This window comes from Vipera berus (assembly GCF_964194415.1).
Source record: "Vipera berus genome assembly, chromosome: 2".
Classification (NCBI taxonomy): domain Eukaryota; kingdom Metazoa; phylum Chordata; class Lepidosauria; order Squamata; family Viperidae; genus Vipera; species Vipera berus.
Window position 1 is genome coordinate 167,542,195 of NC_138203.1, and position 72,089 is coordinate 167,614,283.

The 72,089-nt window shown below is 39.6% G+C and overlaps 2 protein-coding genes across 7 annotated transcripts in view; both read right to left on the minus strand.

The window, feature by feature from the left end:
• Positions 1-2,463: 2,463 nt before the first annotated feature.
• On the minus strand, positions 2,464-54,332 carry SPATA20 (spermatogenesis associated 20). Of its 2 annotated transcripts, none has more exons than XM_081319940.1 (16): positions 54,178-54,332; positions 47,165-47,302; positions 44,787-44,851; positions 43,560-43,714; positions 43,330-43,473; positions 42,420-42,621; positions 42,189-42,319; positions 34,656-34,760; positions 30,692-30,766; positions 29,499-29,711; positions 27,629-27,821; positions 26,458-26,626; positions 22,377-22,585; positions 19,805-20,004; positions 18,359-18,439; positions 2,464-3,034 (listed from the first exon to the last, which is right to left on the minus strand). In XM_081319940.1, exons 1-16 carry the CDS (start codon positions 54,270-54,272, stop codon positions 2,864-2,866), a joined length of 2,346 nt encoding a protein of 781 aa, XP_081176066.1. In that variant the 5' UTR covers positions 54,273-54,332; the 3' UTR covers positions 2,464-2,863. The 2 variants fall into 2 exon arrangements, with proteins under 2 accessions (XP_081176066.1, XP_081176067.1); XM_081319941.1 differs by lacking the exon at positions 54,178-54,332 and adding an exon at positions 48,946-49,068.
• A 2,379-nt stretch (positions 54,333-56,711) lies between these two features.
• Positions 56,712-72,089, minus strand: part of EPN3 (epsin 3) — a 54,739-nt gene continuing 39,361 nt past the window's right edge. For 3 of the 5 annotated variants that reach the window (XM_081319502.1, XM_081319501.1, XM_081319500.1), the window contains 6 exons: positions 71,356-71,463; positions 70,027-70,189; positions 69,095-69,391; positions 67,359-67,463; positions 63,457-63,678; positions 56,712-62,977 (listed from right to left, as the gene is read on the minus strand). In XM_081319502.1, coding sequence (XP_081175628.1) covers positions 62,655-62,977; positions 63,457-63,678; positions 67,359-67,463; positions 69,095-69,391; positions 70,027-70,189; positions 71,356-71,463 — 1,218 coding nt within the window. In that variant the 3' untranslated portion in view covers positions 56,712-62,654. The remainder of the gene's footprint in view (positions 62,978-63,456; positions 63,679-67,358; positions 67,464-69,094; positions 69,392-70,026; positions 70,190-71,355; positions 71,464-72,089) is intronic. The other 2 variants (XM_081319504.1, XM_081319503.1) reach the window with 2 other exon arrangements.

Consider the following 72,089-nt stretch of genomic DNA (forward strand, 5'->3'; position numbering starts at 1 on the left):
ATGTATTTTGCAAAGTTTTTGGACAGTTCCCAGTGCCCCAATGACAATGGGTATCACTGTTACACGTTTCATCCATAATCGCGCAGTTTCGATGGCCAGGTCGTGGTATTTCGTAATATTTTCCAGTTCTTTTTCTTCGACTCTGGCATCTCCAGGTACAACAATATCAATCAACTGTACGCTTTGGTTCTCTATGACTGCGATATCTGGTGTGTTGTGTTCCAAATGGCGATCTGTATGTATTCGGAAGTCCCACAAGATCTTCACCCTCTCATTCTCAACAACTTTTTCCACCCTATGTTCCCATGACTTTTTGGACACAGGCAAGTTGTATTTTTTACACAATGCCCCGTGGATTAGTTTAGCAACTCGGTCATGTCTAGCTTTGTAATCAGTTTGCGCAATTTTGCTACACTCACATATTAAATGTGAAACAGTTTCAACTTTGTTGTTGCAAAGTTGGCAACTTGGATTGTCAGTGGATTTTTGTATCTTCACTTTCATGGCATTAGTTTGTAATGCTTGTTCTTGAGCAGCCAGTATTAAGCCTTCCGTTTCTTTCTTGATGGTTCCCATCTTAAGCCATGCCCATGTCAAGTTGTTATCACATTTTCCTTCAATATTTTTCAAATGCTGTCCATGCAAAGCTTTGGTTTTTCATCTATTTAATCTGTCATCCAGCTGTTTTTCCTTATATTCTGCCTTTGTTTCTGTTATTTTTATAATGCTCTCTGTTTTTACAGCCTGCAGCAATTTTTCTGTACTTTGATTTACATAGTCATTCAAACTTTCTTTTCTTCTTCTACACGTTGGTGGATTTGCAGTAACCCTCTGACCCCTATTCTTCTTGGCAGGTACAACCTGTTGATGTCACTTCGTGGATGTAGAGCATGGTGCATATTCAAAAGTTTACGCGTTTTCTGGTCTAGGTGTTCCAATTTGGCCAAAGTCCAATTGATCATTCCAGCTGGGTAGCATATCACTGGCACTGCCCATGTATTAATGGCTTTAATTATATTTCCAGCATTCAGCTTTGATTTTAGTATTTTGCGGACTCTCCTGATGTATTCCTTTTGTGTTGACTCTTTGACTTTTCCATTCAAGATGTTATCTGCTTCCAATATGCCTAGGTATTTGTAACCTTCATCCTTTGGTCGTGCTTTCATAATACTTCTGTTTCCCAGTTCTATTCCTTCTATTTTTCCTATTTTCCTATTTTTCCTCGCTGCATGGATAATATAGCACATTTTCCAGTCCAAAGTCCATTCTGATGTCGCTGCTAAACAGTTGAACTCTGTTGAGTATTGATTCAAGTTCAGTGTGGCTTTTCGCATAGTTTTAAGTCATCCAAGTATAGTAGATGGTTTATCTTGTCATGCTGGCTTCAGATGTGGTATCCCAGTTTTGTGTTTCGTAATATTATTGTCAATAGAATTAATGCGATGTTGAACAGTACTGGTGAAAGTGAATCCCCTTGGAAGATTCCTCGTCTGATGTTGATTTCACCAATGTTCTCCCCATTTGCTGTTAGAACTGTTTTCCATTTTTGCATATTTGCTTTCAAAAATGTACAATGTTTTTGCTTATTTTGATTATTATTTTGATGATGATGATGATGATGATGATGATGATTATCCTGCCACAGAGCAAGATGGAGATAATCTGGTAAACAGAGGTGTTTGAGGGAGATGAGAAGGCAAACCTAAGTGGAACTATTTATCCCAACATTTAATACAAGGATACACAGGTAAAATTTGCATCATAATATCATTTGTGTGATGTCATTTTGTGGTAATCTTGATTTGCTGCAGATATCTATGTTGGTCACTCTTTTCTTAACCATTGTTATTACACACACATACACACAACGTTTACCAGATCATGGACAATTGGTTCTATATATGGTAACTGCAGCAAGGCTGTTATATGCGCAAATATGGAAGACCTCATAAACACCAACAGTTGAGGATTGGATTGTGAATTTCCAGAAATGGCTATATTGACCTGTTTAATTACGGGAACTACAATTGCTGGAAAAAGATTGACACCCTTTGTAGATTTTTTTATTGAAAATGGAAAAAATATACTCCTGATTTTTGAGATTTATTGATTAAAAAGGTTTGTTTATAGGAAGAAGAGAACTCTGATATGCAAAATGGGAGGGTGCAGTTGTTTGTAATTGCTGTGAAGCAGATTGGAAGCTGCTTCTTTAGTTTACTTTTTCTTGATTTTTTTGTTATTTTTACTTTTTCTTTTACCCCTTATAATCTTTCCTTTTCTATTTCTTCAGTTTTTGCAGTTTTTTAAATCTTTGTAAAATCTTCTTTGCATAAAAATTATTCATAATATATCTACCGAAAGACACAATGATAAGAGGAAGAGGATCCTCATTCTTAGAACCTTTACTCTGAGGAGTAAAGGCAGAGAAGCCTACTATTTCCTTTGCAAATCAAAAACGAAGCATAAAGAGACAAAGAAATTTAATGGTCTAAATTATATAATTTTCTACAGCATATGAGAATGAGCAGTTCTCAAAGCTGTATAGCAAGAACTGAGATTACACAGAAATCAAACTCCTGTCTTATTTTAAATTAAACTTCACTCTTCAGGTTTTTGAAAATTGAGGTTGCAAATCCCCTTAAGACATATTGTCCTGTCCACAAATAATAAATACATTTCAGAACAACTGAATGTGCATATTCCTGGGATATGAAAGAGGAGGCTATTAAAACAGGAGAGAGGCAAGCTAAATTGACCACGGGCCAGGTTATACTGAAGATGATTTTATTAAGATCCACCCTGCCAATGTTGGCCTTTTTCTTCTTAAATCTATTGCAATGTGAGGACTACCAGGGATAGTAACTTAGGGCAGCAACATGCGGCGTAGCTCCTGGCTGGAGGTGACAGGTAGTGAGCAGGTAAAGTTTTCACAGACATAAGCAGTAGCTTTTCCATCTTTCTTTTCCAGAGAGGAAAGGAAACCAAGCTGACGGTAGAGAAATCCTGTTGTATCACCATCAGCAAGAACCAGCACCTGAAACAAATTTATCACAAAGCTTAGCAAAGTAAATAAGATCAGGGGCTAAGTCCATGGTTATAATACAATTTGCTCCTCCCCCAAGCACTATGGATTTGATTAACATGGAAAAAAACTTATAAAACTTTTAAAAATTGCTGATGTTTCATATCCCCAAACACATGGAGCACCTGCTGCTTTTATGAACCACCATGCCACCCACAATTACGTTGACCCTAACCTTGATCCTGCTGGTCTTCCGAAAAATGCTCAAACCCTGGTTGTTCTCCCATAATTTTTCTCTACTCCTCTCTTTTCTCTGGCACCTTCGTAATAACACATCTCTCTCATCACTTATAGTACTCTTCATACCATCAGTTAACTCTTCAGATTAAGATCCTATATACCACTACTAAAGCAATCTTTCCCCATAATAAAGTAACAGAATAAAAAAAGTCATTTAATATAGCAATATATTATCCAATAATGTTTCTTTCATATTTATTCAAAAGTAAATCCAGTTTAATGGGGGGGAGCTGATCTGCAACTTCAGTTAAAAGCTTCCTTTTGCAACCACTAATACCCTATTCATGCATCAGCTGCAAAAATATGGTTTTTCTTCACTGTTTCTTTTAATTGCAGTGTTTACCTATGTCATAATTAAAAAGGAAAGTACATTGATAATTTAAGTCCACCACTCCCTGCAGAAAACAGCAATTGACAATGAGGCACTTAATTAGCATGGCTGTGTAGATGCTCAAAAGAAAGATATTAATGATGGAAACTACAAGGAGAAAGCTTCTAATCAAAGATTTAGCACTTCTAAAAAGATTCCGTAATACTTTAGCTGCATGTATTGTGACTGAATTTTACATTGAAAAATATACATTCTCCCCCCCCCAAGTCAGGAGACCATAAAAAAGTAGGCAAATGGTTGGCAGCAACATACAATAGCCTCCTCTTCCCCCCCCCCCGCCCAACCCGCCCAACCCCACCCCACCACCACCCCAGTATTTTTCAACTAAACAGCTTGTGATAGGATTGTTTGGGAGATAGGAATCAGTCTCACTATACATTTCAACTAGATACAGATCCTTTCCAGTCGTAAGTTTCAGATAAAGCACAAACAGGTTTTGGAACAATCAGCAACTTCTTCCTCTGTTTTGTTTTCATTGCAAGAGAACATGCACTGAAAGTAATACGATGGTACCTATCAGCATTCTGGACAGACTGAGGTAAGGCGTAACAACTTCATTTTAGTAAAGGACAATGTACATTTGCTGCCTCCCACTTCACGTACTCAGGAACTGTAACGTTGTCCAACTGAATTGATAAACTTGATCTGTCTAACAAAGCTGGAGGGTTAGGTTGTGACTCAAATTAACAAACTATAAATAAGAACCTCTGAAACAATGGTGGAGCTCAGCTCTGTATACATGTCCATATATTCTTCTAGTTCAATACTGATTAAGGAGATATATCACTATGACTTATTCAAGACAGTTTCTCTTTTCACAATTCCTGACACTTGTGATCAGGGATTCCGATCTGTGTTGCAGTGTGATGAAGGGAGTTTGTGTTCCTGCTCCTACTTCCCTGCTGCCCTCTCCACTTCTATTCCATCTGTGCCACATCTAATCTGTAATCAATATAACCATACTGTCGCCACCCCCACCTTGCCCAGAAGTCTTCAAAAACATTATTCTAATTAAATTCAAACTGCATTAATCATTTTTACAGCATGCCAACTTCCTGTACATAGGATCTGAAGTTTAAGCTAGTGGTCTATCCCTGTGCTTCTGCCCTGAATATCGAATTGCTGCAAGATTATGTGAGGAGCTGAATATTAAGCTAAAGATAAAATAAAATGAAAAGATAAATACTATACTTATGGGAGTTTTCTATGTCCAAAGCTGGCATAAGCAACAGAATAAGTCTTCATAGGAACATTCTCTGAAGGAATGGCCTGGCCATCAGATCTCTTCCATACCAATTCATTCCCACTAGAAAGTTCCTTCCTTCCCTTCAATAATAAAAAAAGCTGTACACGGCAAACGTAGTTTCCATCCAAAGAAATCAACTATATAATATATTAGGCCTTTCTCACTAATGTTAACGTTAATGGGCAGATTGGTGGCATTTGGGGAATTGTTAGGAAGGCTAGGAGGACTCTATTGCAGAACAGAAAAGAAACAAAACATCAAGAATACTTGTGTGGCTTTTCTCAGCCCATTCTCTGGAATATCTAGCTCTTCCCACCCGAGCATTCACATATTTCAAAAAGGCATTTGTCTCCAAACATATTGCTTTTATTTTGGAAGCCCATCAGAAAAGGCAAGAGTATCAATAATAATTAATGAAGATGGTTTACAGCCAATTAGATAACACTTATGTCCTCATAAAGTTGGGGTGTCTATTAATCCTGGTTTTCTATACTAGGCTAGTACCGGTAGAGACAGGCCTCTTTCTTTTACCTTGCTCATCCCTTCAAGAAACAAGCAGAAACCAGTCTTGATGCATCTGGCTATTCTGACATTTAAATTCAGAGCCTGGTTTTCTGTTTCCAAAGACAGAAAAGAGCTCTCACTTCTACATAAATTCAATCTCTTTCCTAGTTAATCCACCAAAACAAAACTGTACAAAGAGAACAAAATGTGACAAATTCAACAAACTATTAGAGAACCAGGAGATGTTTTATTTAGAATAAGTCAGAAATGACAGCCTCCTAATAACTAAACAGCTCTACTATGTAAACATATCCAGCACATTTTCCTATTTTAATTCTATTGATGTGAGATCAGAATTGCCAATGTCACCTTCAAACTTACTTCATACAGTTATCTTCTTCCCTAAATACTATTCATTCCCATAGACATTTTTTTGTAAGTGTCAGGAAAATAAGTTTCCTATCCTGATTTGGTTCATCTTCAGAAGATACGACACAGAACAGATGATTCTTTATTCTGAACTTGACAAGATAACATTCTGCAGAAAATTTGAATCTTGTTTCCCACCAGCAGTCTTTGGGGCAGAAGGATGCCAGCTCAACTTAACCCAAACACACGTGCAAGTATTTTACTGATCCATATAAGGGCAGCCAGGGAAGTCATCCTTACAAGAAGGTCAAGGCATCCGCCATTAGATAAGTGGCCCTACCCTCATTGTTTTGGAAAGCTGCTCCTTTGCACCGGAGGAATCAGCGTTGCAAGCTGACCCTTTTTCCTGCTGATGTGAAGAACACAGCCAAAAGTTCTTTATTTTCTTGATAAGAAAATTCTAGTTAATAGCATCGTGTCTGAGTTCCACAGGCCCTGTACAAATTTAATATCAGATCTTTTGTTTTGGCTTGCTTCCAGACAAAACAGGGCAGCTCTTGGGAATCCTAACTCCTCCTGCTTATTGTCCGTTATGCTTGGCTTTTTAATGTCTTTTTTCTTAAGGATGTTACCTAACATTCCCAGCATGCTCAAAACCTGCACCCTTCTCCAGAGGGACATTTATATTGTAAATGCCTCTATGTTTTCCTCTTTCCTTCTTTCCCACTCAAGTTGTTGGTTTAATTATACATGCACTGTAATTGAACTATACCTGACTGCTTCTCTAAATGCTACCGTAGTTTCCGGCGTATAAGACGACTTTTTAACCCATGAAAATCTTCTCAAAAGTCATGGGTCGTCTTATACGCCGGGTGCTGAAACCTTAGGGACAGGGCTGGCTGGAAAACCTGGAGCGGATCTTCCATTTAGTCTGCCCAGGGAAAGCAGGACCAATTGGAGTAGAAGCTGCAGTCTGTGATTTTTTACAGGCTGGGGTCTGGGCGTCTTTCCTTCTAAAGTTGAAGAGCAGCTGTAGGCAGGTGGGGAATGCAAGAGCAACTTGAAAGGCAGGTGTATCCAGAGCAGCTGCTTAGCTCTAAGGACATATTTGACTCAGGAACTGGGCGGGCTGGCTGGAAAACCTGGAGCGGATCTCCCATTTGGTCTTTTTTTTAATCCCATTTATATCCCACCCTTCTCCGAAGACTCAGGGCGGCTTACAATTTAAAGCACAAATCAATGTGCTTAGCAATAGCCTTCATTCTATGTATATGCCTGCTTATTAGAGCTTTCACACACACACACACACACCCCACAAGCAGCATTATTACAAAGTCAGCTTATTGCTCCCAACAATCTGAGTCCTCATTTTACCTACCTCGGAAGGATGGAAGGCTGACTCAACCTTGAGCCTGGTGGGATGAGAACCTGCACTAATTGCAGGCAGCTGGTGTTACTTAAGGCTCTGCACAGGGAAAGCTTTAGAGTGAATTAGGAAAAGTGAAAAAGTGAATTAGGAAAATAGGAAACGGTTGCTGGAATTGGGTAAGTGTAGTTTAACGAAGAGAAGGCTGAGGGGTGACATGATAGCAGTGATCCAATATCTCAGGGGCTGCCACAAAGAAGAGGGAGCCAAGCTATTCTCCAAAGCACCTGAAAGCAGGACAAGAAGCAACGGATGGAAACTAGTCAAGGAGAGAAGCAACCTAGAACTAAGGAGAAACTTCCTGACAGTTAGAACAATTAACCAGTGGAACAACCTGCCTCCAGAAGTGGTGAATGCTCCAACACTGGAAGTTTTTAAGAAGAGACTAGACAGCCATTTGTCTGAAATGGTATAGGGTTTCCTGCCTTAGCAAGGGGTTGGACTAGATGACCTCCAAGGTCCCTTCCAACTTATTATTATTATTAACTATTATTATTATTATTATTATTATTATTATTATTATTATTATTATTATTATTATTATTATTATTATTATTATTATTATTATTATTATTAAGTTTAATCCACTTGCACTGTTTTATATTTACATGTTTGATGACAAACAGCCTTATGTTTATAAGTGACAGTTTTCCTACTAAGTACCTGCATGTCATAAGCATTTGAATTAAAATTACCATATTAAAATCAAATCTGATGTTTTTTAATTGGTGTGCGTTGGAAGAGGGGTAGTCTTATACGGCGCGTATAGCCCAAACCCTATAATTTAACAGGAAATGTAGGGGGTCGTCTTATACGCCCAGTCGTCTTATACGCCGGAAAATATGGTATTTCTCTTATGCAGACCTTAAGCTTAGGCTCCATTCTGACAAGAGCCTCCTTTTCTCCATTTTCTCTTATTCAACACACCTGTGAAAAATGCCACTCATCTTTCCCACCACAGTTCAAGTTGGGTCCTCTGGAATGCTTTCTTGGCCAGTTCAAAACTGCAGCAGTTCCTGCTACAATGTCATTAGGTCATCCTTAATCATGTCTGAGAAATGAATGACTGCAGCACTAATTAATTTTTACAATACAGAAATTATTATTAGCTCTCCTAGGTCCTGGAAGCTAATGGAAAGAGCACTGGCATGAAACTCATCAAGACTGAGTATTATCTACCTTCGTTCAATGTCTAAAACAAAACTAACCTTGTTGAAACAAAAATACTGGAAAATATACCCAGCATCTTTGTTATTAAAGGGCTTCCCTCTTACACTGGCTGGTTTATAAACAGAAGAAGGACAGGAAGGATCACAAGTGATCAACCTTTTTTTTCCCTTTATTTAAATGCATTGGCCACCAACCTGCAATGAGCAATGTACAAAGGCAGAGAAAATGTATTGGATCAAAAAAGCAAATGTAAATACCTCTTAATCCAGCCTTCTCCAACTGGGTTCATTTGGCATATTTTGGCTTCAGCTATATGAATTGAAGCTCAACCACACAAGCGGGAAAGAAAGACTACTGCACTGTGTGTGAGAGCGCATGCATATGCACTCCCATAAACATATCCACACATATTGGTTTTTTTTAAAAAAATAATAATAATGCAACCAACTCAGAAAATAAACTCAGTAAACTAAAAAAAAAATGCAACTATCAAACTCAGAAATATGTTTCTTGGGTAAATCTTCAGAATAAGAGGTTACTGGATCTAGAAGGCCATGAATCAAGGTTTGGTTGGCATGGTTACTTGTGGTATGACAAAGTTAAAGTAAATGTTGATTTTAATAACCATTTTACTAGGCGTGCCATTTTGAGAGTTTGGAATAAATATAAAATAAGGTTCTCTATGAAGGTGCCATTTTGGGTTTCCCCACAAGAAGCCTTTTTAAGAAAAGAGATGGTGATGAGACCAAATTGGCAGACCTATGGTAAAATAGTATCTCTTTAATTTGGGTGAGCCTACCCTCACTTGGATACAGGAAAGCAGCAAACACAGATGTATCATTCCAAATAAAATCAATATAGTCATCACCACTAAGGTATTTATTACCTATTATTACCTATTTTAATAAGCACTTCTTCACCACTGTCTCAAATATATCATGTATTCTATTTACACACACACACACACACACATATTAACTGTACATATAAATTGCTACACTTTTTGAGTACTGTGAGATAAAAATAATCACACATATTTACTCATTCAGCAACATACTTCCATTTTTTCTTGATTCTGTGCTAGAATGCAGTGTATTGCCAATTCTCCTCTTCCTCATTGATATGTCCCAGATATTCTTGGCTATTTTTATATTTTCGCTGTAGACTTCCTAGCCCTGACTCTTTGTTTACTTATTTTTTTCCCCAGTCTGAGATGTCAACCCTACCTATGTTATCTCTTCCTTTCAGGGGAGACAAATTGCAACAATTTCACTTCCAAAACCTCCAAGTCTCCAAGTCACCTATTTTACCAGGAAATGCTAAACATTTTCCTATGGCCACTTTCTTTGCCACTTAATACATTCAGGTTTCCTTCAGGATAGACAGAAGCCCTCCTCACTATCAACATGTGATGTATTTTGTTTCTTACTTTTTTCCCTGGCATTCTTTTATGTTGGCCTTATCTTGAATTCTGGGAGTGATTAATTACCAATTCATGTCCAATCTGAAATTCATTAATTTGGTATTGTTTCTTTTTTTTACTGCCTCCCTGAGGTCTTCTTGGTCAAGCAGGATAAAGGAAAAACAGAAGATTAGCACTCAGTGGACAGTAGAGATAATGAAATCCTTTACAATTATCCCTTGGCTATTAATAGGGCAGGGAATAATAAACTAGAAAGCTAACTCTCCATTCCCAAATCATGCACTGTCTATCCATATTGCTCTCTGATTCTCTGCCAAAATAGAGTGATATGCCACCTTCCTTTTTACCTTGGGAAGTTACTGTAGTTTATAGGTAGGAGAAGGGATGCATCATGTTTTTCTCTGTTTTTGTTGTTTGCTTTGAGGGTGTGCACACAGTTTAGCTAACCTTTATCCAGAATATTCTGATTGCTCAACATTTTTTCTTTCCTTCACTATTGCTTCTCTCTCTAGTTTCTTTATTTGGCCCCCTTGGTCTCATCTACTGATTCACTGTCATTTCATCCAAGTACCTTTGTGTTGACCAATTCTGTTCTTGATTGTGCAGAAGATCATCATGTCAGAGTACTGTGATTTATTTTAATGGATTCTGTATTATTTTGCATTTCTGAGAATCATCAGTCAACATCAACTTTAATTCTGAAACATTTTCTCGAGAAAATATCCACCCATCCACCCTCTCCACATTAACATTAGCTATAACCTAATGTTAGCACTTCTGGGGATTCCATGAAGGATACATTAAATCTTGGTTATCCTGAATATTTAGCTATTGTTTCCTCAACTACCAATCAGGGCCTACTTGTCTGGGGGGGAAGAAAAAATGGAAAAGGAGTAACAGCCCCCTCTTTGTGATCCCAGTCTGCAGTGGAAAAAGAGCAACTACCCGTTGAGGAGATTTTACCTCAGTACAGAAAGTAACTGTCCTCCAAACTTAGAGCTTTTTGCCACTGAATTGAAATGCTACCTAACTATTCTTCAGTGGGCAGAAAACTATGCCAACATTAATTCGTTGTCCTGGTGCTGATCCCAATCCCGCCTCTATTCACTGCAGTCACCTGATTTCCTTCCAGGGTACTGAGTGACAAGGGGGAAGCTTGGAAGCAAGGGGGAAACTACTATTTTATCTATAGCTGAGGACTATTTAAGCCTACCTTACTTATAGACTGGGAATGAGATGAAAACAACATTGTGGATACACAGCATAAAAAAAAAGAAGTTGCCAAGGTATATTTGTGCTGTAGGTAGGTGCAAGTTAGAACATGCCCAGCATCTATGTCTGAAGTAAAGGTGGTTTCTTCTGTCACTGTTTTTTTCCATTTCAAGGGTATCTTTACTATATTCTTCCAGAAGAAATTAATTACTGAGCATCAAATTCATTATATTCACCCCAGCAGATTTAGCTACCAATACTTTGCTGCTATGAACTAAAGAGAGGTTTCAAGTGAGACAATAGTGCATTCTTTTAAAATCCTGGTTTTTTTGGCTTGTCTGAGCAGCAATCTCATCTATAGAATAAAATGAGTTAAAGTTATTTCATCACCTACAGGAAGGAGGATCAATGAACAGAAAAGAGAAGCTACAAAGAAAATTAAGAGATGCTTTTTGCAAAAGGCCATGGAACATATTAGCAGGATAATTCTTCTTAGGCTAGTTAATAAATACCACCTCTGCCTTATTCATCTGAATTCCAAGCCTCAGGCTAGGACTTCTTTTTGATTTTTCCACAGACTTAACACTACTAGTTTTGCTTAGCTAGAATATGTGCAATCCATATTACAGATAAGCTTCAAAAGATCCCACATACCAAAGCACAAATTCTTATTTTGTTCCAATCCCCTCTGCCTCTGATAAGATTTAGTATTGTCTGTTTTGTTATATTTACATTATCTTCATTTATAATTTTTATTTGAGAATATTAGAACACTGTTAGGGGGGTCTGTTATATATGCCATTACTATACCTGGTAATACAATCTAATCTTTATCTTTCTAAAGTGTATTGTATGAAAGCTTGATGAGCAATGAAGTCTAGTTATGGTCTCATCTGGTGAAGACCATGGTGAACAGAAGATTCTGATTTGGAATATAAAAGGAATAAATGGTAAAGATCATGAATTACTGAATGAAATAAAATAGCTATCTGTTTTGTGTCTATGAAACCAAGGGAAGGAGATAATAGTTTTGAATGCAAGTAGTATTATCTTTATGGCCTGGAGTACATGAATATGTGCAACAAAGTAAAAACGTAAGTTTAAATATGTATAAAAGGCCTAATATCTAAGTTTGAAATGTGTATCATCTGGAATGTAATGAATACCTATGAAAATAAAAATCCCTAGACCAGAAACAAGTGCATGATACACTCTGGTTATGGGGATGATTAAAAAAACAAGAATGAATATGGGGAAAAATGCAATATTTTGAATGAATCTGAGGAAAAAGACATTTTGTTATGTGACATAAATGGATGAATGAGAATGAGATGAAAAGTATACCAAAAATGATTGTCCATTCACAAGTGCAACTAAAAAATAAGAATGATCACTGTTAGGAATCTACTCAAAAAAGCTGTTTTCATTTCATGGGTTAAGCTTAACACTACCCAAAAGATAGAGTCTAAAAGGGATGATTGCTTTGATTGTTTATGATGAAAAATAGAGAGAAACAAGTGAAAGATACAAGGATAATTGGGGTAGTCATTTTTAGTGGTGTCAAAAATGGATCAAAAGAATAATTTGTCATGGAATAAAAAGGCAGAAATAATCTAAAGTGGATGTAAAATGATTCCAAGAAAAGAAAGTACAAGCCGTTTATGAAAAGTAGTCTCATAGCAAAATGAATGAAAAGTAAGACATGAGGAAAGATAATGTTGAATCTGCTTGGAAGCAGTTAAAATGCATCGAATTATGCAAATGATAAATGTGAAAAAGACACTTGGTAGAATGATTGAAAAAAGTGTATGAGAAAAATGCAAATTGTGATTGTTACAAAAAAGAGATTTATTTAATATTGTATCTGAAGGAAAGGATAGGTGAAAGAATGTAATCAAACAGAAAAAGGAACAATAAAAAGAGTCAGAGAAAATGCAGAGCAATGTTGATTAAAAAAAAAAATTGATCCTATGGAAGTGGGTGAAGAGGACTATATCAGGAGCTTCCAACAAAGAAAACAGAATTAGAAAGTATAAATTATGAAAACCACTAAGGCTGAATATAAAGACAATGGAGAAACATTAAACTATGGGAGACTGTGTATTTGTAGAATGATTGTACATTAATTCCCCCGTCATCTGGCGAATTATTTCATGCAGGTGCTTAGGAAGGTATCTGATAGAAGTCTGATTGAAAGAGTGTTTAAAAATGCCAAAAAGTGCAATGTTTCTACATGGGTTTATGCCAAACAGAGCATGTGCAAATTAGATTTTTGTTTTTCAGCAGATCACTGAGACTTATAAATGTAAGAAAGCTCATTCCATGTTTGTTGATACAAAAAAAAACATATCGCATAGTAAACAGGTTTGAATTACAGAAAGTTTTTTGTGAAAGGCAAAAATTATGCTAAAGTGAAGCATGCAGAGGGATTACTAAATGATTCAAAATAAGCAATGAATAAATACCATATGCCACCTTGATTATTTAATATACCTATAAACTTGTAGTGATGTACATTTTTATACAGGGATTTTATGTTATGTTGCTGTGTGGATGGCTAAGAACCCAGACAATTTGCAACAAGATATATTTATAAAAAACCAAAGTAGTTGAGTTTCACAGAGAAAGTGAGGTGAATGACTGCAAATTTCACATAAATGGCAAAATATTCCTTATCAGAATGTTTACTAAAGGTAGAAAATCTTATTTTGGGCAAAACTAGTAAAAGGTAGTGGTTAGTCTGCAGTGAGGAATATATATTTTGACAAGCAAAAACACCTGTGTTTGAGAGTGTTTCTGCCTACTTTGTTATATAGAATTGAGAGTGGAATAAGTCACATAAAAATAGAAACAGATTAGATAAGAAATATATATGGTAATATAGAAAGAGATTAGGAAAGAATGAAAAGTAAATAGACCAAATTGAAAAGTGATTGGCCATTATGAAAATATATTGATAGTAGTTTAATCCTCCAGAGAATGAAAGAAATTGCAAGAAACCTAGGAAGGAAGAATCCATGGACTGAAAGAAAGTGGGAAAAGCAAAAAATCATAGCAGAATAGAGTGGAAGAGATCCTGAAAACCATGTTTAAAATTTAAAGAACAAAATTGGTATGTACACATTGGTATAAGGAAAGGTATGGATACAGTGAATTTAGCCCAAACCAGGAAAAAAATATCTAAATGTAGCTATTCTTGCATGCAGATATGGAGTCAGAAGAAGCAACTTGCAAAGCAGCAATGAGTCTAAGGAAAGATTTGGCTGTTTTTACAGTTCAAGTACCTTTTTCAAAGAATTTGAACAGCCACAGCTTATTGTGAACATATTCCGTGCAATCTTGCTTTGAATGTTGCACCAATTAACTGGGCAGTTCAATAGAGATTCCAATGACAATGCTCACCAACATATGAAATTCCCTATCGCTAAAGGAAGGGACTGATCCGAACTTTTTCGCATCTTTTGGTAAACCCGTGGCCAGAGATTTCTTGTTAGCAAATCTGCTGCTCATCCTCTGAATTACCAGCAGGTGGTGGCAACTTGTCACAAATGTGTGCATGAAGCTGACTGATGGCATTGGGAAGCCTTTAAAAGCTGCAGGCATTCACAATTCATTCTCTCAAGGGACAGAACATCCCTTCTCCTCGCTTTAAAAAAGGTAAAGGTAAAGGTTCCCCCGCACATACGTGCTAGTCGTTTCCGACTCTAGGGGCCGGTGCTCATCTCCATTTCAAAGCCGAAGAGCCAGCGCTTGTCTGAGGACGTCTCTGTGGTCATGTGGCCGGCATGACTAGACGCCAAAGGCACACGGAACACTGTTACCTTCCCACCGTAGTGGTCCCTATTTTTCTACTTGCATTTTTATGTGCTTTCGAACTGCTAGGTTGGCAGAAGCTAGGACGAGTAACAGGCGCTCACTCTGCTACACGGCACTCAGGATTCGACCCACCAAACTGCCGACCTTCTGATCGACAAGCTCAGCGTCCTAACCCACTGAGCCACCGCGTCCCTCTCCTCGCTTTATTCATGGATAGAGAAAAAGTTACAGCCAACTACCTAACCCCACATCTCTGTGGTCATGTGGCCGGCATGACTAGACGCCAAAGGCACACGGAACACTGTTACCTTCCCACCGTAGTGGTCCCTATTTTTCTACTTGCATTTTTATGTGCTTTCGAACTGCTAGGTTGGCAGAATCTAGGACGAGTAACAGGCGCTCACTCTGCTACACGGCACTCAGGATTCGACCCACCAAACTGCCGACCTTCTGATCGACAAGCTCAGCGTCCTAACCCACTGAGCCACCGCGTCCCTCTCCTCGCTTTATTCATGGATAGAGAAAAAGTTACAGCCAACTACCTAACCCCACCCTCTCATTCCAAATCCCTTAAACGTCTAATCAGGCCTGCATATATATATACATATATATATATAGGGCTTTTTTTCTCATAGAACGCTCAGAACGGAGTTCCGGCACCTTTTTTGGATGGAACCTTGTAGGGTAGGCAAGGCTGGTTGTATGACATGTGTGACTTCCGGCACCTTTTTCTTTTACAAAAAAAGCACTGTATATATATATATATATATATTCCCACTGAACTTATCTCCCTGCCAGGCAAAGATTTCCTTCCAAAGCTCTTTGTTGCAGTTAAGAGGAAATTGAATTAAACTGTGAGAATAGAATTTAATTTCCAGGCTGTTTGATTTGATCATGCTCCCTGCTCCCTGGTTCATCTGGGGGTTTCTCCCAGAACGTATAAAGGTTGCACAGAACAACAAGCTGATACAGCTCTTGAGGAAAGGATAGGTTATTAACACTGACAGAGGCAGACCTGGCTTCCCGCCGCTAATATGGTGTTTTCAACACATGAAAAATGGGTCACTGGCTTTAAGTCCTTCTCAAAGAACATATGAGAAAGCATGAGAAGAGATGAAGCAAAAAGAAACGTAGGCAACGAAAAGCACAATAAAGACAAGTCTCCAGGAGCAAGTTCAGAAGATGAAGGTGAAGGTTCGTTCTCCGAGCTTGTGGGCTGGTTTCCGAACCTTTCGTTACCAGGCTAGGTAACATCTACAACGGTGTTCCCCTAATTCCCCTAAACGTCACTAAAGATGTTACCTAGCCTGGTAACGAAATGTTTGGAAACCAACCCACAAGCTAAGAGAATGAACCTTTACCCTCATCCTATACCCAAGCTACACATATTTGCCACTATTGCAAATTCAGAAGAGGTCAGATAGTCACTTCTTCCAACAGATACTTGTGGAGCAAACATTCACTGAAAGATCATCTACTGTAGCAAATCTCTGTGGTGGTACCGGGACAGTTCTTGAGGAATTCTTACATGTCTTACTCTCTGCACACATGCTCTTTCTTTCTCCCCTTTCTCCAACCTCCTATTTTTCATACACATACATACTCACACATTGCTCTTCATATATAAATATGTGTGGGTGTGTGCTTATTCCACTTCATCTTCTCAACAACTTTTGAGGTAGGATAGCTTGAGAAGTTGATACGATGTGGCCACAGAGCAGCTCAAGCCAAGTCCTTCAAAAAGAATTTATTTAACCTGTTTATAATACTCTAAATGTGGGAACAAAGAGACAATTGCTTTGACCAACTGTCTAGCACAAGGGTCTTCAAACTTGGCCCTTTGATGACTTGTGGATTTCAACTCCCAGAATTCCTCAGCCAGTGTGCCTGGTCTAGCAAGTACTGCCACTTTATAAGACTTCTTCCTTTATTATTGCTCATCGCATTCTGAAAATACAATGAAGCAATTGTCCAGAAAGTAGTCAGAATATCTGTCCATATAAGGGTATCAGAGTATGTACAAATGGAAATTGGAAATTAGAGATCCTGATGCAAGTGATTGAATGTGTTTGCACTATACTATTCTTGCCTTCCTCACTGGTGCTCTCAAAATAAAAAGGGCACCACCTTTGAGAAATGTGCATTAAGAGACGGATTAATACATTACAGATAACTTTACAAATTTCTACAGCTTGCTTCAAGACTCCTAGCCTCTCAGAGATATTCTTATGCCAGATGCAGACAGTTATTGCTATCCTCTCTTTCAATGGGATATATATTTTATTCAATGGGATATATTCTCCAAAAAGCTAGGTGTCAATCAGGAGACTGGACGCATCATAGCAAATGTAACAATTGCCAGAAGACTTAAGGGAGCACTGTTATTAAAAGCTGCTTTCAGACTGGTCCTTCATTTCCAGCAGAATAGTTACCTCTCCCAAGCCAAAAAATCTGCAACCTTTTCCCCCACATTCCCCAAATTCTCTGGCATGTATCATATTCACTTTTACCTTGAAATCTTCTTAACTAATTCTTTTAAATAAGATAAACAGCAACATGTGCTCATCTGGATCTGACAAGCCAGGTCCCACCCTTGCTGTTGATTTGAACTCAAATAAAGCTCCTTTGGCATAGGCCAATTAAAAGATATGCATGCTTTGTTCATACCCACCCCAAACTATATCCCTATGTTAAATATTTTGGGTTGATGGAGTACAAATATTTTCAGGCTAAATTTACATACAAAACACTGCTAAATTTAAGTAACAAAAAGACAGGTATGACAAACTAGCACATGAACTTAGATAAAATCAAAGAGTATATAGGATGACGGGCTTAAACATTTAATACAATTAAATCCATTTAAATTGCAACATTAATTTGACCTCTCGCCATAAAAACTAAATAAACTGCGCAATCAACATTTTCCTTGCTGTTACCCAACCAATTCATTGTTAAGAAAACTGTACATTTCCACATAGAATTTCTGTCAATTATATAAACAGAGTTACATGGGCAGTCCAAAGATGAGAGCTGGGCCAGGTATATCATATTAATAATATTTTCTCATGAAGAAAACATAATGAAAACCCCATGTTAAGACTCGAAGTGCCTCAAAAGCTGGCACAGATAAAGCAACTTATGCATTGCCATTTCTAGATACCCAGGCTCCACCAACTTGGATTCTGCAGCCTTAATGTAACAGAAACAGGAATAAGTGACAGGTTAAAAGGAGGTTATGGGACCTGAAATACATCCCACAAAGTGTGAAAATTTTCAAGGCGGAAGGGGGAGGGCCAAAGAGCCATTTTTGAAGGATTTGGTTTTTGAAGAACACCCTCTGATGGCCTTGAATTTATCAAAGTAATTTACTCCCCAACCGGAAAAATCTGATCTCATGTTGCATAGGAAAACATCAAAGCCAGACTACACAAAAAGGGAATAACAGAAAAGCCAATTTCTAGCTTATTGGCTCTTACCCTGTTAGGTGTGTAAGTAGAATAGTAACAGTGCAGTAACTCTCTGGTATCTTCTCCTTTTAGATCACCACAAATAACAACCTGTTCAAAGTATAAAGTAATACATTTTTTCAGTCTTTTCTAAAGAGTAAGTGACTCAGTAAGAAAACTCTCCAGTAAAGACTTACTGATAAAATACAACAGACTTGGGCTTAGAAGGAGAAATATTCGGTCTCCCTGGATGCACTCAAGAGGACATTCTCAATGTGTAACATAAGAATGCTAGACTGAATTCACTGACATTTTCGCCTGATGGAACCAAATTCATGAGTTTCTTTTATTGGGAACAGTCATATTAGGTATAGCTTTTTTCCTCCTGATCTTTTCTTTTTAGGCTCCCTCCAAAACTTAGAAATTAGAAATATTCTATTTTTTTTAAGCTCTGCTTATGGCTTATGCGATTTCTGCTCCATCTTAACCCACATTATAAACTAAGGCTATTCAAAATGTACCACAAATCCTGGAATTTAAAGTTTAGAAGAGAAACAGGAGGTGAGCTTTGCAAAAAAAAAAATGACCTTGGCTTTAGACTGGCAATGATAAAACAGAACATCAAACAAATTGTCACAATTCGTAACCATAAAGAAAGGGAGGAAAAAAAAACAAGTAAAAAATGATACCAACAACCAAATAGTAACTGGGAAGAAACTAAGCTGTAATTGTAAAGTATTTGCTGAAGTTCTTCTAACACAGTGCAAAAAAAAGTTGAAACCATGTGCAGATTAGCCTTGTGTCACACTGTACCAGTTAATGAAGGCTGAACTTTAATACAATGATTCTACTTGTGAAAATCTCAAATCTTCCCTCTAATCCCCAATTTACGGCCATTCATTTAACAATGATTCGATGCTATGACAGCCCCAGGAAAAGTAACTTACACCCTATCCATGAAATTATGATCATCACACTATCCCTGCAGCCACGTGATTGGATGCTTGTGGGCCAGCTTGCATTTACAGTATGATGCTGGCAGCATCTTGAGCTCACATGGTTGTGATTTGTGACATTCCCAGCTAGCTTCCAACAAGGAAAACCAATTGGGAAAGATTCACTTAACAACTGTGTGAATCATTCAACAATCATGGGATTCACTTAATGACCATAGTAAAAATGGTATTAAAAATCAGGTTTGGTTACATGATGACTTGCTTAACAACCATATCCCTTCGCAACCAAAATCCTGGTCCCACTTGTGATTATAAGTTGAGGACTATTTGTGTTTTGATATCCCAAAAACCTCTTACACGATGCTATTACTTCCCTCTCTCTAAATTAGCCTTCTGCTTTTTCGTGCCATTCAAATTTGTTTTACCGCAGCTTTTATCTCTCAACTCCGAGGAAACTATTAGGTTGGGGAACATTGCTCTAAATGCTGTGTATTAAATCTTATCCTGCCCAGTACAGTACCTGTTTGAGTGTCAGATAAAATGCAGCAGTGGCTCGCGCCATCTCAGGTAGGGCAACAGGAATCTTCACCAGTCTCTCTGAGAAGACAGTTAGGATCTGCCCAGCTTTCTTTACCCATTCTTCATGGTCAGTATAGCTCGCTGCCCGGAGCAGATTAAAAACTGCAACAGAGTTGGGGCTGGGTTCTGCACCATCTTGATCTATAACAAAGGTCAGTGAATCAACTATTTTTTGAACACAAAACATTTTAAACATCTTTTTAATTAAAGATGTTTTTGGTAATGCTCTGGCAACATCTATACCGTAAAGCAGAAATGGGGGTGGGGTGGGTGCATAGGGTAAGCAATTAACATTGTGCCATCACAATACAGGCACCGTTCCTTTCTGTACGGACACTGTGACTTGCGTACAAATACGAGAGGAGTGCAGCTTGCATTCCATTTTCATGACGCTTGTTTTCTCAGTTTTCTTACGTTTGTCCGTGTCTTTTTCAACTGTCAGGTTCTTCAGTGTTTCAGCCTTAAGAGGTACAATTTATTTTAATCCCATTAAACTAAGTGGGGCCAAATCCCAATAAAATAGGAATAGCTGAGAGCTGTTATATAATTGTCAAGGCTTTGCTTCTAGGTCTTAACATTCACACTGTATGCTCCCCCCATGTCTGACTGCAGTCGGCCAACTGCTCTCAGGGGGACTACCCAATTCCTACCTAACACCAGGCTATCTAGGACAATAGCCAAAGAGCATTTAAGTCACACTATAGTCTACATATACACTGACATTGTACCACTTGGACTGTTCTATTTAATACGAATAAATGACAGCCAACGGTACTGAGAACATGTTAAATAACATAAAAACATTAAAGTGCAATAAATGTATAAGCTTGCTGCAGAAATACACTTTTCCTATTTCCTCAGTCTATATGCCTTATTCATACCTGCACAACCCACTAATGTTCCATGCTTGCAGTCCCACCACTTATACCTACCAAGACTAAAAACGGGAAGATAAACTGGGGCTTCTGATTAATCAGATTCCCCCCTTAAGCAGATACCACGCATTAATTTTTGCAGTTGTTTGTATAGTGAAAAGCAGCAGAGAAACTACTTTTTGGCATTTTCATATCAGAAGGAACCTTATCTACCATATAGTATTCGTTTACATTTTGTTACAGAGAAAGATCAAGAGATTGCTAGACCAGCATTCCTCAACCTTTCCGCGTTGGCGGCCCGGGGGGAAGGGAGGGGGAAGAGAGGGGATGGTTTTGTGCGAAGGGCAGGTGTGCGTGCATGGCTTCATTTCTGTGAGCACAAGTGGGGCTGCACATGCAAGTGTGCTCTTCCATCGCTGGCACAGCCCAGTTCTGAATGGGCCGTGGCCCAGTAGTGAGCCGTGGCCCAGGGGTTGGGGACCCTTTTGCTAGACTACCACAGTGCTGATTGGGAAAGGAATGCTCACTATCATATCTCCTTATTCTAAACTCTCCCAATGGACAAGATACCTCCATTGTCTCTACTAAGGCAATGCTGGAGAATTCTGAGGGTTGCAGGTTCATATTGGGGAGGTACTAGGTTGTAAGAGCACCTATCAAAGCTCATCCATATTCATAAGCATCTATTACAATGTCACTCAAGTAATATATATATATATATATATTGTATGTATGTGTGTGTGTGTATATATATATATACTGTATGTATGTCTGTGTGTGTATATATATACACACACATTTATATATATATAAATGCTTATATACAGTGTTCTTTGCCAAGCAAAGCTTAACTTGCTTCAGTTTGCTTAGAAAGATCTGGTTAAGTCACCAGGCAAGAAGCCAGGAGACTGTGAGTTCTAGTCCTGCCTTAGGCATGAAAGCCAGCTGAGTGACTTCTGTTATTCTTGCATATTCACCTTCTAGCTTTTTAGTCAGCAAAAGGCTAAAAGGTTGTAAGAGAACACATAGTTATCTTCAGATCGATTCCTCCCTTGGCAAGTCAGTTTATTTTCAAAGACAAATAAAAAATTAGAACAAGGGCCTGTAAAGTAAAAAAAAAAAATCACTCCTCTATGCCAGTCCTTTAATCCCCAACACACCCATCCCTTAATTTAGCTTCAACTGCAAAGAGAATATCAAAGGTGGCAAGCTGAGGATTTCCCATGGGCCTATAAAAAATCTGATTACCTTCCTGTTCATATCTTTGACACCTCTGCTACTGGTTACATCTGTACATGAGGTTAAGTAAGGAGGGAATGAATTGAAGGGGGCACTTTGAGACAGTACATGGTAGTGAATGAGAAATTGGAAATCCTCTTTTGGTTAGACATTAATCCAAGCTTGAGAAACAGTGGGATTTTTTCCTTTGAGGTAATCTTTTAAGTATCCTGGAAATTTATTTATAAAATAAGCTCAGGAGAAAATCCAAATTCTAATTAATTGTAAATTGCTTTTTTTTACACTAACTGTTGAATAATTTTGTTCTAGGTGAGCAGTATTACTAATACAATACACAGACCACAGATTGTTCTTTAACCACCACTGAAAACTAGACTCTCCTTCTGAAAGAATACATACCATCCTTCATGCGAAAAAGCAAGGAAGGATCAGCAGCTTCTGTGGAGAAATAGGCAAAACCTTTTGGATCCCAGAAGAGTTCATCTTGCTTATGCTGTAACTGCACAGCCCATTCTAACCAGCTTGGGTTCAGCGTGGCTTCATATAGATCAAAGAGTGCTTGGATTACAAAGACATAGTCCTCTAGAAATCCATGGATAGGCACAGAACTGAGAAAATAAAGGGAGGGAAAAATCCAGCCTCATAATAGAAGTTCATAGCTATCATTACTAAATCTAATTCTTGCTATGAGCCCCACAGAGAAATGTATGTGAAATATTTCCAGCCATTTCTGATATTCCAAGATACAAGATTCTGATTGGTTAAATGACATTCTCTAATATCCAGGCAGAACTCTATTTCTTTTGCATTGTGGCAATGACTTTGACTTTGTCTTCTTCAATATGAGAATGAGAATTGAGAAACTATACGTATTTGTTCTGAGAAATTACTGTCACTCTCATACCAGAAACTGCTACAGGAGATTGGTACATAAGTACTGCTGGAAAGTCTAGCACAGAGGTCCCCACCCTTTTGGGTACCAGGGACTGGTACCGTGGAGAGAGGTTTTTCCATGGACCAGAAAGTGTGTGGTTTTGTGTGCTGCCTGCATCCCAAGGATTGGGCTTTGCTTGTTTGTGCGGACCGGTTACTGGCATGCCACAGACCAGTACTGGTCTACGGACCGGGGGTTGGTGACCCCTGGTCTAGCAGCATTTTATACAATGTAGGGGGAGGGGTGTAATATCTTTATGTTTGTATAACATACAAATATATGTATGTGTCTATACACACACTCTCTCCCTACTCTTAGACCAGCATCTTCTCCCACCATTCTAATTTATAAAATACTAAAAAATATACACTTTTTTATTCCAGTTTTGCCCTGGATGTTTGGAAAAGACAGCATAGACAGTTCTCAAATTCAATATAAATGTTTTCTACCTTCTTAGATGGAAAATGAAGGATAGCAACCCCCTTTTGAAAACAGTGGTTATCGTATTTTGGAAACAAGGCAAGTGAAGAACCAATATATTTCTCCAAATGTGTGGCCCAAATAAGAAAAATAGTACTTCAGTCTCCCTTGAAGTGATATTAACAAAGGCGAAGAACTTCACCACTGAAATTAACCTGGAAGCAAAATATTTATGCATGAAAAAGTGAGTGCAAATAATTTCAACATCGCCTGTTTGAGCAGGGGCCTGGAGTAGAAGACCTCCAAGGTCCCTTCCAGATCTATTCTATTCTTCTATTCTATTCTATTCTATTCTATTCTATTCTATTCTATTCTATTCTATTCTATTCTATTCTATTCTATTCTATTCTATTCTATTCTATTCTATTCTATTCTATTCTATTCTATTCTATTCTATTCTATTCATAACTTCTTCAGTCTTCCCCTTCTTTGTCTCTTCTCACCATCTTTTCTCCCATCAGCTCAATTTGCTATCTACTTAAGAAAAGTTCATTTTGAGATTTAAAAAGCAGGTGTGGAACTGCTATTATCACAAAGTAGTCAAGCAAATCACCTTTCGTTCCTGATTACCTCTAACTCTGTTGACAGATATGTAATTTGTGTTTGGTCAAGAGAAGAGCCAATTTTAAGATGACATAGCCTGCCAGAAAGTGAGTACTTGCACAACTAGCCAATCTCAGAGAAGTATCTACTGGCTCCTATGAAAAGGCAAGAGGCAGTAAAAGGCCTTATACTGTAGCAGTTTAAACTACAATGTACTCTAGGTTCTTCCACTGTATACCTAATTTTAATCAAAAGGTTTCCGCCTTGGGATGGAATCCTAATTGTCAAGAGGGTCTTATATTGCCTCCAGTGTTATTGGTTACTATTACTCATCCACAGACAAGACACAAAGAAACAAATACAGGTTTATAATGTTTACTCTTCACTATTTAAAACCTCCATTTACTCTCACATAAACATGCCCATTAATATCTACCCAACTTAAAGCATGGCTGGGCAGGCTAGGTTTGAGTTTCCAAGCATTGAAGCAGGACCCCACTATGCACACTCCTTGATCCTCTGGAATGGCTTCATTATCCAATTTTGGCAGTTTTCTCATGACTGGTACTTTTTCACCTCGTCCAGTTCTCATGGAAATTACCTGTTGTTTTGAAAGCAACTTTTGCTATATCTACTTCAAAGCATCATTCTACCTAGACTAAGTAGGCTGCATTCTTCTAGAACAAGGCTTTCTGCCACTCTGGCCTAACCTAAATGGACTTTATATACTCCATCTTTCATACCATCTATTCACATAAATATATGATGCATGTAGTCCTCACTTAACAACTGCCCTATTTAGCGACAATTTGAAGTTATGATGTGTTGAAAAAGTTACTTTGCAACCAATCCTCAGACTTATGATCATTACAGCGTATCTGTGGTCATGTGATCACCATTTGTGTGCTTCATAGATGGATTTCAACAAGTAGAGACAATGGAGAAGCTGGCAGTAAAATTGCAAGTCATGGTCACATTATGTCTTATTTAATGACTGCATTGCTTAGCAACAGTTTCTTGTCCCAATTGTGGCTATTAAGTGAGGACTATCTGTATAAAATCATATTATTAGTATACCACGGCATTATCTATGGTTATCATTATAAGTTAAGCACACTTACTAGTATCAATATGATTATACATGATCAGCATACTCTACAGTTCTGCAATTAAATGTTTCTATCATTTAAATATTGACTCTCCATAGCAGGAGTCCCCAACCCCCAGTCCATGGACTGGCACCAGGCTGTGGCATGCCAGAAACCGGTCTACACAAACAAGAGAAACCCAATCTGCAGGATGCAGGCACGCAAAACCACGCCCCCTCCGGTCCATTAAAAAACCTCTCTCCAAGGAACTGGTCCTTGGTGCCCAAAAGGTTGGGGGCCACTGCTCTATAGTACTTATAAGTGCAATCTGAAAATTGCCATCTGAAATGTAAACTATCCTCTAACAACCTCAGCCAAGAATAGCAGTGTTTCCCTAGTGCAGACATGTCAAACTCGCGACGTCATGTGACATCGCACAACGTATCAGGACGGTTTTGCCATTGCTGGCAATGGGGTGGGTGTGGCTTCTGCACAACGCATCCAGCCCGTGGACCGGCAGTTTGACACCCCTGGCCTAGTGGTAAATGGTTTCCATGAAGAGGCAGTGAGATTGAGTACATGAAGCAGGTTGAGCACATAAGCAAAAGTATTATACTCTCCATTAAGTTATTAAAAAATAAGAACAATAAAAGAACAAGAACAAGAACAAAAAATGATAAATTGCTTATAATTACTAAGGCCAGATGTTGCACTGCTAATTCAAGCTGGTACCAATCCATAGGTACTAATATTAGTGAGAATTTTACCATTTTGTTCTTTAAAATATGATTTGTTTCTCCAGTTTAACTATGGCTATGATATCTGGACTTCCTAATTAGCAGAAAAGTCTTTTGTGCCATCTAAATATCAATTGTAGTTTTCTAACTCAAATAGGTTGTGGATAAAGCCAAGGATCAAGTGAGAGGAAAATACCCAGGCTGGAAACTCCAAATTTCATGTTCATATCTATAATAAGATTGAAATATATATAGGCCACATCTGTCTAGCATGCCCTTAAGAGGTTTTATCTTGCAGGCTTCACTGGTTTCTCCACTCAGCAAAATTCTAGGTCTACCACTCTCCAATACCAACTACCTCTTCTCATCCACACGTCTTTCAATATCACGGAAACAAAAATGCAGTTGCCACGTGTTTGTGTAAGGAAGAAGTCTGCTTGTTTCCAGGCCAGGGTATTTATTCATGCATCCCAGAATAGTTTTGCTTTTAGTTGGCAACAATTCTGCACGGACCCAGGCACAAACCTTTCCCAATGCCTACTAACTAATGCTTTTAACTGGATCCAGGAGGATGAATCAGAACCTGAGCATTTACAGCAGGTGATCTATCCCTGAGGAAAGCCCCATTCATTCTCCCTCGGTCCAAGTTTTCTTCTTGTTGGTGGCACTGCAGTGCTTCGGATTGCCTGCCACTTTACCTGTGGGTCACTGTGTTGCCTTGTCCCGGGTAACAGGTTCTTAGCAGCTTTCCATTGCTGGCATTAAACATGTGGTTTTGCAGGAAGGAAGCTGCACATACAGCTCGGTCAATGTATTCTTTCTTGCCTAAGATGGCTCCACACTGAGCAAAGCCAGAGATCATCAGTCCTAGAAGGCAAATGAGTGGAAGAATGCTCATCTGAATTCATACCCTCAGAATGTTCAGTCTATGTTTCTTTTGACCCTGATAATCATCTCCTCATAATTTAATCAGTTTAAATCATTTCTTCCTTAAAATGGTTCTTTTCACATATGCTGAAGACAGGTAAAAGCAGATTACCATTTATCAAATGCTTCAGTTGCCACATGAGCAGAGCATTATTTTATATACTTTATTTTGCTCCAAATCAGTGATTCGGGCAAAAAGAAGTGGACAGTGTCTTCATCGCTCATGACACAATGATTCACTCACAGAAGTCAGGGCCTGATAAAAATAGTTGCCTGCAAAGATCACCAATCAGTAGGTCTTCGTGGCTCTGAATTGTTTTCCCCTCACTATATTAAAAAATGAACTTAGAAACTTAAATAGATGATTTCTGAAAACTTACCTGTGAATTCTGGAACCATTTGGACAGCATGTGCATTGCCAAGACAGATAGTAAGTTAGCTTGTCTATTAATTTTTCATTATACAGTATGTTCAAGTATCTTCATTTCATAATGGAGAGAAGTGCTCCCTCTATATTTATATAATGTGAAAAACTACAATAACATAAACACCTTCATGGGGTTTTTTTGGTTTGGGGGTTTTTTTTTGCTGCAAGGGAATAGGAAAAAGGTGCTACTGCCCCCTGCTGTCAAAACACTTTCAATAAACAATTCTCCAGATTACTTTTGGCCCGGGAAAAAAAGAGGAAAAGATCAAAAACCAGGAGAAAGAAGGAAAAAAGAAGTAGCTAACTTTAGTGACATTACAAACTATTCTTCTAACACCACAGAAACAGACCTATCAGGCGTAGTAGTGATAACCAAATGAATTCTCTCGAATTGCCGCACAATGGAAGAATTTTACTGCAACAAATATACTGCTCTCCCCTCACAGAAGCCTTCCAAGAGTCAGTGCAGTTTGATAAGGGTGTTACTGAGCTCCACGCAAAAGAACAAACCTCACCATTCCAGGAGGCAAGCATCTTGCTGTCCAGGTGGGGCCGTGGCCGCTGTGTTCGTGCCTTGTATAGTTTCTGTCTACTTTTAACCAGCAATGTCTTCAGCTCTTCCAGCCCCAGTCCAAATCGGGCAGCTGTAAGTTCCAGGGAATATTGCGTTATCAGAACATTTTTTCCTTTTAATTCATTGTGAGGGTCCTGAAATAGAAGATTAGTGTAAGAAAATAAGGAATGCTTCCTTAAGCCTTCACATGGTAGAACTATATAAGGTATGTGGACCTATCAATGGAATATTCTCAGATGGGAAATTTTATTGACATCATCCAATATTTTTCTTTTTTTGTGTTTGTGTGTATATATATATATATATATATGTGTGTGTGTGTGTGTGTGTGTGTGTGTGTGTACGCGCGCGCGCATTATATCACTAAACCTCCCTCCTGTTCGGGGAGGTGCTTGCAACATTTCTTAAATATTCCAAACGTTTTGCCATTTGAAAAAGGTTGAATATTCCTAACTACTTCATCTATCACAACACTGTCATGACTTTATCAAAAACAGTCCTTCCTGGATCTCCTAAATAATTATTCTCTTCTGCCAAAAGACTAAATTACCTATAAAGCCTTTTCACTACTTTGGGAGCATCAAACAGCATCAAATAGTGAAATTCATTTTCAAGTCCAACTTGAACTTTTTAATCAATCAGCACTGCCTTATTTTACCTAGCAACTTTTGTCTGAATTTTTTTTTAAAAAAGAACCCCTTGAATATCTTGCAGCACCACAGAGCTTTCCCCTATCATTTTATTCCTCCCTGGAATGATCCAGTGGGGAATGCAACATTGTCTGAACACTATTTCTGTGAGATCATCTAGATATGTCAATTTCCCTTGATAAGTCACTCCCAGAGCAAAACAAAACAAAACGGATAGCCTCAATGAATTAGCTAAACGCAACATAGCTCAATACAATCAGGACAAAACAAATAAAGCTATCAAATGCATGTCCTAGAAATAAGAAATTTTCATTAGGACCAGCAATTGATCCTGCTGATTTCCCTAAGCCTGTCTTAAGCTAACAATTTCACTGATCTCAAGGCAGGCTATATTTCAAGGCAAGCCTTATTAATGAACAACTCATGGATATAGGTAGTCCTTGTTTAGTGACTGCCTCATTTATCAACCATTCAGTTACAACAGTGATGGAAAAGTAACTTCATGACCAATCCTTGCATTTACAATCTTTGCAGCAAAGAAAAGCTAAGGTAAGACCATAAGCACAGTCATAGTTTCTTTTGGCGATTATTTCATTTCTCGACTGAGTTGACAGTCTCAATTGTGGTTACTAAACGAGGGCAAGACAACTGGACATTTGTTCCAATAAATGAAAGCTTATAGTATCCTATCAGCTTTGAGAAGAATTAGTGATCCTGAATTCTGAGATCTTAGAAAGCTCATTGTCTCATCAGAACTGAGAATCCTGTGCCCAGGAAGACACAGGCACCTGTTGGCTAACACAGAGTTCCTAAACCTTTCCTGCTTTGCAGACCAGTAGGGGGAAAGAGGGAACAGTTCCACGCAAGTGGAGGGCAAGCACACGCATGCAGCTCCATTTGCGCAAGCGGCAAGTAAGCACACCCACTGCTCGGGCAAATATAGTGCATGTGCACACGTTCACCTGCTGCTCGTACAAGTGAGGATGCACGCATGTCCTCGCCCAACACTTTCGCGACCTGGTTCAGAAGGGCTCAAGACCCAGTAGTGGGCCCACAGCCCAGTGGTTGGGAACCCCCGGGCTAACACATGTGTCATCACTAATAAGGGACTCAACTCTCCCACCCTTACAGGCTCTCTGAGCCACCCCTTCCCAACTGTACCTTCATTGGATTCACATTGCCATCTTCCTTCATTCCATAGTGATACATGAAAACATCTGCCACAATTTTTTTCTCTGGGATCCCTTCAACGGGATCTGGCAGGAGCTGTCGAATCTCTTCAGCTGTCCATACGCAAAATGCACCCTCTTGCTTCTTCTCTGATTGGACTGTAGCGTATGAATCAGCATCCTCTGCACTGTAGAAACCCCCTGACTGAAAAACCAAAGAATTAACAATATCGTAGACTTTAATGTACAATCCAATTTTTAAAACGTACATACGAGGTAGTAAGATCTGCCTAAGAAATGGGACTGATTGAAGTCTCCTTTTTCCCCTCCTGAGCCTGCCTAATATACCCATTCCTCATTGAGTAATCAATGGCCAGGTTATTAAGTGAAATGTTTGCTAAATGAGCATGTGATTGACTGAAAGACAGAGAGATGCTGCCATCTCATTTAGATAAAGTTCTCCCATACAGTTATACCACCGTTACACTCACTCAGCATGAATTGTTGTCAGGCATAAGAAATTTGGTTTTAAGCATGTGCTTTGGTCAGAAAAAGATGTTTTTAATTACCATTGCATTTGCAAATGGTTGCTAAGCAAAGTAGTAGCTAAATGATGTCTGCAATAGGCCCAGATATTAGCCTAATCTTCAGAGGCAAAAATAAAGAATGTTGCATGAGGGGGGAAAAACCTAGACATTTTCCTTAAAAACTAGAGGCTTTCTACAGTACTTGTACTTATAATCATGTATAAGTATGAAGAACAAAGTTTAGATACAAAGATTCTTTCACATTTCTGAACTTAAAATTAACACATTCCTAAATAAAGAATCTCTGGTCTAAACCATCAACCTCTACTATACTTTAAAAATTTTGAGTTTTCTGTTCTAAAACATGTCTGCAGAACTGGTGATCCTTAGCTGGGTGAATATAGCACACTTGCCTTGGTTTTGACAACCCATTTTAACCATCAAAAAAAGCAAAGAAAACAGCTGATAACTGGGTAAACTGCCAGTGTTTAGTTTGGTGAACTGCAAGTTGGATAAGTAGGACTGATAATTTTTGAACGTTCATACATTCATAAACTATAGCTCCCAGAAAACCAACCAAACATAGTCTGGCTGCATTTATTCCAGGTGTTGCTGGCAACTCAGCAGCTTATCATCATCTAATATCAGTAAACCTTACATTGTCACTCAGATCTCGAGAAACATAAAGCAGAATGTCTGCTGCCGTGGCTGCAAAGAATTCATCACCAGAAATCTGCATAAAATACAAGAAAACATTATTCCAGAAAAAAATGAAATTGGAAGAACACTATGCAATAATTCTATTCTTGGAATAAACAATGTAAAAAACCAAACTGGAGTAAGAAGAAGTTTTATGCGAAACCATGCAACCACAGGTTGCCTAATATCTAGACCAAAATCTGAAGTTTGAAAAGAAATCATTTACTTGTTGTAAAGTTACACAACTCACACACCCTGAGACAGTCTTTACTATTCCTATTTCACATCTGAGGAATATCTAATAGCCTTACAGCTGTAATATCTCACATTTAATCTTTTAAAATCATTTAAAGTTATACATGATATGGAATCTGGCCAATAAGCATATTTAGAATGTTGAAAAATTGCTGTAGGTTAAAGAGCTTCAAGGAGACAGGGCTTGACTATTCCTAAAACAACTATTAAGGTGGAAAACAACCAGACCCAATATACCCATCTACTAGAAGACAAAGTGATTGTGCCTACTCCTACTCTATTCCTTTATTTTGCTGTTTTACAATTGTCTTTTTGTTTGTTTGTTTCATGGACAAGTAGCAAATTTCCAACAAAGTAATAGGCTGGAATCGCCAATATCCATTTTTGTTTTCTAAGAATACAGCCTATATGGAGCAAAACAAGTAATCTTGGAAAGAAAGATATTGTTAAAGGCCAATGCTTTGCTTTGCAGCTTACCTGCTTCCTTAAAATTAAATACATAAAAGGATCTATTACAAAATTATCTCAGCTTGGGGCAAAATCTGGTGGAAACCATGCTGGGAATCCTAAGTATATAGACAAGCATGCAATCGTTTGCCCAGGTTCCATGAATATAATCTCAAATCCATAGGAATATACTTCACAAATATTACTATTTAAATAAACATAGAAAAGCTTCCTGATTAAATCCAGTTCTAAAATTCAGCCAAATAAAGATTCTTGTTAATTTCACAGTTGGAAATCTTTTTTTGAACTCCATCTGGGGAACCTGATAATGACCAATTGAAATCAGAGTAGGGGAAAGAAAAATGGCTTAGCCTTTAAGCTCTCTTCTCTAGTCATAGTCATTTCAGCCATAATTCTACCCCCAAAATTCTAATGAAAAGTGTCATATGTACAATCATTGGATGGATATCCAGCCTACTTGTCTCAAAAGAGCTATCACACAACTTTCAATTAAAATTCATCAATACAACAGCATTATATCAATATTTATTTATTTATTTGTTGCAGGAGTTACTCTGTGGTAAGATGGGAGACCAATACATTTTACAAATAAATATACAAGCAATTAAAAGATCATTATTTTCTGCTGATATCAATAATGTGGAAAACAGACATTTTGATAAAGAACTCCAAATTATTATAAACTTCTCTACTTCCATCCTTCACCACAGTAATATGTTCCCATATTTATCTGATCAGCTGACAATAAGGAAAAGTGAGCCGGATGCTTAGGCCTCTGCAGACTATGAAGAGTGGACCTGAGAACTATACAGTCCATAGGTTTTCCATAGTATCAGAGTATAAATATATTAAAATATTAGTATTTCTTAGCCCTTAATGAAACACAGTTGTAAACTGATATCAACTTACACAAGAGTTATGCCTCAATTTCTGTTTCCCCACAAAAGCTGAGTGAATAACAAAAATACAGCTGTTCAGAAGATTTTAATGGAACATCTTTGGTACACCTTTTATGGGAGATTATTTTGCAAAAAAAAGTACTGCTACAGGAAAAGGCCTTGGGTTCTATATAAACAAACAGTAATTGGTTGCAGACCCAACTTGAGGTATACGATGTAAACCACAAAAGACAGAACATTTGTGAAATGACATTGCCATTTTCATTTGAAATGAGGAATAGTCAGCTTTCAAAACTATCGCTCTTGTAATTATAAGCAGCATGAAGTAAAAACAAAAAAGCAAAAATCCCCTTCAGTGCATATTATAATGTCATGGTGATGCATGGATTTGAAACCTGATGACTCCAATTTATTTTTTTTAAATCTAAACAAATGCAAGTACTGTCATATATTTGATATATCCTCTAGTACAATTCTAATATCTGTTTTTAAAGCATTTCAGGATTTCTCACAGGATCTTACAACTCAAGCACATTTTTATTTGTAGATATTTGCATTGCTTCAAGAGAATGCTAGAATTAATATAGGATGTTTTTGAAAAGTAAACTAATTATGAAGGACAAATAGAATCTGTAAAGAGACTTTGAAGAACAAAGGGATATCATATAATTATGTCGGTTCTCTTGGAAACCTAAAAAAACAATAGGTATCCTGCCATGCTGTTAACATAAAGTGAAGAATGAAAGCTCTATATACTGCTAAAACTGATTTCTATAAACTTTTAATGGGGCAAAATAATGCACCATAGGACAAAACCTTTTGAACCAAAGTATCTCAAATGAGCTAATTTATGGAAATTGTTCAAAATTCAGTATTTATTATTACAACAATATCACAAAGCAGTTTACAACATAATACAAAATGTCATAAAACATTTCCTGTGCTCATGTTTGACTGTGCTATGCAGTTCAGCATGGGTTAAACTGTTGATGTCATAATATAAAATGTCATAAAACATTTCCTGTGCTGATGTTTGTCCTATACAATTCAACATGGACTATTTTTAAGGCAGATACATATCTGAATGTATCCCAACTTCTCCAGTTGGAGAAAAAAAAAGCACATTAAAAGCTCTATCATTATTCAAGGCTTCAAAGAAACTGGTAAGGAAATATCTCTGAAAAAATGATCCATTGGGGCACGGGCTGTCTTGTATCATTTAATTCTGATTTAGTTTCTCTTTGGATGAAAAACAATCCTCCTCTATCACTGCCTTTGATTATAAAATCCATTGTGATAGTGGATGGACACATTTATGACACTTGGAAATCACATGTGAAAAATAATATTGGAAGTGTTGGGCACTGTAAGGTACTAACACCCCAAAATTTTGTAAGAGGTAATTTTGGCTGGAGTACTAAGGAAATTCATTTAGTCGCAGAACTTGTCTGCCATAGAGATAGTGCAATAGTCTCCAAATCAGTGAACTGCTTTTGGGTTTTTTTCCCTCCTCTCAACAATGCTAGGTAAATATTCTGTAATGTTCCAAGTGATACATCTAAATGTTGCTTTTGGTTTTCATATCACACTTGGGGTGCCATAATTATTGCTAAAAATAATGGCAATAAGAAACAATGGTGGCATAGGGAAGCTGTATCAGCAGTATCAGCATTCCCTTTAGTTGTCATTGATGTCATTAAAGGAACAAAAGGAAGAAGAAATCTTTCTTCTGTTTTATCTGTACCTGAATAAATGAATTCTGTATGCAAGAACTGAAGTAAAGAAATAAAATGTCAGTCTACAATATTTTCTTCTTGCCTCATCCTCCTCTTTTTGCCCTATAATTCATGGTTATCTCCATGTTCACTCAGCAATAAGTGGAGAATGACCTGTAACATTAAAAAGGATTCAAGAACTCACCCTAGTCATTAACAATAACATATTCTCGTTCAAATATCAAAGACTAATTTGAATCTCAACTGCTGTTCCAGATCCAAGGAAATATACTTTCCCCAAGATAGATCAACTCTGTCACATTGAACAGTAGGTTTTCTATACACACCAATAGTTCCACAAAGATATGGCTACTAGGCATCATAAGATTTATTCCTGGGTAAAACTGTAACTTTCACTTTGCCATTCATCTAAATCAGCAAGAAAGAAACAAAGGTAATGAAAATTACCCAACTTTTTTTCTCCCAGGCACCATTACAATTTGCTTTCTAACTCATATAAACAAAGTGAATTCATTGGTTCTTTTGGGCCTTAATATGCTGGCCAAAAGATTTTGCTAAGGAATACCTGAAATGCCTTGGCATAAACTGCTGCCAGCTGACCCTGATCATACAGCATTTTTTCAAAGTGAGGGACATGCCAACGTTGGTCAGTAGAGTAGCGATGAAACCCCTGCAGAAGAATTGGGGATAGGGGGATGGAGAAAAATCTTTTCGTTATTTTTGCCATGTAAGAACTAGGATTCAATCTTCTACCTAGGCAGTACAAAATAGGAAGATGAATAATTTTGAGAGTTAACTGATCAGGCCAACAATTTCAATGGTCACCAAATGATCATGATCATTTGGTGGATAAGTAGCCTAATGATAATATGAAACTGCCAGTGCAAGTCAGTCACATCACAATCTGCAATGATTTAACTCATTCACAGAACATAAATATCTACTAGCCAATACATTGGATGGAAATAGAACAGTAAAAGCATAGTAAATGTTGGATTTGGCAAACCACGATGTGATGACTGGCATAAGCAGTAAAAGTTCCAGGAAACAAACTTCTTCATTTTCTGCTTATCTTTCTAGACTCTGCCATTTCAGCAAAGCATATATTCTATTTCCAAATCAATCATCTAAAAGTCATATCTCATAAATGTTAAAAGCCTGGACTGATAGAGTGGCTGGAAAAGGGGATGGGAGAAGAGATTTTTTTAAAAAGACTATCCTAGACAGGTTATTTCCTGAATCATACTGTAAAGCTATTTTTAAAGATCTCCATGGACAAAGTGAATATTGCCACAGAAATCAATAAAAACGATTTTAATACAACCAGGTAAGAGCATATTAGTTCATTCACATACTAAAATGATCTATTACAGGAGTCCTCACAGTGTGGGTTCAACTATTAACATTGGATTAACAATGGATTACTGCCTTGTCATGGCGAAGGGGCTTGCGTAATTCAATGAAGCTATGAGCTATGCCGTGCAGGGCCACCCAAGATGGACAGGTCATAGCAGAGAGTTCTGACAAAACGTGATCCACTGGAGAAGGAAATGGCAACCCACTCCAGTATCTTTGCCATGAAAACCCTATGGACAATACAAAAAGGCAAAGCGATATGATGCTGGAAGATGAGCCCCTCAGGTCGGAAGGTGTCCAATATGCTACTGGGGAAGAGCAGAGGGCTAGTACTAGTAGCGCCAGAAAGAATGAAGCGACTGGGCCAAAGCCGAAAGGACGCTCAGCTATGGATGTACGGTATATGGTGGTAAAAGGAAAGTCCGATGCTGCAAAGATTTTTTCTCCATAGGAACCTGCAATGTAAGATCCATGAATCAAGGCAAGTTGGACATGATCAAACAAGAGATGACAAGACTGACCATCGACATCTTAGGAATCAGCAAACTAAAATGGACAGGAATGGGTGAATTTAATTCAGATGACCATCAGGTATACTACTGCGGGCAAGAATCCCTCAGAAGAAATGGAGTAGACTTCATAGTCAATAAAAGAGTAGGAAAAGCAATACTGGGATACAATCCCCAAAATGACAGAATGATCTCAGTTAGAATCCAAGGCAAACCATTCAATATCACAGTAGTCCAAGTCTATGTCCCAACCACCAGTGCTGAAGAGGATGAAATTGACCGGTTCCATGAAGCCCTACAGCACCTTATAGAACTAACACCCAAAAATGATGTCCTTATCATCATGGGGGATTGGAATGCTAAAGTAGGAAGCCAAAAGATAACCGGAGTAACAGGCAAGTTTGGCCTTGGAGTACAAAATGAAGCAGGGCACAGGCTGATAGAATTTTGTCAAGAGAATACAATGGTCATAGCAAACACTCTTTTCCAATAACCCAAGAGACGGCTCTACAAATGGACATCACCAGACGGTCAACACAGAAATCAGATTGACTATGTGCTCTGCAGCCAAAGATGGAGAAGCTCTATACAGTCAGTAAAAACAAGACCAGGAGCTGACTGTGGCTCAGACCATGAGCTCCTCATTGCAAAGTTTAGGCTTAAACTGAAGAAAGTAGGGGAAAGCACTAGGCCACTCAGGTATGAATTAAATCATATCCCTGTTGAATATACAGTAGAGGTGACAAATAGATTTAAGGAATTAGATCTGATAGACAGAGTGCCTGAAGAACTATGGACGGATGTTCGAAACATTGTACAAGAGGTAGCAACTAAAACCATCCCAAAGAAAAAAAAATGCAAGGGCTTCCGGTTCATGAGAATTAGAGAGGGCATCTCTGTTGATGTAACCTATTTACAAATGGCAATTTCTTATTTTAATTACCCAACCACCATATTGTTTCATAAATACATGTACATGTAAATATTAAAAATCAGTAAAACTTGTTTTAAAAAAAAGAAAAAGAAATGCAAGAAAGCAAAATGGCTGTCTGAGGAAGCTTTGAAAATAGCTGAGGACAGGAGGGAAGCAAAAGGCAAGGGAGAAAAAGAAAGATACGTCCAATTGAATGCAGAATTCCAGAGAATAGCTAGAAGAGATAAGAATGCCTTCTTAAATGAACAGTGTAAAGAAATAGAAGAAAACAATAGCATAGGGAGGACCAGAGATCTTTTCAAGAAAATTGGAGAGATGAAGGGAACGTTTCATGCAAAAATGGGCATGATAAAGGATCAAAATGGCAGGGACCTAACAGAGGCAGAAGAGATTAAGAAGAGGTGGCAAAATTACACAGAAGAACTATACAAGAATGAGCTTAACGTCCCTGATAACCACAGTGAGGTGGTCACTGACCTCGAGCCAGACATCCTAGAATGTGAAGTGAAATGGGCCTTAGGAAAGCTGAGCAACAACAGGGCTACTGGAGGAGAGAGTATTCCAGCTGAGCTATTCAAAATCTTAAAGGACGATGCAGTAAAAGTGCTACACTCAATTTGCCAGCAAATTTGGAAAACTCAACAGTGGCCACAGGATTGGAAAAGATCAGTTTACATTCCAATTCCAAAGAAAGGCAGTGCCAAAAAATGTTCAAACTATCGCACCATTGCACTCATTTCACATGCTAGTAAAGTTATGCTTAAAATCCTAGAAGCTAGATTCCAGCAGTATGTGGATCAAGAACTACCAGAAGTACAGGCAGGATTTTGAAGAGGCAGAGGAACTAGAGATCAAATTGCCAACATAGACTGGATAGGGCTCGCAACTTGGGTGTCCTCCTAGATTCACAGCTCTCCTTAGAAGATCATATAGGAGCTGTGACTAGGGGGGCCTTCGCCCAGGTTCGCCTAGTGCGCCAGTTGCAGCCTTATCTGGACCGGGATGCCTTGCGTACAGTCACTCATGCGCTCGTGACCTCTCGTTTAGACTACTGCAATGCTCTCTACATGGGGCTGCCCTTGAGGACCACTCGGAGGCTTCAGCTGGTGCAGAATGCAGCCGCGTGAGTTGTGTTGGGGGTCTCCCGATACTCCCATGTTACACCTCTGCTCCGTGAGCTGCATTGGCTTCCAGTTGCCCTCCGGGTGAGATTCAAGGTGCTGGTGATGACCTATAAAGCCCTACATGGCATGGGTCCAGATCACCTATGGGAGCACCAGCTGCCGGTGTCAACTTCCCTCCGTCCAGTGCGCTCCCACAGAGAGGGCCTCCTCAGGGTGCCACCGGTCAGAGAATGTCGACTGGTGACCCCCAGGGGGAGGGCGTTCTCTGTGGGCGCGCCAGACCTTTGGAACCGCTTACCGGTTGAGCTCCGGACGGCTCCCGACCTTCGCTTCTTCCAACGTGATCTAAAAACTTATTTATTCGAACAAGCCGGCCTGGTCTGATGGGTTTGGGGTTTTAACATTGATTTTAACTAATTTATTGCATCGGGCACAATTATTTAATTTGTTTTTTAACTTTTGTATCTTGTACTTTTGATATTTATTGCCCTGTACACCGCCCTGAGTCCTTCGGGAGAAGGGCGGTATATAAATCAAATAAATAAATAAATAAATAAATAAATAAATAAATAAATAAATAAATAAATAAATAAATAAATAAATAAATCATGGAGAAAGCTAGGGAGTTACAGAATAACATCTACTTCTGCTTCATTGACTATGCTAAAGCATTTGATTGTGTGGATCACAACAAACTGTGGCAAGTTCTTAAAGAGATGGGAGTACCAGACCATCTTATTTGTCTCTTGAGAAACCTATAAGCGGGTCAAGAAGCAACAGTGAGAACTGGACACAGAACCACTGATTGGTTCAAAATTGGGAAAGGAGTCCGGCATGGCTGTATACTGTCGCCCTGCCAATTTAATTTATATGCAGAGCACATCATGAGAAAGGCAGGGCTAGACGAATCAAAAGTTGGAATTAAGATTTCCGGGAGAAATGTCAACAACCTAAGATATTTAATAATTTAATAATAATTTAATTTGTATACTGCCCTTCTCCCGAGGGACTCAGGGCGGTGATATGCAGATGATACCACTCTAATGGCAGAAAGTGAAGAGGAACTAAAGAGGCTCTTGTTGCGAGTGAAGAAGGAGAGTGCAAAAGTTGGGTTGAAACTAAACATTAAGAAAACCAAGATCATGGCATCCAGCCCTCTCAATTCCTGGCAAATAGATGGAGAAGAAATGGAGGTAGTGACAGATTTTATTTTCCCGGGCTCCAAGATCACAGCAGACGGGGACTGCAGCCAAGAAATTAAAAGACGCTTGCTCCTGGGGAGGAAAGCCATGGCAAATCTAGACAGCACACTAAAAAGCAGAGACATCACCCTGCCAACAAAAGTGTGTATAGTCAAGGCTATGGTCCTCCCAGTTGCAATGTATGGCTGTGAAAGTTGGACCATCAGAAAGGCTGAGCGCCAAAGAATTGAAGCCTTTGAACTATGGTGCTGGAGAAGACTCCTGCGAGTCCCTTGGACTGCAAGGCGATCAAACTGGTCAGTCTTAGAGGAGATCAACCCTGACTGCTCTTTAGAAGGCCAGATCCTGAAGTTGAAACTCAAATACTTTGGCCACCTAATGAAAAGGAAGGACTCACTGGAGAAGAGCCTTATGCTGGGAAAGGTTGAAGGCAAGAGAAGAGAGAAGAAGGGGACGACAGAGAATGAGGTGGCTGGATGGAGTCACTGAAGCTATAGGCGTGAGCCTAAATGGATTCCAGAAGATGGTAGAGGACAGGAAGGCCTGGAGGAACATTGTCCATTGGGTCGCGATGGGTCAGACATGACTTCTCAACTAACAACAACAATTAACAATAAAGATATTAACAGACAAGAAAGATGTCACAGGCTACCACTTGGAAGGTAGCAATGAAGGCCTTTGAAGAGATATTTGGATGCCTTGATTTGTCTATATCTACAAAACTCTAAACTGTTCAGACTTTTTTCCTATAATATTCTGTAGGAGCAAAGTTAGCCACTGAAGAAGTAGAGTTGAAAACAACTCTACTTGGAGTTGAAAATAACTCTTGAGAACACCATGGATAGAGAAAAAATAAATAATTTTATTCATTTATTTATTCATTTAATATATATGCCACTCATCTCACCATCAAGCAACTCTGGGTGGCTTATAATCCAGATCACAGAACAATCCAATGCAGAGTTCTCACTCACAGTACAAATGACCAGGCTCAAGTTATCACTTTTGGGACATATTATTCTCTCTTGAGAAACCTATAATGGCTATGAATGGTGGAAGGGAAAAAATTATGGCCAGCAGAAAAATGGATGTATTCAATTGTAGTGAAGATGGATGCACAACTGAAAGACCAGGTTTTGGAGAGATCATCTTGGAAGAGGTTTGTGATCACTATGAGTAAATTTCAACTCAATTAATCAAAATAAAAATTAAAATGTGGGGAGACTCGTTAGACCATGTGCCTGGCCTACAGTGTGCCCTTAGTGATGCCCTCGACGTGATGTCCCGTTGCCTGGAGGCGGTCCGGGTCTGGATGGGGAGGAACAGGCTTCAGCTCAACCCTGACAAGACTGAGTGGCTGTGCGTGTTGGCATCTCAGGAAACGCAGAATATTCCATCTCTTAATATGGGGGGTGAGCTATTACCCCCCGTAGATCGGGCTCGCAACTTGGGGGTCCTTCTAGATTCACAGCTCTCCTTAGAAGATCATATAGGAGCTGTGACTAGGGGGGCCTTCGCCCAGGTTCGCCTGGTGCGCCAGTTGCGGCCCTATCTAGACCGGGATGCCTTGTGTACAGTCACTCATGCGCTCGTGACCTCTCGTTTGGACTACTGCAATGCTCTCTACATGGGGCTGCCCTTGAGGACCACTCGGAGGCTTCAACTGGTGCAGAATGCAGCCGCACGAGTGGTGTTGGGGGTCTCCCGATACTCCCATGTTACACCTCTGCTCCGCGAGCTGCATTGGCTGCCAGTTGCCCTCCGGGTGAGATTCAAGGTGCTGGTAATGACCTATAAAGCCCTACATGGCATGGGTTCGGATTACCTACGGCAGCACCTGCTGCCGGCATCAACCTCCCTCCGTCCAGTGCGCTCCCACAGAGTGGGCCTCCTCAGGGTGCCTCCGATCAGAGAATGTCGATTGGTGGCCCCCAGGCGGAGGGCGTTCTCTGTGGGCGTGCCAGACCTATGGAACCGCTTGCCGGTTGAGCTCTGGATGGCCCCCGACCTTCGCTCCTTCCGGCGCAATTTAAAAACTTATTTATTTGAACAATGTGGCCTGGTTTGATGGGTTTGGGGTTGGATCTAATTTTAACATAGTTTTAATCATTGTATTATATTGGGCATGATTATTTAATTCTTTTAACTTCTTTTAACTTTTGTATTTATATTCTGATATTTATTGCCCTGTATACCGCCCTGAGTCCTTCGGGAGAAGGGCGGTATAAAAATTTAATAAAACTAAAACTAAACTAAACTTAGTTTATATAGGTACCCAAAATCTCCATGTATCTACTACCACTGCTTTCCACCCCAAAAATCTGCTCAATTCTTCCACATGCTAGAAACAGTACAAACATGAGATGCGATATCCTTCCAATTACAAACACCACCAAATCAACTATTTAGCAAGCTATGTATGATATGATTACCCTGGAAAGAGAGGACTGATTAATTCTTCATTCTCCATAAGACAAAATGAGTAGGACTCTAGAGAGAGTAGAATATGCAAACAATATGTAAAATGAGGACCCAGATTGTTGGGGGCAATAAGCTGACTTTGTAATAATGCCCCTTGGGGGGGGCGAAAGCCCTAATAAGCAGGCATATACATAGAATGAAGGCTACTGCTAAGCTTGTAAGCCGCCCTGAGTCTTCGGAGAAGGGCGGGATACAAATGGAATTAAAAATAAAAATAAAAATAAATATGCTTTAAAACACCTGCATTTTTGGCAATATTTTTAGAATTCAAAAATGTGCCACAATTTTTAAGAATTACTAGATTCCAAAGGCAATTTTGTATTTGTTGATTATACTTTTTATCTAACTTCTAACAAACTAATTTCTAACTTCTCAAAGTGGAAAGCAAATTTATGAAATCACAAATGTAAACTGGAAAGGGGTGGACAAGCAGACAAACAGGCTCTGACAAACATTATTTCTGAATTCCTCAATGAAAAGTTACGATCTTACCTGTGAAATATGATCATGAATGCCACCATATGCCATCATCTTGAGTGTATGCAGGGCCATATGAAGTGCTCGTGCTCCCTCAGCATTTGACCGTTGAAGACCCCAATAGGAGAAGAGAAAATTCAAATTAACTGGAATAAAAGAAAACAGTAAAGTAACGAACATTAGTCAATTGTTTATGTAATAGTAGTAGCTCTTCCTACAGAAATAGCTAGACAATCTTGAACTAACCTGGGGTTGGGAATTTGGGAGATTCTGAGAATCCACCATATTCTTCATCATAGGTCTCTGCTAGTTGTTGGAAACATCGGGTTGTCACTTCTTTTAAGGATGGGGGTGCTTCCTCCCCTCGAACGCCAACGTCAGTCCTAGCTAACAGTGCAGACAAGATTTTCTGGCTGTTTTCCAAAAGGATATTTTTGTTCCGTTTCCACTGAGGAGTGGGGAGAAGATATCTAAGTCATAGTTTGCTACTCTTTATATGTGCCTCATCTAAAAACATATTGTTCAAAGTTGTTTCAAAAAATGGTTTGACATCATAGATGCTCCTCCACACATATCAATTTAAAAATGAGATAGCAATGCATTAGGGACAATACACTCCAGCTGAGGTTTTACATATATATGTTTGCTTTTATGTAAACTGAATCATTATAGTTACATGGCATAACCTATGGGTTAGAATATTGTATGAACTCTACCTATAGTTCCTTCAATAAAAATAGGTTAAATGAGCTAATGTACGAGCCTAGTTAATGAGATGCTCTAAGCTGTTGTATCATGACCATAGAGGGGAAAAATCACTACATGAAATTTTAATCCACAAAAATGTTTTCTAACAGTTTTTGTTAATGTATTACCTACCTTCAGCGATATGCAACATTATGTAAATTAAAATATTAAAAACATGTGTTTTTAACCAAAACTGATTTCTATCCACGGAATATTTTCCATTAGAAAGTTTTGTATGACTCAGTTTCTCTTTCCTTAAATCACGTTGTCCCTGAGCTTAAGCTAAAAATTTTTATTCACTGCATTTTCTCTTATAAACCTTTCAAGTAAAAGCTCAAAATTGACACTAGTGTATGCTATTCCAAAGACACATTCAGCTTATTACAATTATGCATACTGAATCTCCTACCTGCTCTAGGATGCGAAGTAGAACAGTCCGAAAGCCAACCTGATAAATTCCATCCTCGGGTGGGAAATAAGTTCCACCTACAAATGGTTTGAGATCAGGAGTCAACCACACACTCATTGGCCAACCACCTCCGCTGCTGGTTGCCTGCAGTGAAAAAGAATGAGATAGATCAGAAACCCTTCACATATGTTCTGGAAACAACCAAGTTTTCTCCACGTCCAACTCCCCACCTGCACAAAGGTCATGTAAACTTTATCAACATCCGGACGCTCCTCACGATCCACCTTGATGCACACAAAATTCTCATTCAAAATCTGACCAACTTCTTCACTCTGAAAGGATTCTTGTTCCATAACATGACACCAGTGGCAAGTTGAATAGCCAACTGAAAAAAAGTATCAATTAAAGAAAGATTATTTCTGAAAAAAATGATTAACCATAATTTACAAAGTGTTGGTTTTTAGTCCAAGGGAAGGGGCGTGATGGGAGTTTAAGACGAGATCACCCCATAATCTCCCTTAGCACATTTAAGGGGCTGAGCAAAACAAGAACAAGAACTGCAGATCAAACAAGAATTGCTGACCATAAGCAATGTTGGTGATTCTAATCCTACATAGGTTTTCCAAAAAAATGAGAAAATATTACTTCTAAGCAGCAATAATGCTAGTATAATAGTAAAAGGTTGGTGAATAAATGGGATTTGGATGTTTAAGAAAAAGTTTCAATAGTGAAGTTTTGAAAAAAAGATTGTAAAAATTGTAGAAGCAGGAAAAGCAATAACAGCAACTTGGAAACGATAAGCCTTTTTAGGTTTTGTTCTGCTGAATGGTTCCTTGTATGCTACAATACCCTCAATTAAATATTATCATCTTGTGGGATCTAGGAAGCATGCCTTCTCTATCACTGTCCCTGCCCTCCAGGCAGCAAACCCCTCCCAAAGACATAGGTGGTGCCCAAACTCCTGGAGTTCCAGAAAGACTTTGCCCGCAAGCCCAGGGTTAATGTATTTGTGGAGGCTCTGCCAGGGCTTTCAAGTTCTATATTTTTTATATATATTTTTGACTGCATATATGGATTTTATACATTACCAAGAGTCTACTGGAGTGGGCAGACATAACAAATTTAATGAAATAAGTACACTCAAGCAAAACTATTTTAAAAAATCCAATACATAAATCCACCCCATTCCTCCAATGTATATCTTTATCCATACTCTTTTTAACTCTCAGTTGTTTTATACAACCAATGGATTACTTTCTAATGAAATAACAAATCTATTGATGATGATGATGATCAATAGCAAATCTATTTATGATCTTTGTAATATAAGCTCCTTCTCATTACAAAAGCAAATTGCATATCAAGAAATACAATTTTTACTTTATTAAATTTATTATTTAAAATAGTATTGTTTTTATCTGTAAGCTCACAAACACACATCACACATTCATTTTTACCTGACAGAAATATTAACTTGTCCTCTCTCTTTGCCTTATCAAAGGCTTCCTGGCCCCATGGATACCTGAAGAAAATTGAGGAAAGGAAGAAGCTGGATTTTTTTATAGTGTTTCCTTTGTAATATACCTATGTTAAATGTAGGTAAGTGGCTACGACCTGTTCTAACTGCTTGGAAAGCTTTCTGATATAAGACAGCATCCACAGAAAAATTCAACACTGTTGCTTTGCAGTCCAACATTTCCTGCCAAGCAGAAGAAACCATGTCCATTCTAAAAAGTGCTGCCTGAACTATTTGCACAGGAAATAACACATTTGGTAAAATCTGGAACTATGCCAAAGTAACTCTCCTGGCTGGTCTCCATCCGGAAGAGGGGGGGGGAGCAGAGCAATTTAGCATAGGTTAGGTGTCAAGTGTATAGTTAGAATTTGAGCTCATTGCTGCTGTTGATTTTAAGTATCCATGAAACCATTTTAATTAAAAGTAGCTTGCTGTGTAGTGAACAATCAGGGTGTTCTGGCCAGTCAAATGTTGGACAGGGATTGGGGAGACCCATACTCAGATCCATCTTCATAAAAATTCACAGAATGACTTTAAACCAGACACTCCCTTCACTAACCTACCTCGTAAGCTGGCTGTTGTAAAGATAAAATTATACGAGACCTGCATGTTAGATATCCTAAGCTGTTGGGAGAAAAGTGGACTATGTATCTAATTAATAAACAATGGGAAACTTCTTATTGTTCTATGAGCATTCTTGAAAGATGGGTTCAGGGATTTTAATCTCATATTAAAAATTAGCTTTTTAAAAAATGTTTTGCATCCACTCCATTTCAGCTACTTTGTCATTGAGCAAAACAGTCACTAAGTGAAGCATATGATTCACATGACTCAGAGAGATCATTGGTTGCTGCTATCTCATTTAGATAAAATCCTCTTGTGCGGCAATGCCATTGTTACTCTTATTCTGCCATAAGTTATTTTCAGGCACATAAATTTGGTTGTAAGTATTGTATGCGCATGGATCAGAAAATGAATTGTGTACTACCATTTATTACTATCTTATTTGCAAATAGTTGCTAACTAAGGTAGTCCCAAAGCAAGGAGGCATTGTATTAAAGAAACCAATTACTGTATGATTATATCAGCAATACAATATAATATAGAAGTAAATTTAAATAAAAAAGGAAGGGAAAAAGATAAAATGTCTGGACAACAATATTAGAAGCAAAGCTACTCCAAACATTTTGACCAAATTGTTCAAAAGTCCTCTCCTTGCCCTTCTATCAAGAAATTCAACAATATCATAATTCAAATGTTAACAAAGGACACCTGTTATATATACTATCTTTAGGTTTTACAGAACAAAAGATATCTAAAATCAAATACAGACATGTCTCAGCTTTTCAGTCCGATTAAACATTTTAGATTTCATCTAAAGACATAGATCAAGCCAATCAATTCACAATCCATTTTTTCAGTAAATAGATACAAAATAGGCACAACATACAAATTTTTAAAAACTTAAGATTAACTATAACCCAAAACAACATAAAAGACAATTAAAATGGAAGAAAAACAAATATGCTACTAAAACAACTGTGTGAATAAAATGTTTTAAGATTTCTTTTGTTCTGTACCAAAATACATTTCAGATTCAGAAATGAAAAAGTAAAGAAGTACATTGGCCCTCCATAAAGGAGCTGCAACTTTTCCTGGGCTCACAGAGTACCTACACAATCCTGACAAATATGAATTAAGGAGGTGCTGACAGCACACACCCAGAGCCACATCAAAGCACTTTGTTAGCTTCTCCCTTGTTATCTAAGGAAAATCTCAGTCACTGTCACTAATCACCATCTGTCCAACCTTCAATGCTGAGCCTCAGCACCTAACAGTAGGGCTTAGGCAGTCTCGTATAACCTCTTAATATGCAGAACAGAATAAAATAAAAATAGGCAAGGAGAAGGAGGAAGAGGAAATCCAAATCTCAATCATAGAAAAGAGTGGAAATAAAAGAAATAAAAAGAGGCAAGAATAACAAGGGAGAGGTATAAATAAATATGATTATATAAACCTTAGATTCATCTCCTTTGCAGATAAGATAAAGGAGGAGCTCAGAAACAAGCTACAAACAGGAATTCAGAAACAAGGATGGAATTAAGCTTACGGTCTGTATCTGAAAGTTGAGAGAGTGCTGTTTAGACACTGAGTTGCAGGAGGAAAAATGTTTTTATGAGAATGGAAAATCTGGAGGCTGCTATAAATATTAAAGGAAAATGGTAGATTCTTAAAGAAAAGTGTCTGTGAAATCCCCAAATGATCTATTTCACATCACTCCTGTGCCTAGTAAGAGAAAGGGGGGGGGGGAATCCTTACCAGTCAACAGGGTTGTGGGCATGTTGAAGGAGATAAGGAGATTTCTCATGGATGAGCCGGTTAGTATAGAGGCTGTTGTTGGTCTGGCTGCCTTTCCCCCCTGTGGCCATGCTTGAGGTCGCCCTCAGAAAGATCGTCCTGAAACAAGAAATGCCAAATATAGACAGAAGGCAATTTGGTCAGTTTCTTTCCCAAGCAGCTAGGTGTAGATTGGATTTCAGGTTGGGTTTCTAGGGCAATGTGCAGCATATACTTCCTCAATTGGCATTTTATCAGACTCAAAACTGCATTGCCGGGAAACAGACCCGTCTGAATTCACAAACAAACAAATTGGCATTTTGTCCAAATCAAAACTGGATAGTCAACAGAACTTAGGAGGCCTACTGCTAGACTTTAGGCTCAGTAGGCATGTGGTTTTCAGTCAAACAGGCTTCCTTCCCAGGTAATTCCTTGCATAGGCCCCAGGGAGTAAATCATGATTTCACACGCATTAAACATAACAGAAGGAAGTCATTTTTTTAGCCTAAAATTTTAGGACATCGTTCAAAATGTAGAAAAATTCCTAAGTTGTTGTTGTTGGCTGCAGGCAGACAAATAGACTGGTACTAATAAAGGAGAATATTTGTAACTTAGGGTTGACATGAGGGGTCCTTAGTGCTCTCTGAGCTTGCTTGTTTTCTCACAGACATTTCATTACCCAAACTAGTGCAAGAAAACAAGCAAGCTCAGAGAGCACCAAGGACCTCTCATGTTTAGACCGGATTTGGCATTTTTATCCAGTACTCAGTCCTTCTCAAGGACCTGGGATAACCAGATGTTTTTGTCTGATGCATTAGATACCATCACAGAATGTAAGCTGTTCCGATTATTATTATATCACCTCCATATTAAGACTGATGATCAAGATTGTCTTCTTAATTTCAGTCTGTAACTGGAGGGAGAGGCTTTTACCCTTCATTTGGTTGTTCCCTTTCTTTCTGAGGCCATGGTAAAGTTTATTATATATTACTACATATGCTAAGAAGGAAGGCCTACAGGAAAGGAATAAGATTCCCTTCCCAGATCAACCCCAAAGGATATAGTATCTCCCAAATTCATGCTCATGTTTATGAGGAAGGCAGCAGAAGCGGCCTTCAGCTCCGCAACTACTTCCTTCAGTTACCTCAGGCCTCCTCAGACCATCTCAGCTCTCAGCCAGCATCTGAGTTGGAAGAAAGTGAGGATTTCAAACCCAAGCCATCTACAGGGTACACTGGGGAGGACAGAAATTGTATTCCAGTTCCCCCCTAACACACTTTGTCATTTCCTAAACCTATACAGTTTAAGAAGCTACCATGCTATAAAGCTGAGTGCCAGTCCCTACAATTTGAAAAATGAGTGCTTATCATTGGCAGCCATTTTATATATGTGCTGAGGAGAGGCTCTCAAAATTATCAATCTGCCCATTTGTCCCAAATGAGCCTTTCTCTTGCTCTACAGTAACCTCATCAATCCTAAACTTTCTACTCTTTTTATTCCGGTTGTTTGTTTTATAAATAATGTTTTCTGCTCTATGCCTGGTGTAATAACAGCCTCCTTGCTCTCATTATCTTCTCTGGAATATTTGTAATCCACACTTTTTATCTAGGGTTGCTGATCATTCCTCAAGGGTCTAAAACTTTCTAAATGCTATAAAGATTCAAAGTAAAAAGAAATCTGCCATTATTTTAAACAAACTAGGTGGCCTGCCAAGGGATAGACCATATTCCTGTTAGGGCACATAAAACAGTAATGCATAGTACCTCTGATGTACGAAATCCATCATTCTTGGCTCAAACATTTGGTAGAAACTGCACATATTTGGGGGAAATGCATATAAAACTTCAAGCACTTGGGAATATTAGGTACAAATCCTCTCTATATTATGGGCAGCTATGCAAAAGAAAGAAATGAACATCTTAAACGTGGACAATACCAGTATAATAGGAGCAGCTGCTTGAAGTTGTACAGTGGCAATCATAGTAATCTAAACTGATGACACACATACAGTGACATGATCACAGAAATACCACCCACATGTATGTGCACCCCAACCTTTGATGCAAGTAGGGAAACCTTGTCATACAGTATGAGCAACATGTCATCACGAATATTTCATCATTTGCAAGTTTAACTACATGGAGGGAAGTGTAGTGTGGTGCTGTTCTGGGCCCAGTGCTCTTCAACATCTTCATCAATGGTATGGATGAGGGGATAGATGGGGAACTCATCAAATTTGCAGACGACACCAAGCTGGCAGGAATAGCCTATACTCCAGAAGATAGGTTAAGATACAGAAGGATCTTGACAGACTCGAACATTGGGCGCTATCTAACAAAATGATATTCAAAGTGAAAAAGGTAAGGTTCTACATTTAACCCGGAAAAACAGGTATAGTACAGGTGGCACCTTGCTCAATAGTAGCAACTGTGAGAGGGATCTTGGAATCCTAGTGGGCAATCACTTAAATATGAACCAGCTGTGTGCTGCAGCTGCCAAAAAAGCCAACACAGTGCTAGGCTGCATTAACAGAGGGATAGAATCAAGATCACGTGAAGTGTTAATACCACTTTACAATGCCTTGGTAAGGCCACACTTGGAATACTGCATCCAGTTTTGGTCACTACAATGTAAAAAGATGTTGAGACTCTAGAAAGAGTACAGAGAAGAGCAACCAAGATGATTAGGGGACTGGAGGCTAAAACATATAGGGAACGGTTGCTGGAATTGGGTATGTGTAGTTTAATGAAGAGAAGGGTGAGGGATGAAATGATAGCAGTGTTCCAATATCTTAGGGGCTGCCACAAAGAAGAGGGAGTCAAACTATTCTCCAAAGCACCTGAAGGCGGGACAAGAAGCAATGGATGGAAACTACCGTAACCAAAGAGAGAAGCAACCTAGAACTAGGGAGAAATTTTCTGACAGAACAATTAATCAGTGGAACAACCTGCCTCCAGAAGCAGTGAATTCTCCAACACTGGAAGTTTTTAAGAAGAGACTGGACAGCCATTTGTCTGAAATGGTATAGTGTTTCCTGCCTGAGCAGGGAGTTGGACTAGATGACCTCCAAGTCCCTTCCAATTTTATTGTTGTTGTTGTTGTTAACAAAACAACAATAATAATAATAATAAAAATGTGTGTTTGCCACCATAACGTATTTTAAAGAGTAATAAAGATGGGATATAAATATAAATCAATAAATGTACACCTCATGAAACTGCAAGTGAGGCCTAAGATCAACCAGCACCACAATAAATAGAAGATATTTAATTAAACTGAATGATAATATCAATCTTCATTCCATTTTGGGAGGTCTTTTATATTCAAATATCTGCTATTCCTAAGCATTCCTTGGATGCTTAGAAAAAAGCCTCTCATTAAACATAGGTAAGATAAAAATACTTTACTCTTTTCTAAGAATTCAAAACTACCACACTTCAAAACCGTGATAGAGCAGCCTCTCTTGCACCCTCTTCAAAGACCCTTGCCTGTTTCTACCATCATTACTAATCCACATCTGTAATGAAATGTGTGGATGACCTTGGGCAGTGGTGGCAAACCTTTTAGAGACCAAGTGCCCAAACTGCAACCCAAAACCCACTTATTTATCGCTGGGTGCCAGGTGGGCGTGGCCCACTGGGTGGGGGTGGCTGTGGTGGTCATGGAAGATTAGGTGGGTGTGGCCAAGGTGGGTGTGGCCACCTCAATGTTGCTTGTGGGGAGGGACACCTGTTGGGGATGGGCAGGGTTGGGGGAGATCCAGGAGGTCTATGGCAGGTGGGGTGGTAGGCAAGAGACTCATCATGTGAAGTGAGACGAGGCAGGGTGGGGATGCCATTGCCATGGGGCAAGGCAAGGGCTGGGGCAGCTGCTGCCTGACACCATTGGCCCCCGTACACAGAGGCCAGCGAGAGCATGGGGGCCAACAGTGTCCGTCAGTAGCCACAGCCTGCCGGCCCCTCAACCGGCACACTCTGGGGCTCTGCAGCCCGTCACCAGCAGTTCAAAGAAGCCGCCTCCGAGATGGATGGTCAGCCAAAAGCTGAGGAGGCGATACAGTGGGTTGTGCCTGGGAAAAGGAGAGCATGGGAGGCCAGGAGGGACAGGATGGGTGGGAGGGAGGGAAACCAGCCGTGCCAGGATACATTCAGCCACATGGGATCTCGGTGAATTAACAGGCGGCTGGTTGAAGAGGGACAGTTGCCACCTCCGGGGAATGGTGCGGGAGCCCACACCATAGGTTCGCCACCACTGACCTTGGGGATTGAGAAGTAGAGATGCTGTCCAGGAAACGATCAGACAAGAAAGGCAGGAGCTTCCAGTGGCTTAACAGTCAGGGAGAGAAAAATAGGATGGACCTACCCTAATTGATCAGAGAGTTACAAGTGGCTCAAAAGTGGTAAGTTTGTACCTTCAGACTCTTGCAAGATTCTGTTAATGTAGCCTTACAATAAAGTAGAATTAGTTCTTCTAGTCGCTTTTCTTGTCTGGGTTTACCTGGGAGGGTTGACATATTCAAGCTGAGGATTTTCAAACTAGCCCTGACTCCACCCACATTCCAGAATGTAACATGGATCACTAGCGGTAAGGATTCAGTGAAGTAAGTGCTGTATTGAAACAAGACCCCTGGAAAATACTCAGTAGGAGATCTTTTTACATATTGTAAATCAGCTTGTGATTTTCCATATTAGTGGTTTCATAGCACTATACTATTTTTACTCTTTCTGTTTTTTTACACTCTCTCTCTTGCACACACTATATAATAGAATCTGCCTTTTTTGCTGCATAAACATCTGATTAGGAATTTTGGCTGGCTGAGTTCTCTTCTGTCCTATGTTCAGATAAACTATTTATCACTTTTAGAGTACATCTGTGTAAGGCATTTTATACAACTTTGGTCTTGAGCCCATAGATTTGAAATATATATTTCAATTTCACCACAGATCTCTCAAAATGTCACTCAGATTTTTCTTTAGAAGCGATGGGCAGATTACAATCCTCGAGCTTTTTGTTGTCATCCAAGAGTCTTGAATGCATCACTCCTGTTGAGTAAACACCCCTGGAAGTCAAAGGGGTTAACTCCTCCCTTGATGTTGCTACTATCGCTAATTTGTTTAGCATCCTTGATCCATCAGGCCCAGGAGCCAAAGATTCTTTTCACTGCAGAAATCAAGGTATCTGATGCTGTGGCCTAATGTTACTACCAAAAGTTAATTCCAGTCTGCTTCCTAGTGGATCAGTGTGCCAGAGAAAAGGAAGCTGGGAGTTCGTGCCCTTTAGACTTTTCCTACAGAATGTACACAGGTCCCTTTGCTCTTCACCTCCCACTGAATTTATGCATACCATTATGGGAAAGCTCTGGCCTAATGCTGGGACTGCAGGCAATGTCCCTTATGGGAAAAAGGACTTGAGGGGAAAAAAAGAGTGGCTACAAATGCTAGATATTAGGAGAAAAGCAGACAAGGGTGGGAAGAGACCCTTTTAACCCTTCCTCCTTTGCAATTTGAGCAAAGGATAGAGCTTTGGTTAAGTATGCATGTATGCATGCATTGCATGTGACGCCATGAATCTCTCAGAGCCAAAGAAAATACTTATTTTAGGGAGCTCTTGGATACACAATATTCTATCCAAATATACTCTTTAGTTTATATGTCAGTATTCCCACCTTGACACCTTCTAGATGTGTTTGACTACAACTTCAATTTTTCTCCAGCTCACACAATTATACTAGTTGAGTACAATGAGTATTATGTATACGGGGCTTTAAGTCATCATAACTTATCAGTTATTATTCATAGCAGTATAATCTGGGATATACATGCTCTAAATAAAAATCAGTTATGTTAAATACTGATTTTTATTTAGAGCATTTATATCCCAGGTTTCTCCTGTAATAGATTTTAAGAAATATAGGGTAAAGATTTCCTTTTCAGACCCTACACCAGGGGTCTTCAAACTTGGCCCTTTTATGACTTGTGGACTTCAACTCCCAGAATTCCTCAGCCAGCATACGCTGGCTGAGGAATTCTGGGAGTTGAAGTCCACAAGTCATAAAAGGGCCAAGTTTGAAGACCCCTGCCCTACACTGATTCAACCCTTTAAAGCTTCATCAATCTTCCTAATGGATGGCTTGCTCAGACTGGGGGAGTAAACACCAATAAGGATGTAACAAAAACGTAATTATCAACAATGGGAGGAAAAACAATTTCACTGTTCTCCAAAATCAACATTGGCCTGAAAAAGCTAGTCGTATCAGGCTAACCCGAACGGGCAGGCGGAGAACCAAAGTCTGCTTCCTAGCGGATCAGCGTGCCAGAGAGAAAAAAGTTGGCAGTTCGTGCCCTGTAAGGCTTTTCCTAGAGAGCGCACGCGGGTCCCTTTGCTCTTCACGTGCCACTGGATTTACGCATACCATTACGGGTAACCTCAATCCACGAGGTTTCAGAAGTAGGAAGTAGCTATTGCTGCAGCCATGCCAACGGCCAAGATCAAGCCTCGTCAGGCCCTCACCCACCCCCCCGGGTTGGATCAAAACTAGGCCACGCCTTCTCAGAGTCTCCTAAACGGCAACAGAAGAGATGGAATCTCTTCCAGGTCGAGCGAACGTTACGCAGTTTAAGAAGAACCGGCACCGACGGAGAAGTTGCCCCAGTCCAGGGGTCGGCAACCTCGGCTCTTTTATGACTCGTGGACTGGACTGTGCTGGCTCAGGAATTCTGGGAGTTGAAGTCCACGAGTCATAAAAGAGCCGAGGTTGCCTACCCCTGCCCCAGTCAAATGAACGCGGAGTCAAAAGACACGCGGCTTTCCTCCGTGGCCGGAGAGAAATCCCTATTTCCCCTCCCGGATCTGTTCCTCCCACCCCCCCCAAAAAAATCCGCATGTAAACACCGCAAGCACGTGAGCTTGCCCGGACCAATGAAAACCCGCAAGAGGCCGAGGACTTGGGGCGACGAGGGAGAGCCGCTCTTGGTTCTGCGGCGCGGCCCCGATACCTGCGCGTCCAGGGGCTCCGCTTGTGCCCGGGCCGGCGGCGGAGCAGCAGGGTAGAGCTCGTGCGCCGCCAGAGCGCGACGGGGGCGGAGATCATCGGGGCCTAGTCAGAAGGAAGCACCGGCTCCCGTCGGAAGCGGGCGCGCATTGGAGTCCCTCCCCAGATTTTCACAGCTGTGTTCCAGCGTCACGGAAGGGGTGTAACTCTGTTTTGACATCGGTTTCAGAAAGGGGAAGGGTGTTTCAGCAGAACAAGACAGAGAAAAGACCGGGTGAGCGGGAGAGGATCGGCTCTCCCTGACGTTACATTGAAACAAACTGGATACCTATATTGCAGAGCAGGGGTCTTCAAACTTGGCCCTTTTATGACTTGTGGACTTCAACTCCCAGAATTCCTCAGCCAGACACGCTGGCTGAGGAATTCTGGGAGTTGAAGTCCACAAGCCATAAAAGGGCCAAGTTTGAAGACCCCTATTGCAGAGGCTAGTTTGCGGTGTAGTGGCTTAAGCCATCAGGCTTGAAACCTTGAGACGGTGAGATCTAGTCCTGCCTCAGGCTGAAAGCCAGCTGGGTAGTTCTAGGCTAGTCACTCTTTCAGCCCTAGGCGGCAGGCCGTGGCAAGCACTTCCCAAAAAGGTTGCCAAGAAAACTAGAGACTGGTCCAGTTGAAGGCGCGCACACACGCACATTGAAGAGACATAGTGCACGTGGGCCGAGCCATTTTCTAACAGGTCAGTCTGTGAATTTCAAGGCAGGGAGCCCCTGGTCTCCCGCAAGGAAGCCAATCCTTAAGCATCCTTTAGGTGTACACATTCCTTGTATCTTTTTGTAGGCTACGCCAACTTGTGTAGATCACCACGCATTTAGTCTCGGATCAAACTACAGTAATTGTCCATTTAGGGCTTAGGCCGACTTTTCTGGGTGAGAATAGCTGTCCGGGTCAGCTAGGTCTCATCCTGGTGCTGCAGGAGGGTGTCTTTTAGAAAAGATTCAGAGATCCTCTGCAAGGCTTTCACCTCTGTCTCGGTATTGCTAAGAGGTAAAAATGTTAAAGGACAGCTTTTTCTGACCTTTTACTGGAGATAGCGTTTGAGCAGGTGGATAAAACCTGAAACCATGTATCTGAAAAGCTATTACTGAGCTGTGGTGTTTCTCCTGTCCAGATTCAAAATACAGATTTGATTGTATTAATCCATTCGTTTCAAATGTATAGACCCAGTCTTTGCGACCTTTTCTTAAAACATGAGTATGATGTTTGAGCTCAACCAAAATATATTTCCTTTCATTCCAGCCGGAAAAGCTCTTGCTCTTCGACTCAGCAATTATAGAAGCAGAAACCACAGGACTCCCTTGCCTGCTGATCTTATCAAGTTAAAGTCCATAATTGGTTTCTTCACATAAATACACTTAGGTTTAAACTTCAAATTAAAATCTAAAAGGAGGCATGCTCAGAACCAGCTTCTAGTGATGTAATCAGTCCACTACATTAAAAGCAAAATGAGGTTATGATATAATGCTTGAAAAGTGATGCAATGGGAAAGGGCTTGTGGCATCTTCGAAGTCCTACATAGCTTGGGACCAGGTTAATTGAAGGATCGTCTTTTCCCTGTCACATCCACATGACCCACCAGAGCAGGAAGGCAGGGAATGCTATGGATCTCCTAAGGAGGTCCAACTAGCAGAACCAAGAAGGGCTTTCTCCATGGTGGCTGCCTCCCTGTGGAACATTGTCCCCACAAAGATAAGATTGGCCCTCACTTTAATACTCTTTTGCAAGGCTCCAAAGATCTGATTTTGCCAATGGGCGTAGGGAACCCAGAATGGGATGGAGTTCATCAAATGGCTCATTTGACTGTTGTCGAAAGGGTGGGTAGGGAAGTTACTCCTTTTTTATTGTTTTTATGTTGGGTTTTTATCTTTGTAAGCTTCCTGGAGTCAGAGAGAGTTGGGCAACCATATAGCTTTTCTTAAATCTCAAATATTCATTGTGCAAGAGATGATGTAATAAAAATACTGTAATTTAAAATTTTGCTCTGTGCCTTTTTGAACAATGATTTATTTCTACAGTTAAGAAAAACAATTTCAGAAGGATAATCATGAAAATAAATTAGTAACTTGTTAATTAAGTGGCATGAATTGCGTGAATATTGTTTCTGACGTAACTGTTGAAACGTAGCTTGGGTGAAGTAGAAATGAGGGACATTGAAAGTTGAATTGAGGCAGCTTTTGGAGTCCTGCAAATTTGCTCTTCCCAATCCACTTTTCATGCATGTTTTGTTTCAGATTTTATAAGCCTTTAATTCCTGTCTGCTCTAGAATGAATGATTAGAAATATGGAGAGTCCTGTATTTGGCATGGCAGTCAATTTCTGTTACTGCTTCAGATCCAGAATTCTGCCAGTAAAGAGCTTTGAATACTGAAATGACTGACGTGCACGTCTGCTTCAAAATACACCATTATATTCAATAGCTTATTTTTTGTAAGTGCACATAAGACAGCAGGTTTAAGATACCGAGGCAACTGACTTTTATAGGTATAAATTCATTTTATTTAGGCAGCTTTTTACAATTAGTTTTTAATACATTTTTTTTCTCTGTAAGCTAACTGGAATTGTGCTAAAAGCTGGGTTAAAACAGATCTTTAAAAATGATCTAAAATAATGTTTTTAGTAGAGTAGATGGGAAAGGAAAACACAGTGGCTGGAGAAATGGCTATTAACATTCTGAAAATACCTGACAAAATTTGCCAGTTCTTAGCAGAATGAGCATCTCATCCTAATGTACACCAAAACTTTGCTCTTAATTTGTTAACACAGACCGGCCTTGGTGTCTCTCAGATATGACATACCAGTACTATACTTTCCAAGGCATATCACCATTGGAATTACATTTCAACACGTCTTCAGGGCTCAAGATTGTGCAACATTTGTGACACCAAAGCAATGTAAGAAAAATCAAAGGCCTCTCCTGTCATATGTCTTCCAGTGACATGTCACTGTCTCTGGAAAGCCAAGAAGCAAGGCATGAGAGCAGCAGAATCTTTACCTGTAAAGGCCATTTCAGTTGGTGATGAAATCTCATCTTTTGGCAGTGAATACCATTAGTAACTAGATAGATTATCTTCTTTTATGAAAGCAGGAATGCCAATAGAACCAAGTACTATATAGTTTTTGTGAAGTTTCAGAGAATGGACACAGAATACATATAAATTAGGTTTTATCTATTGTCATTATAGAAAAAGCAAAACGCTTGGAAATCAAGCTGTCCAACTAGACTGCAGCACCTAAGTAACTTTGGGCTCTGGAATTAAGTAGCATCAGATCTATTTAGTACTTGGATGGGAGACTTCTATGAAATGCTAGGACTGTATGCTGGACTAGGAGCTTGCCGGGGGAAAAACCCTGATTATTATAAAAGTCAAAGGCAAGCTGTTTCCATGTCCTGCCAATTGAGAACCTATTATTTTCAGACCTGATGGGTTACATAAATATGAAACAGGTATCTACAAAGTGTTAGTCTAGAATGGCCCAAAGTCCGTGGACTTGGGGGGAAAAAATCAAGAAAAGGTCTGTGGTTTAAACCTTTGGGTGACACCCAAACAGAGTGTGATTGCTGGATTCTGCAGCAGACAAATCTTTTTTTATGCATTATTTATCTCTTCATTAAAGTAACTTTTGTGTTATGTCAGGTCTGAAACTTCCCATTTGCTAGTTGCTGAATATGGGGTTGCTTTTCTGGGTAGATGTTTATTGTCATAGTGTGAAATCTGACAACAGTAAAGACAGCTTGTTAAGGATTTGATTTAGGTTTCCTGACACTTGGAATAAAGAATTTAAGATACATTTGACAACTGGGCAAAATACAACCTAATTATTATAATATGATTAAGAACTTCCAATGTAGCAGAGAGGGAGAGAGATTTTATTTGGCTCTTTGCAAACTACTATTGACTGAAATTGAAATTCACTGAAAAATAGCACTCATTGAATAACATTTGTGATAAAAACTTTAACAAAGAACCAATCTGAAATATTGTCACAAAGCATTATAAAGAATGAACTAGTTCACTGAACCAAATATACATACTCCTTTCACACAGCCTTGCTCATGTTTTATGCAGTGACTATATTTGTGACTGTAAAATATAAATTACATCTTTGTTTGTTCATTTGGGGTTATTAAATTCATATCATCAAATGTAAATCTAAGTGGAATCCAGACCTAGTTTACAAAGTGGATATATGCTTTTGCAAGGAAGCTTTGGTTGTGGAAAATATCTTTCTAATATCATAATGTGAGAGTGCCAAAAAATAAATAGGTAAATAGGCCACTGTCCGTATTGGTCATGTGTACTCTCACACAGATATGAATGATTTAAAAAGGAAGTGGGAAGGTCAACATCTGAAGTGGACTATCTGAATTAAAAGGTTACTTTGAAAATAGATTCATTTAAAGGGCATATGAGCAGAAGAAACAAATTCTCTCACAAACAGCTATCTGGATATCACAGTCATCAACAAAAATGTTCTATCAAAATTCATTATCAAGCAATAAATTTTTTCTCAATTGGGGAACTGGGAAAAATTATTTTTATAGTACGGGCAAGCTTAATAACATACACATTATTAGACTTGCAGGATAAGTGATTTTATTTCTTGGTAAAAGCAGTTATTTACAATACCACCTGAGGCAGGCATGTCAAACTCACGACATCATGTGACATCGCGCAACGTATTGGGACTTTTTCTCCATTGCCAGCAATGGGGTGGGCACAGTTTCGGTGTGATGCATCCGGCCCGCGGGCCGGCAGTTTGACATGCCTGATCTGAGGTTTCCCATCTGAGGTGGGATTAGCTATGACATGATTATTAAAAGCTTAAACATATACAGATGTTCATAAATTATATTCTTGTTGACTAATTTGCATATGTTATGGCTGGCAATTTGGCAAGACATCCAGCAACTTTAGCTATCCTTAAATAGCCCAGTAATGATCATTTGTAACATAGAGAAGAGAACCTGTGGCCTATCTGATATTCCAAATATTCTTTGTAATTTACCATTCAAGGTTGAGGCTGCTAGAAACTATAGTTAACATAGGGAGAAGTTTCTCTTTACAATAAAAATGTTAAGTGCTATTGTTTTAACAGGGTAAACCAGAATTATGTCTGTAGTCTGGAATTCTGCAGGCCTATATTAAAAAGTCAGTAATGACTGATAGTTCTTTGAACGGTGATGACTAAAAATATTTCAGCAATAACCTGCCTCCAGGTAAACTAAGGCCATCTCCAACACTGGAAGTTTTTAAGAAGAGACTGGACATCCATTTGTCCAAAATGGTATAGGGTTTCTTGCCTGAGCAGGGGGTTGCACTAGATGACCTCCAAGGTCCCTTCCAACTTTATTATTATTATTAACCCTTGGACTGTTGCCAGGCTAATTTTCATGGAATTATTTCAGTGTTTACTTGAATATGTAGCACAACAGAATCAAACACACTACAGATAGTCCTCAACTTACAACAGTTCATTTAGTGACAGTTCAAAGTTACAACGTCACTGAAAAACGTGACTTATGACCATTTTTCACACTTACGACCATGGCAGCATCCTCATGGTCACATTACCAAAATTTGGATGCTTGGCAACTGGCTCATATTTATGACAGTTGCAGTGTCCCCAGATCATGTGAACAGCTTTTGCGACCTTCTGACAAAGCCAATGGGGAAGCCAGATTCACTTAACAACCAGGTTATTAACTTAACAGCTGCAATGTTTCACTTAACAACTGTGGCAATAAAAGTCGTAAAATGGGGCAAAACTCACTTAACAAATGTCTTACTTAGCAACATAAATGTTGGGCTCAATTTTGGCTTTAAGTCAAGGACTACCTGTATTCTCTATACCAGGGGTCCCCAACCCCCGGTCTGTGGACCAGTAGTGGCCTATGGCATGCCAGCAACTGGTCCTCACAAACAAGCAAAGCCCCGTCCGCAGGATGCAGGCAGCACACCAAACCACGCACTCTCTGGTCCATGGAAAAACCTTTCTCCACGGAACCGGTCCCTGGTGCCCAAAAGGTTGGGGACCTCTGCTCTATACAACAAGCAATTCATTCAACTCTTCTGACAATTGGTTGGATATAGTCATCCACAGGACATGATAAAGGGAGGGAGGCCAATGACAATGCACGTGTCGTGACATTACAACACTACTTTCTTGTATCCGACATTATGACGCAACTGTGTAATTGCCTCTTTTGTCTGACGTGCACATGTCATTTTGACATCACCATGGCTCTCTTAAAATGCTACTGTATCAGTGGATGTTTACACCGAATGTTTTTCATCTCCCTCTACCCCAAAAATTTCTGTCCTAGCAATTATTATTTAGGATTGGCCAAACAGGATGAAAAACCTCTACTCCTTGAGCATGGAAACAAAAATCCTTACTTTAACTCAGAATTGACAATGATCAAAGATAGCACAAAAGTCAATTCCAACTGGAGCAATATATAGAAATAAAAGATGGGGGGGATTAATGTTTTGTGTGCATCCTTGCTTACTCTTTCAATCTCGTTCAAGCCCTCCCCTTGCTTACAACTAAACACTTAAAAGGAGCACATAAAACACTCTAAATTAGCAAGCACAATTTGGGCTTTTTATTGGTCTCTTACTCTCTCATCACCCCCATTATTCTGTGGTATATAGGTTGAAAATCTGTATTGGTGTGATTGCATTGTGTTTACATACAGGCTAAAAAGCCCCAATGATTGTCCTGCACTGCTCTCCACGGGTGGCCCCGATTTCTCTCCCATTGCAGCTGAATTAGTGCTCCACAGTCATCATACCCTGCAGATGTAACTTGTATTGGCATGCTGAGTGAAACTGTCAATTAAGACACAGCTGGTAACTGGGATGCTTATACTGTACCACCACTATTCTAGCATTCTGGTTTATACCACATTCATTAATATCCTAAGGAGGACCTGGGGGAGAGGGGGGGGCAGAGGTTCACTGAACGGTTACAAATATCAATGTGTTCAAAGCAACTCTAAGCTTGAATGAAAGGCATCTAGGCCATCAAGCCCAATATTAAGGTTCTCATGGATAAGAGTTCCCAAACACACTAACAAAGCCCTTGCCACCATGCAAGATAGCCCAGGCTTTCTCGTGCACTTCGCAAAGTTCATTCAAGTGTTCTGGACTGGGTTTGCTGTTGCTGAGTACCACCTTTTGCAGACTGGATTTGAGACTGAGAGGCAGGCACTAGGAAAACAGAGTCTGCGATCAGATACATAGCTAAGGGACCATCCAAAGCGAAACTCAGAACGTCCATCATGTTCCTCTCTATAAGTACTGTACAGAGAAGTTCACAAAAAAAGTCTTTGGATCAAAGCTATTAGAAGCAGAACAGCAATGATATTAGATTTAATATACAGTAGTAGAGTAGCAAAAAGGAGCAGGAAGAACTATCAGCTCTTAATGTATTTGGAGTGCCTGGGATTGGGGCCTTTTTTCTTTCTTTCTTTCTTTCTTTCTTTCTTTCTTTCTTTCTTTCTTTCTTTCTTTCTTTTTTTTTGGGGGGGGGAAGACATTTGATTTAGAAGCCATAGTTTGGTCAGGTATTTTTAGAAAGCTGGAATTTATAACTCTATTTTCCCTCCCTTTCATGGATTCACATTCTTGCCACTGTATCCACACAGTGCAGGCATTGAGTTTGATTGTCCCATATTTTTTTTTAAAAAAAATATTATTATTTCCTTCTACGTAGCTCCTACTGGTCCCTCACTAAATCTCAGAGTATCCAAAGCTCACAAGCAAACTAAAAGATGTGCAAGATCATTGATGAAAATGTGACTGAGTGGAAATAGCAGGAAACATAAGAGATTTCCTTTAGGCAACCCAGTGAAAGTGACTGTAGCCAAAAAAGAAAAAAAAATCTTCTCCCCTTGCGTATGGCATTGCAAAATTTGCTAAGCTGTCAAGATTCCCAGGAATGAGACCGTGCCCCTGCCATGCAGGAAGTAGAGCTATAAGCCTCGGCAATTATTTGCGTATTTCCATGCAGGCTATAAAATAACTTCTTTCCTTCACACTGAAGGAGTCATCTTGAGTTTTTGTTTCGTTTTGTTCAATTGACTCACGATTTGTGCCAACATAAAAGCAGGAGAGCAGAGATCCTTAGAAAAAGAAAGGCTCTTCTGCAGAACTGCCCTCCAACCTTCTTTGTAATCCACCAAAACAATGTCAGCTGAGGTCCCAACTGCCACCATCAGCAGACTATAGACAGTGTTCAGCGTGACAGTGGTGGTTTTTCTGTACAGTATCTCATCGAGCAAGGAGAGTCATGCTGAGTCTCTTTGATCAGAACTTCCAGGGAGACGCTTGCTTCACAACAAATGTGCTTTGCACAGGAGATCCTCCGCAACAGTTGGGAAAGAAGTAAGGGACACATCACATGTTACCGATCAGAGTCTTCTCAGAGAAAAGGATTCATACCGCTTTGCGAAGCTAATGGTGGTGGGATCGAGCCAGAGAGTGGTAGGAGAGGTTGAGGCAAGTTGCTAGGTAGCTCTGGGAAAGGCCCTGCTCCAGCCTGAGGGAAGGCACTCACAGAGGCTGGGAGAGTCATTGTTGAGGGGATGCTACTGAGTGGAAGAGGGAGAGAAGCACTGTAGGTCATAGAGTTCATTGGCATCCCCACAGGAACACCAGGCACTGGGGAGTTGGTCCGCATCTGATTGAGAGTTGGTTTGGGCTGATCAACATTAAACGGATTGGTAGGCGAAGGGGCACTGAGTCCTAGGGGAAAAAACGAGAGAAAAACATGAGTCATCTTGATTTCAGTTACTGTGAGACATTGAGGAAGTTAATCCCTGTCCCCACCACCAAGGGATTCGGCAAAAGAAACCGACAGGTTCCAAAGAAAGCCCACCATTTTCTTTATTGTCAAATAAGAAATATGTGAAAAGGCATCTCATCAGTATTTCTGAAGAGCAATATTTTCCCACAGGTTCCAAGGATATTTGGTTTCAAGAATTGAAAAATGGGCTCAACCAAAAGCAGAAACATTATTTCATCTAAAGGCAAATATAGGTATTCTGAATTTTGGGGAAAGCATTGAAACCTATGAAGAAATGAGCTCAGTGGAAAGGGGAACAAAGAAGAAAGGCATGGCAGGGCATAGATACAGGATTGAGTCCCACAAAATTACTGCAAACAAGAGTTTATAGGGTTCCTGTACACAATCCCATGTTGTTGTTCCTGCCTATGCAACCTACCTGCCAGAAATGGATTTCGTGACTTCACGCTCTGGGGGACTGTAACCAAGGAGTCCAAGTTAACCAAGGAAGAGGCATTGGGGCCAAGAAAGGTCTCTGGTGTTTTGCTGTCCTTCTTTGAATCAGGTAAAGAATCTCCTAAACTCGCAATATCAAAAATATCTTTATTTTGAATTCCATTCTCCGTGGTGCTTGGAATAAGGTCACCAAATAGATCCACATCTACCAGTGAGAAATAGAGAGAAGAGATTTTATTGTATTCACATGATCCCATTGCTTGTTCCTCACTTCCTTTTGGTTCTTCATTATTTTTTATATATTTAACCATTTCTGAAATAGATGGTTTCAAAATATTTGCTTAATATATTTACTGATACTATAGAATTTTCTTCAATCACCATGCCAGGATAGTCCCAGTTAATAAAACAATTTAACCAAGTGGCAAAACCAGAATTTAATACAGAAAACCCAGCAATTATAATAATCAATACTAACAGTAATTGTGGAAGTATGCTTGAAGTCTTCTGACCTATGGGAGAAATTCTTGAAAATTGTTCTTACAAAAATGTAGGGCAGCTAAGGAAAATAAATTGTGAGCTACTGTTGATAAACACTAAGTAGATCTTGCACTCCTTTAACAAAAAACTAATGTTCTGTCTTGGCAAAATTGCACTTGTCAAAGTGACATTATCAGAATTATTTTGTTATAGAAATTGTCCATTTGACTTCTAGCACATTGTTCCCAGTGTTGGCAAAACAATTCATCACCGCTATCCATTTAAGGAAGAAATCTAGGCTTCAGCAAACAATATTGTGTAACATAAATGTGAAGAGGGCTGAGAATAATAAACTTGAAATAGTACAGTTTTATGATTTTTAAGCTACATCAGTTAAAACTTACAATTACCACTCTCCTGTGTCCAATGAGTTCAAATAAAACTGGTTTTGGAATAATCAGAAATCCATCCAATAATTCAGGATTTAATGGAAATATTACTATTGGGATATTTATATACTTGGCATAAATCAATTCTATTCTTAACTAATTCTGTAAAATGTTATCCTGTATTATCACTCTCTGTCCAAAATCAAAGTTAACTATTTGGCTTGAGCACACAAATATAAGCACCTGGGCAAAGTCCCTTTTGCTACCTTTCTTAAAATATATAATTTTTAAATATAAAATGAGTATAATCAGCAAAAAGAATAAGAACACCACCCACGCACACTTGGAGACATGATAATTAATTTGTATTCTACAGTATATCTATTTGAGTTATATATTAAATGGAAACTGGAAAATAGTCGGGTCTCTTCTCATATTGAAATAGTTCCAGTTAGTACTTTTATTTAAACAGCCCTTCTATTTCTCTTTTGCAGAATTTACATTAAGTTCAGGCAACGTATGTGGTAAGAGTCTTAAAAAAAAATAGAAGCAGTTCTCTTACACTAGGAAACAGATGCACCAAACTTGATCAAAATAATTTGAGAATGTAATTTAGGAAAAAGAAACAGAAGGAGCCGAGTGGAATGCCATCTGGCTCAAACTACGGTATCTTTTAATGCCACTCCATAGAAGGTAATTACATTTTTTTCATATGGATTGTATTTATTATTGGACTCTGGCCACTTCTTTTCATTTGGGGAGGTCCTCAGGTCATTCTGTTCTAAAGCATTTGCCAAAATGGCTAACATAGCACAGCAACATATAAAGACTGATCTACTATCCAAATTTTTATAAATACTGAAGCCTGCCTGTTATGTACTGGGCTTGTGGTGTTACACCACGTGCGTTGCTGGAGCGGCTAATGGCTCCCCAGTAACCCAGACTAGCTTTCTCCTGCCCTGCAATTGGCTAGCCCCAGGCGGCAAGAGTGGGTTCAAACCTATTGGCTGCCGCCTAGGGGCTAGACTATATATTGTGGCTGGTTGCAGCCCAAGCTTCAGTACAGTTCTAGCAAGAATAAAGAATGAGTTTTGTACTCAGCCTCGTGTCTTCCTTCCTGCACCAAAGAGCTCACGACTTAACACTGCCCATCAATTTCCTACAATAATTAATTAAATAATCTGTTATTACCGACGGCCTAAAAAACAGGGTTGCTTGATAGGAAGAGGAATTTGCCTGACTGTTATCTCCAAATAAGGGGCAGAACAGTTCAGAAGTCATCTCGTTTCCCTTTGTACAAGGAATAGCAGCTTGGCAATATATCGCCATCTTCTTTACCCTTCTCCCTTTGGAGAGAGGCTTGTTTCATAGGGTACTAAAAAGGACTGCAAGCTGAGAAGAAACCCTTCCCAAAGGGGCAGCCAGAAGCCCCATTCTCCAAGCAGCAATGAGATTCCATTCGTGCCGATCCAACGTTGAGAGCTTTTAAAAAGCTTTTTGCAGGATGAAGGGAATCGGAGGTGCACATGAAGGAAGATAAGAGCTAAACTAGTTCTAGTGCAGGGCTTTTCAACTTTTTCACCCATTGTACCACTTTTACGATAGGGGCAACATCCGAGGACCATCAGTCGCCTAGCAAAGTGTCAAAAACTTGATGACACCCCTCCCCCCGCAAAAAAAGGAAAAAAGTGATGAAGTACAGGTAGTCGATTTACAATTCACTTAGTGACTGTTTGAAGTTACAATAGCACTGAAAAAAGTGCCCCCCAAGCCACAGCCGAGCAAGACATCTGCCTGCCCGCCCGGCGGCGCTCTTCCTCCTGTCCGAGGTTTTCGTTGTTGTGAGCATTTCTGTTGAGGATTGGCAACCGGGGTGGGTGGGGGTGGGAGGTGTTTGGTTTTTATTCCCCCTGTCTGATGGGTGGTTGCAGCAGGTTTTGATCACTTCACATAACGCTGGGACACTGTGACCGTCATAAATATGAATCGGTTGCCAAGCATCTGAATGTAAATCACAAGACCCTGGAGATGCTGCAACATTCCAGCTGATCGGTGCTTCTTCTGGGCTCAGCAGAAGCACCAGGATCAGCGCTGAGCTCCAGCTGGAGCCTGGCGCTGATCCTGGTGCTTCCGCTGAGCCCTGACGGCCCTAAAGCGCTGATCCTGGAGCTTCCGCTGAGCCCTGACAGCCCTGCAGCTCCAGCCATCTCTTGCTAAGGCTTGTGTGATGCTGCCACCGGTTCAGCTCATTCCCCTCCCCCGCTACTTTTCTAGGATGGTCGCATACCACCTGCCAGGTGGTACCCGTACCACAGGTGGTACCCGTACCACTGGTTGAAAAGCCCTGTTCTAGTGCAGCCATGTCAAACTCACAACATCACTTGACTTTTTCCCCATTGCCAGCAATGGGGCGGGCGCGGTTTCGGTGTGACGCATCCAGCTCGCAGGCCGGCAGTTTGACATGCCTGTTCTAGGGGGAGAAGTGTAACAGAAGACTGATTCCTGCATGGAAAGTACTTCTCTGAGTATGGAGATATCTTGTGAAATAAAAACTAGAATGGAACTGCTTCTAGTTGTGACACAATCCCCCTTCTCTGACCTTAAAGATCGTAAAAAGGACTGGACCTGTTTAAATGAAAGACCCCAGAAAATTCCAGGGGTCCAAACCAAACTGGGAAGGTAAAAAAACAACATCAAAGAAGAATGTGTACATAAAACGCTTCCCTATTTCTGCTAGGACAAGTGTCCATGTAATAGTTGGTTTTAGCTTTTTATTGTCAGCAAGGTCTGTCAAAATTTTGAGATCAATATGTGCAGGAAGAATCAGCATCCACGGTTATTTTTGCCCATCACATTTTTTTCTCCATGAACACATATGATCGGCCTTCTTTTTTCCAGATGTTGCACCTTACAGCTCCTATCAGGTTGGTCCAATGGCCGTGTTGGCTGGGATTAATAGGCATTGTTTCCAAGGAAAGATATAATTTGGGGATGGCTACATTAGAGCTTTGCTTACCTACAGAGCTGTTGGCTTTCACAGATGATGGAGCCTGAGAACTTTCATGTTCTGGTAGGTCCACAGATTCAGGTAATTTTGCAAATAAGTCAAATGTACTATTGTCTATAGAGAGGTAAAGACAGAAAAAAAATCTATTCAGTTAACAGTCCCTCTCTTACTTCTCTCTCTTTCTCTCTCTCTCTTTCTTCCTAATATTTTCCAGTCCACTTTTTCAGATTAACCCAGTGCTGATCCCTTGGTTTTGATACGAATAAACCAATTGTTTGTTGCCCAAGCCTGATATTGTGAAAGACAGACCAAAAGTCACCCAACTGGATTTCATGCTTAAGGGAAGACTAGAACTCATGGCGTCTTGATTTCTAGCCTTGTGCCTTAACCACTAGACCAAGCTGGCTCTCTATGCTTTGTTCAATCTCAGTACCATTGAGAAAGAATGGAAGCTAAGGGAAAGCAGGAACACTGTTATTTACAGTAGGCTTGTGGTGGCTCAGTGGGTTAGGACGCTGAGCTTGTCGATCAGAAGGTTGGCAGTTTGGCGGGTCAAATCCCGAGTGCCGCGTAACAGAGTGAGCGCCTGTTACTCGTCCCAGCTTCTGCCAACCTAGCAGTTCGAAAGCACGTAAAAATGCAAGTAGAAAAATAGGGACCACTACGGTGGGAAGGTAACAGCGTTCCGTGTGCCTTTGGCGTCTAGTCATGCCGGCCACATGACCACGGGGATGTCCTCGGACAAGCGCTGGCTCTTCGGCTTTGAAACAGAGATGAGCACCGGCCCCTAGAGTCGGAAACGACTAGCACGCATGTGCGGACGAACCTTTATCTTTACCTTTACCCTTCACACACTATGCAAAAGAAATTAAGGACAGGGACAGATTTACTGTCCAGTACTCCACTAAAAGGCCTAGGGGGAAAAAGAGATATATTTCTCCTCTTCCTCCGCTACCAGTTTGTAACCAGTTTGTTGAATCTGGTTGAATCTTAACTGCAGAAGTGAGAGTGAGACCGTGAATGGAATCTCTTGTTTTACAGTTGCTTCAAGACCTAGACATCCGTACAGTAAAAAGGAAGCAGCGAAAGAAGCTTGTTTAATCTTATATGACGCTCAACTGTTCATCTGTTTCTGAAGACAGCTAAAAGGGTATCTAGGTATCTTTCGTTTTATTCACAGTAGGGAAGGTCACACAACTTGCTTCTTAGGAACTCAACTGGGACATTCGCACGTTCCTCTTGCAAAGCAGTCAAACACTTTACGTGGCTCACATAAAGCAGGAGAGAAATTATGGCCAGCAGTTATGAAGTTAGGGGAAAGGATACTATTAATCCATCACATTCAGCAGTCTCAAAACTTGCAGGTGATTTTTTAAAAAAAAATCATTTGATTTATATTTTTTGTACAGGAGCTCAAGGTGGCACAAGTAGTGTTCCCCCATCCTATTTTTTCCCCGCGACATCGCTATAAGGTAGACTAGGATAGAATGACTGCTCAAAATTGCCCACCGAAGAGGGCATGGAGAAGAAGGAAAGGATGAAGAGCTGCCAGCAGAAGCACATTCAGACTGGTAAGATTTGCTTACTATTGCTGATACAATATAAGCATGCCTGACCTATATGGCATTGGTTTCTTAGCTTGATCTACCTTGATGGTCTGGCACATGGCTGAGGGTGCACTAGAACTTGTGCCTCCCCATTCCTTGTCCAACCCCTCAACCATCTCATCATATTGGCTCTCTTACCAGGGGCAGAGGAATTATCAACAGAACCTCCCCAAGGATCAGCAGCAGAAGTGGCATTTGCAGAGAGTGGAACAGGTGGTGACTGTTTTCCCCAGGGGTCTGACGATGAGACACCTGAAGGCAATGATTTTATCCCCCATGGATCAGAGGCAGAAGAGACAGAAGGAAGATTCCAGGGGCTGGAAGAAGCTTGACCGGCAGAAGAGTGAGTCAGAGGATCTTCCAAAGGCAATGGCACCCACGGGTCTGCAGCAGGACCCCAGGATGTCCCTGTTGATTCTACAGAAGATTTGGCATCTGAAAGGAACAAGCAGATAGAAGAGAGCCTATCAACATGGAATCTGATTTGCCCAAGAAATAGGGAATGAATCAGCTAAGAAGCAGATAACTTGATGAAGTCAGAATTGAATAAATGAGTAAGATCAACCTTAGAGATGCCATCTGAGGAAAGAAACCTTAGCTGGCTCATTCTGTGAGCTTTAACTGATTAAATCTTCGTATATAGTATATGTATGCTAAAGGAAGAAAGAAATGTCTGGATGCTATATATCAGTCCAACAGAAATAATCTTAGGGGGAAATTCATTTAAGCTGTAAATAGAGGCAGACAGGTTTATGTTTCTTTTAAGATCATAGTTGCTACTCAAGAATCTTTTACTAAGGTGTTTAAAGGTACTTCCATAATGACTCATTTTTAAATAAAGATTTTTAAAGCTCTAATCTGTATTTATTTATATAAATGTACATAAAATTACAAAATGTATATAAAACTACAAAAATGAATGGAAATATTTTTATTACCCAACAGATACCACTACTTACGGTAGAATCACACAATAGCAGACAATGGTTTAACATTGACCCCTGTTGCCCAATAGGAAGAATGGAATGGAAAGAAAAGAGAAAGAAGAGAACAGGTTCAAAACTTCTTACTATTATGGTCCCAAGAACTGGACAAGGATAGAGCTGGAGGAGAGAAGTCTGTGTCAACAGATCGAACAGTGCCCCCACCTGGAATATCCCACGGGTCAGCAGAAGTATGGGTAGTGCTGACTGGTGCTGGTCCAAAAATCTCTGCCAGCTCCAACACAGAAGACTTGAAAGATACAAATACCATATATTAGAGCTTGTAGTTCTATAGTTCCTATAGAGCAGAAACAATTATGAAGAATTCAACATACAGCCAGAATATAGCCATGTTTGAAAAGTATCAAAGAAATCAAATGCATCTCTTTGCCCTCTCAGGCATGGTGCTGACATTCCATGGCTCTTAAAGTGCGTATTCTGATGGGTATGGATTGCCCCAGAATCAGCTCTCCACCCATATGATCTCACGGTGTCATCTGTGTTCACAGGTGGATGGTAGGGAATCATTAGATAAATGCACAAAACATGAGCATTAAACTTATGAGCATTGACCAAATGCCATTCTGTGCCTTCCTCTAATACAAAGAACTGACTGCTTCATTCTCAGCCTTGTGAGGTTGATCACAATGAGCTGGATTCACACTGCTCTCAAGTTCCTGTGGAATAGAAATGATGGTGACATTAACATGCCTGAACAATGGGTGTTTCTGGAAATAACATTCTGCAGGGAATCACTTGCTGAATAAGCTATGGAATATGAGAATAGTTTACGCTTATCGGAGGCTGGAAACTGCCAGGCTGAGTATGAACAATAGGCCTGGATCTAGAATAGATACACCTGTAGAGAGGAAAATTGTCTGATAATTCACCTTAACAATATTGGAGGTAGAAACGAACGTTCACCTGCCATATATTTGGTATTTGGTATTTTATTCTGCCAATACAGTAGATGTGGATTAAAAAAAGGAAGTAAAATAACATGAAATACCAATGAAACAAAAAGCATGAAGAGATTTCCTCAGGCTACTGTATAACCATCCTCGCTTCCAAAAATTTCCATTGAGGCTTTATTGTTTTCCTTTCTAAAGTTCTTTGGGGTCAAGTCCAGTTATTCTATAAAATCACAGCGGCAGGGATAAATAAAACCAGTTTCGTAAAGTTTTGTAGAATTATGGGCTTAGAGTCTGCAAAATTTGTGGCATGACAGAATGCAGCATCAAAGTCAATATTTGCTCATCCCGTTTGCCCAATGAGGATATCAGCCAAAATCACCATCAATAACTTCAGTTCCAAGCTACACAGTTTGCAGTTCCATGTAGAGATAACACATGAGGTGTATACATTTGCATACTTCAAAGCTGGCATTACAGCATGCCTGCAATTGGTTTTTCATACCTGTGTTTTCTTTGCCTTATCATCTTCTTCAACTTCCTCATCACCCAGGTTACTTTCTTCCAGGGCCTTTTGTAGTAATGAATTTTCTCCTTTCCATGCCCTAACTTCCTGCAATCAGAATGAACACATGCCTGAGCCAAGTACCAGAAAGTGGAATGATTATCTTCTAAAGTCAACAGTCATTATTCAGATATTACCCACGTGCATTCGTAACAGCAATCACTTTTTTTAGTTTTCAAATAGAATCCAACTTAAGATACTCCTTGACAAGGTTAGTCTTTAGAACCATGAAAAGTAAAGCTATTAATTGGAAAAGTATCAGAAGGCAGAAGAAAATGGACACAGCAGGGAATGATGATAGGAAGAGGTCTAGAATTCTCTCACCTAAAAATGTCACAAATTCTATAATTGTAGCAATCTTATGCACACTTTTGGGGCAATAATTTCCACTGAGCTTGGCAATGTGACTTACTGTCAGGCAAGTAAGTTCAGGAGTGCATTTGATTAGGAAAAGAAACATGCTTGTACTTTTTCACTTTGCTCTGATGATCAAATTTTAAATTTGACCAATCCCAATGTTTAATATTTTTGTCATTAGGAGTTAGGACCCATAACACCCATTCTTGGGTTCTGGGGCTCTGACATTTCTCATTCTTGATTTGATTCATATTTATAAAGGCCAACAACCTTTGTAACCTTAACAATTTCAGAATTTCAGCAAATAAATGAGATTC

What these genes read in the sequence shown, in the direction of transcription:
- SPATA20 (XM_081319940.1), bottom strand. Translation starts at nt 54,272, where the DNA reads ATGATCTCCGCCCCCGTCGCGCTCTGGCGGCGCACGAGCTCTACCCTG. An exon ending in CAAGTTAATATTTCTGTCAG is followed by an intron (nt 43,715 to 44,786) that starts GTAAAAATGAAT and finishes ACTTTTTTTCAG; the next exon opens with TTGGCTATTCAACTTGCCAC. An exon ending in GCAATGTGAATCCAATGAAG is followed by an intron (nt 27,822 to 29,498) that starts GTACAGTTGGGA and finishes CTTCTATTTCAG; the next exon opens with GACCCTCACAATGAATTAAA.